At 31.7% G+C, this 72,089-nt stretch overlaps 5 protein-coding genes across 7 annotated transcripts; 2 read left to right on the forward strand and 3 right to left on the reverse strand.

The window, feature by feature from the left end:
- Nucleotides 1-1,745: 1,745 nt before the first annotated feature.
- Nucleotides 1,746-6,155, reverse strand: LOC115723077 (folate-biopterin transporter 1, chloroplastic). Its single transcript, XM_030652486.2, has 9 exons — nt 5,813-6,155; nt 4,955-5,190; nt 4,799-4,863; nt 4,524-4,686; nt 3,733-3,881; nt 3,392-3,646; nt 2,682-2,850; nt 2,453-2,545; nt 1,746-2,269 (listed from the first exon to the last, which is right to left on the reverse strand). The coding sequence occupies exons 1-9, from the start codon at nt 6,087-6,089 to the stop codon at nt 1,970-1,972; spliced, it is 1,707 nt and encodes a 568-aa protein (XP_030508346.2). The 5' UTR covers nt 6,090-6,155; the 3' UTR covers nt 1,746-1,969.
- Nucleotides 6,156-8,479: 2,324 nt separating this feature from the next.
- LOC133031232 (protein ASPARTIC PROTEASE IN GUARD CELL 1-like) lies at nt 8,480-10,252 on the forward strand. The gene is made up of 3 exons (XM_061104686.1): nt 8,480-8,570; nt 8,969-9,405; nt 9,953-10,252. The coding sequence occupies exons 1-3, from the start codon at nt 8,480-8,482 to the stop codon at nt 10,250-10,252; spliced, it is 828 nt and encodes a 275-aa protein (XP_060960669.1).
- A 16,231-nt stretch (nt 10,253-26,483) lies between these two features.
- On the reverse strand, nt 26,484-29,030 carry LOC115722694 (FCS-Like Zinc finger 8). 2 transcript variants are annotated; one of them, XM_030651968.2, is made up of 3 exons: nt 28,093-29,030; nt 27,168-28,017; nt 26,484-27,050 (listed from the first exon to the last, which is right to left on the reverse strand). In XM_030651968.2, the coding sequence occupies exons 2-3, from the start codon at nt 28,013-28,015 to the stop codon at nt 26,960-26,962; spliced, it is 939 nt and encodes a 312-aa protein (XP_030507828.2). In that variant the 5' UTR covers nt 28,016-28,017; nt 28,093-29,030; the 3' UTR covers nt 26,484-26,959. The 2 variants fall into 2 exon arrangements, with proteins under 2 accessions (XP_030507828.2, XP_030507829.2); XM_030651969.2 differs by having other exon boundaries at nt 27,168-28,007; nt 28,093-29,010.
- A 9,146-nt stretch (nt 29,031-38,176) lies between these two features.
- On the forward strand, nt 38,177-41,188 carry LOC115724113 (IQ domain-containing protein IQM6-like). Of its 2 annotated transcripts, none has more exons than XM_061103758.1 (9): nt 38,177-38,450; nt 38,534-38,792; nt 39,316-39,382; nt 39,583-39,765; nt 40,004-40,089; nt 40,254-40,368; nt 40,462-40,527; nt 40,613-40,701; nt 40,824-41,188. In XM_061103758.1, exons 3-9 carry the CDS (start codon nt 39,365-39,367, stop codon nt 40,993-40,995), a joined length of 729 nt encoding a protein of 242 aa, XP_060959741.1. In that variant the 5' UTR covers nt 38,177-38,450; nt 38,534-38,792; nt 39,316-39,364; the 3' UTR covers nt 40,996-41,188. The 2 variants fall into 2 exon arrangements, with proteins under 2 accessions (XP_060959741.1, XP_060959740.1); XM_061103757.1 differs by having other exon boundaries at nt 38,319-38,398.
- Nucleotides 41,189-50,431: 9,243 nt separating this feature from the next.
- Nucleotides 50,432-52,755, reverse strand: LOC115721755 (universal stress protein PHOS32). Its single transcript, XM_030650833.2, has 3 exons — nt 52,397-52,755; nt 52,077-52,305; nt 50,432-50,713 (listed from the first exon to the last, which is right to left on the reverse strand). The coding sequence occupies exons 1-3, from the start codon at nt 52,572-52,574 to the stop codon at nt 50,626-50,628; spliced, it is 495 nt and encodes a 164-aa protein (XP_030506693.1). The 5' UTR covers nt 52,575-52,755; the 3' UTR covers nt 50,432-50,625.
- Nucleotides 52,756-72,089: the final 19,334 nt, after the last annotated feature.

Genomic DNA, 72,089 nt, shown 5'->3' on the forward strand with positions numbered 1-72,089 from the left:
AAGGTAGTTTGTGAAGATATATATGTAATAAAGTGTGTATTTTGTATTTTTAGCATAAAAATTTCAAAAAAAAAAAAACCCTAAAACAGATTATATTTATTTCCTTTTTCATTATCGCACATGTGCATCTAGAAGACTTTTTCAAACATGTTAAATCCTATTTCAGTATTTCACATGAATCCAATCACAAAGCTTAAATGACAAGTCAAATTTTTTTTATTAATCAACAATTTGATTCTTGTTTTTTTTTTTCATCATGAGTTCTATGTGCCACTTTCTTTATTAAGAAAAAAAAAAAGCTTAAAATTCTAAAATGACTCAATCTATCTTGAAGAACATTAATAGTACTAAAAAAAATCCATATTCCACATCATATTCAAATTTGAAAAAAAAAAATCATATTAAGAAATCAACCTCTTTGTTGATAGGCAATAAATTTGTGAAAACAACAATTATGTACTTGAGTTTAAAGGTAAATAAGAATATTGGATTTCTTAAAAGATTACTCGTAATAATTATAATTTTCAAAAATTTTAATAGTTGACATAAATTTTTTCGTGAGAAAGTAAAAAAAATAAATAGTGCTTAAACAACCATGGAACACAAATCTGTCGAAAAAAAAATATCTCCTTACACCACTTCGACATCCGGTGACCAGTGACCATCAGTGGCTCCATCGCCTTGACAGAATGAGAAACGATGGAGGGATGCAGCGGAGATGGAACGAAGAGGAAGTAATCAAAAAAATATATTTTAATAAATGACTATTTTAAATTAAAATAAAAGAATACAACTCTCAACTCATTTTTTTTCTTCTAAAAATCCATATCTAAAAGGCTAGAATTTCATATGAAAAAAATAGAGAATCAAAATGAATATAGTTAAAATTAAAATCTAAAGTCTTCTAAAAACCTAGATCCAAAAGCCTTTTTCTCTGGTTATCTTGTTTTATCACCACCATCATTGTCGTTTTGTCCTCGACAATAATAGCGAAGTCTGAACAAAGAAGACTAACGCCGTTGAAGGAGACAAAACGAACGTCAAAGGAACTCAAATCCTGTCGTTAGTGGATGAGCCAAGATCCTGACACTTCAAATTTGGAGGAGTTGCTGGCCGGTTCTGGATGACGAAGATGCATGAGACGGGAATGGGTTTGATTCTGACAGGGTGTTGTTTCGGAACAACAGGAAAGTCTGAGATCTAAGGTTGTTGCCGCTTACGGATAAACTCTTGTTCTTATTTTCTGGGTTAGTTCATACTCATTGTTCTAAGTTTTTGTTGCTTGCTATATATCTCCCTATCTTTAATCTTGTACATGCACTTCAAACCTCAATCGAGTGAATTTTATGAATTCATAAAATGGTTTTGCATTTAGTTCACCCCTTTCGCGTTTAATCGCAGGAATAGAAAGTCATAATATAATCACATTTTACCATAATGTTTGAAAAATTAATTAGAATAAATTTTGTGAGTACTTATAAGCTGAAATTAATGAGATATAATTAATGGTTTTCTAATCAGGATATTCTGTTAAAATTTAACGGGAAAGAAAAATAAAAACGTTAAACCAAATATTGACGTTAGATAACCACTTTTAATATATAAAGATAAAAATATACATCTAAATAAATATTAACAAAAAGCAAGACCACATTTGACAGCACTAGCACTGCTAAAATAGTATTATAAACAATGAAACTGATAAATTAGACAGAAGAGCCGAGTAAAACAAGAAAATTTAAGAGTAAGAAAAAATTAATGACATTTTACCAAAAGATATTAATATTATAAGTTAGTACAGTGTAAAGGGGGCAAAAAAAAGACTCATTCTGTGTCTCTAACCTTGTAATATTTACAGGGTTTTCTTTCTCTCTTTCATTGAAATTTATAATAATATAGCTCCGGCCTCAAAAGGGCAATCATCAAAAGGATGACACACGAAGGAAAACAAGGACATTGACATACAGACTCAATTTGATTTCATCTCAATATCGGTACTTTCGTCTGAATCAGAATCTGGATTGTCGTCTGGAAGAAGGCCTAGAAATGGTAAAGGTAAAAGTGAGGTGAGATTGCACAGGATTATCAGAAAAACCAAGTTATCAAACTTGTCTTTGGTGACACCAAAGAGCTGAGTGAGACCGGCACCAATCAATCCCCCAAGAACACTCCCTCCATTTGATATGGACATTAGAGTTGCAAAGAGTGTTGCTTCCATTCCCTCTGGACATAATCTAGCTGCTAAAACTAGTACCGGCATGAAAGAAGCCTGCAAATAATCATTTATCAGTATTTAGCTATAATCATTTAATAAAAACAGTCGTAAACAAACATGTTTTGGAAATAGTGATGCATTCAGTTAACTGTTTTGTAACATGGGAAATGTAATGCAGAGTGTCTAGCAAAATTAACACTAGAATTGTAACTAAAATACTTTTGAAGAACTGCCTACCTGACCAAGAACTGTTAAAATTAAAGAATCACCAGCTGCAAACCACTCATCACTTATGCCAAATTTTCGGTTTAAACCAGTAACAAGGAAAACCTGAGCCCAAAAAGAGTGTATAAATAGATAAATAAATATATTACAGTACAAGAAAGTGATAATAAAAACTCCTGCTAAATCATTGATATGGTCAATTTTGGTCTTAGCATATCTGAGAAAGAAATTCATCACAAACCTGAGTCATCCCAAGAGCTGAACCAATGATAGTTGTTGCAAGAAAAATCTTCTTTAATGGAACTTTCTTTAAAAAACCATTATACAGTCCTACACCAAGCAGTGATGCCACTGAAGTGACAAGCTTGACTCGTCCTAGAAACTCTGGAGTAAAACCAAGCTTGTTCGTGCTGGAAAAAAAAAATTCATATCACACATTGTGGTACATGCTAGAGAGACACACACACACAAAATATATCTTAATGGGTATTATTAGAAAAATTTGAATTTCTATGCTTAATTTTGCTATCTAATTAAAAAAATCTTTGCATTATATGGTTAAAGTTGTTCTATAAGGTCAAGAGAGAAAAAATAAAATTGAGTTTAAATTGGAGAGAGACAGATAAAATATAAACATATTTTTGACATAACATAAAAAGAGAGATTTTTTAATTAAATAGTAAAATTAAACACAAAACTCTAATTTTTCTTTTATTATCGGTTATTGGATTAAAATCTTATTTTTAAAAATTAATATTTTATAAATTGACATTTAATTATAGTTATTTTTTATAAATTCCCATCAATAGGTATTACCCATTAAAAAATAATCCATATATATATACACACTAACATGTGTAGAACTAAAAGGAAATATTGATATCAAAGAAGTAAAAAAATGTAAATTTAAAGGTGACAATAAATACTTAAAGGGGTAAGAAATGGACATACGTGAAGTAAAACATGGCAGAGTCTGACTGAGGTGTTGCCTGCCAGAGGAAAAGAAATGTTGTGGGTAGAAACACACTGGGCTGCTTGACAGCATCCCACAACTCAATAATGTTCTGTTTAGTGCTACTTAGAAAACTCGAGCTAGCCAAAGTAGGAATTTGCCCCCTTGCTGGACCTACCACACGTTGCTCAGTAACAAGAACAGCAACTGCAGACGTTAGCAGTGGTAGTAATGCCGTGACACCAAAAACAAACCTGAGATATTACAATGGAAACCTTAAGTTGTCCTCTTCAACAATAACCAGCATGAGAAAGTTGAAACGAGAAATCCCAACATATACCTTACACCATAAGCATCGACCAGTGAGCCACTGAAGTATGAACTCACAATTCCACCAAAAGCTGAGGATCCCCAACATAAGGACTGAAGAGAGCCTGAAACACTTTGTGACTCACCACGAGCCCTCTCTACTACCATGGAATCTACAACCTACACAAACTTTATCATATTTCTGAAATGCATTATGGAATTGAACATGGAAAATTCCCTAAGATGCTTGTCAATGCTTGCAGTGAGACAAAGTCAAGCTATGACAAAATACTTTATGATTGACAAACTCTAAAGTAGGGCTGACCATTCGTGTACTCGTGTCGTTTATAAATAGGTAAACCTGTGACACGACATAATTACCACGATATTTAAACATGCCATATTCAGGTCATGTTAATTCAAGCTATGACAACAGACTTTATGACATTGATCAAAATATTAGTTCGAAAGTTCAGGATTATAGAAACTGAAATCGATAAGCACTACAGCTGATTCTATTTGCAGGGAACCTCATATCAAACAGGCGAATGTGAAGCTTACATTAACCATAACTTATTAAGATTAGTACAAGAAAATTCAAAACATAGATAGAATAATATGTTTGGGAGGAAAAAACAATATGCAGAATCATGAAATTGAAATATAGTGCAAAGCAAATAACTTATGATTATGAAACCCATATTCTTACGAAGCACATTTTGTTTATAAATATTAAAAAAAAAATCATACATTTTTAAAGCTTCCATAAAACTATAACATCTGAACAATACTGAAAGAAGTCATAAATTAGAAGATACTCACAACATCTGAGAAGGCAACGGAGAGAGACCCAAGAAGTATGCAAAAAGCAGCACTATACTTGCTGTCAACAAGACTAGCCATCAAGGTCCATGAGAATGCACCAAGAAGCCCTGATAAAATCAAATACGATCTTCTTCGATAGCCAAATAGTGGGAGAGAATCACTTTGAAAACCAAAACAAAAAACAACAACAACATACTCAAAATAATGAAAACAGAAGATAACCATAAAACCAGAATCATAGGAAATAAGTAAGTTAGAATACCAAGTCTCACCTAATAAATCCATATACTGGTTTAATGAGCCATGGCAATGCAGAAAAGCCTGTTATCACAGCTGTCTAGTCAACCAGGAATTTTTATCAGTCCACAAGACACAAACCAGCAATTGGATCAGCATGTTTGAAAAGTTTATGAGAAAAGCTCACATACCTCTGCAGGATCTAAATGCAAATCATCTTTTAAGTAAAAACTAACAGCAAGTCTTGAAAGTCCTAAAACACCTTGCACAAAATACACCATAGCCACAGCAATATTATCAGGGGTCAAATCCACCCCAAAGCATTTCACCGCACTTGCGCGGTGTTTATTCTTGCGCATGGCAGTTTTGCTAATTGATGGCATTTCTGCTGCCTCATCTTTTGTCAAGATATCACCATTTCTGGCACCTACATTGATAATACAAAGAATTGGGATTAATAATAACTATTATGCACCACTGAACCTTGAAATGATGCTTTTAGGTTACCCTTAATGCATATCCCTACTTTAAGTTTAGTTGCTCAAAGCTTGATGAGTAGTATAACGGCAAAAACAAAGCTTTTAGCCTGAAGTGGCAAGTTTGATTCTTTTGCTAAATATTTGAATTTTCTTTTTTCATTTTGAGGAACAAGTATCTCATACTAAAGAAAATATTGGTTTAGGATCAATAGGACCCACTTCATGACAGTTAATATTAAACCTGAAATTTATATAAAGCTCATTTTTTTTATTCCTAAATTTTCTCAAATCCCATCAAACAGTTATTTTGTTATTTTTAATTGTCTCAATCAAAACTTATACCCTACACCGAGCTCAATAAAATGCATTGAGTTAACACCCAGAACTCCAAAATCTTATAACCACTTGTAATAAACAAACTAGGGTAACTATTAACAAAGTTCCTTTTTTTTTTGTAAGAAATTATCTCGGCGACCAAACATCTCAATTTCCATAATTAAGAGTCCCCCAATCGAAAGAAATAAAAGAAAATATTGATACTATGGTGATAATTTCTCATAAAGGGGTTACCAGGCCTGCAATTGAAAAGGGTCTCGTCGTTCGAATCCCCACTGTTGGGCGTCGTCGAAGACAATGGAACAGAAAACGACATGTCGTTTTCGGAAAGCTTACGACGACGAGCTCTCCTTCGATAAGCAGCGGTGGAGATGAGAGTGGCAGGTCTCCGGCTGATCCGCGAGATCAAAAGGAGAGGAGAGGGGCAGGAAACTAATGAAAGAAATGAGGTTTGGAAGGGCAATATTGGAATTGACCAAAATGATGACCACACCATTTCATTACCTATCATATGAATGCCCTGCCAATTTGTTGAGGTTTCCTTTTTTGTTAATTAATTTTTTAAACAAACTAATTTGTAACAGGTAGTTACACTTACAGTTAATGTGACGTAAATACCCCTGATGCGTGCCACTAGCTTCGAACAGAAGATAAGGACTGGCTTGCAAATGGACACGTATTGAGTTCGGCCCAAGTTCACTCAGCTAGGTTCACACCGCTCGTACACACTTGGGTACATACGAGAATAGCCCACCTCAATATCTGTTTAATGGGCCTTAGCCTTACAAACATTTCTAAAGGAAAACTTTCAAAAATATTGACTTTTGGTCCAACTTTTATAAAAATACTGTCACATGTCAGAAATTACTTTTATTCTGTCTTGGCTAATTTTTTTTTCTTTTATACAGTAAACACTAAAAAAAAAATGAGGCCTCCATCTTCCACACCCACGGACAGAACCACCACAGGAATACTAGAACAATCGGAAATAACCATTAATTCCAGTGAGATTGAGGAAAAAAAAATGAAATTGATGTCAAATAAATAATCATGGCAAAATAACTGTAAAACAACACTAAAACAAATCAAATAAAAGAAAGGAAAACATGATTAAAAAAACTAAAAAATGTTCTACACAGCCTCAACACCCAATGCAATAGCAGTTATATTTGCAAGTCCAATCTTAAAAAATCAGAACAAAAAAACTACTAAAACAACACAAAAATAAATGTAAAACAATAAGCAGATATAACCACTTAGAAAAACATAAAAGAACCAAACACCTCAAAACTTTTTTTTAGTGAGCTCGTCAAATGTATTTTTAGGAGAACCAAAATAAAAAAATAACCACAAAATAACCATAGAGAAGAAGAAGAAGAAATGCATCTTATAGCCTCCATCTTTCACACCCACGGATAGAATCACCACAGCACCACGAGAATACTCAAAAAATAATCATTAATTCCAGCAAAGTGGAGCAAGAACAGTGAAATCGACGTTAAAAAAATAAATTATGGAAAACAACCGTAAAACAACACTAAAACAAACAAAAAAAAACTAAAAAAATAAACACAGTATAATGCAGTATAAAACTTATAAAAGTACACAATAAAAAATACCACCTAATAGTATTTTTGTAAAAAAAAATAGCAAAAATAAGTATACCATGTAAATTTCCCTTTCTAAATCATATATCAAACATATGCTATATTAGGGTGGGATGTTGATAAAATAATAGATATATTTAATTTACACAATTTAATCCGTAAATTGTAGATATCTTTGTGCAAATTGTGTTTATGTAAAAATTTGGCTAATACTCACTCGCTAGAAAAGTGAAAAAAAAAATAGTAGTTAAGTAAATAGAGAGACACAAGAGATTTATAGTAATTCACTTCCCGTGTCGCGACGGTAGTAGAGCTACGCATACTTCGAATTTTTATTACTCACGAGAATTACAAAACAATTGTGTTTATTTTCCTACTCATTATTTGGCAAATTTCATTTCAATAAAAGTTGATTATTAGGTAGGTATATGTTAAACTCATACTGTCACAAATTATTAGTTCCTTTCATTATACCAAAGAAAAGAAAAATCATGTTCAAATTATGTTGTGACTATACTATGTTCTAAATTTGGTAATGTTACTTGTTTTGTGAAAGGTGATAATTTTATGTACTTTATTTTTATATTTTTCTTTTTTAGAAGTATTCAGTAAAAAGAACTAATCTAAGGAAATTTTTAAATAATTATAAAAAATATAAAAGCATATTATAAGTTTAGGTGGCGTTTGGTAACACTTTTTTAATCAATTTTCTGTTTTTAAAATTAGAAAAGTGAAAATATATTTTCCAAAAACATATTCTGTAAAACTGTTTTCACTTTTCAATTTTTTAATTGAGAATCAAAATTTTAAAAACAAAAAAAATCACTTTCAATATTCTTCTAAACATATTTTTTTTAATCAATATTTTAGACTCCGACCAGACCCGGACCCAAACCTCCCCTGCCACGGCCCTGGCGCTGCACCCGACCTCTGATCTGAACTCGAATTTGATCCCGAACCTAGACCCGACTTAAATAAAATCAAAAAATAAAAATAAAAATAAATTTTACAGAACATACTTTTATTTTTTATTTTTAAAATTAAAAAATAAAAGTGGTTGCAGTTTGTATTTTTATTATTCAAAAACAAAATTTTTAAAAACAAAAATTTTACTTTTGTTTTGTGATTAAAAAATTAGAAAATAAAAGTATTACCAAACACCACCTTAATATTTTTATAAAACTAACACATGTAAGTACTAAAGTTATAGAGTACAACTCCTACAATATGTACTACATATATGACATCCCCACATAAGATACATAATACAAATTTTACAACATATACTACAAATATGACATCTTTAAATAAAAGGGTAAATAGCGGAAAAACTCTCAAAACTTTCATTTTAGTTTCACTTAACCCTCAAGACTCAAATTTGGGCGGTAAAACCCCTAAAACTCGTGTTCTGTTAGCAATTTAACACTTCCGTCCATTTTAAGTATTAAGTGCCATGTTAGACTGGACACAGTGTACACGTGGCACAATTTTATTAGTCCACGTAAAAAATTATTTAAAAAAATTTAAAAAATAAAATAAAATTAATTTAAACTTTAAAAAATAATTATAGATAAAAAATAATTTGTTTTTCCTTTCTTTCTTTTTCTTTTTCTTTCTTTTTTTTCTTTTCTTTCTTTTTCTTTTTCTTTCTTACCAAACGTATTTTCCTCTTTTCATCTTCATCTTTCTCTAATGGCAGCAACTACTCCATTACTCTTCTTCTTCCTCACTTTGTGATTCTCTTTCAAATTTTCAACTACTGAATCCCACAATCCGAATACAGTAGCCATTCTTGATGTCTCAGCTTCACTCCAACTCACACATACTGTCCTTTCCTTCAACCCCCAAACCCTAAACCCCACCACCACTACTGTCCAACAAATTATACCCTCAAATTTGACTTCTTCTTCTTCATTCTCTCTGCTCCTCCACTCGCGAGACTCGCTCCTCACCACCAACCACAGCGACTACAAAAGCCTTTTTGTCTCTCGACTCGCCCGCAACTCAAACCGAGTCAACTCGCTCAATGTCAAGCTTCAGCTGAAACTCAGCAACATCCATAAATCTGATCTCCGACCAGTGGAGACCGAGATTCGACCAGAAGACCTCTCAACACCCATAATCTCTGTCGTAAGTCAGGGAAGCGGAGAATACTTCGCTCGGATCAGAGTTGGTACTCCAGCAAATCAGTGCAAACCTTGCTCCGATTGCTGTCGTCTGGTAAGTCAGGTTCAATAAAAAAATTGAAAACCCTAGATCTAGATTAAGAGACAGAGAGAGGAGATCGAGAGAGAGATTGTTAGAGAGAGAGAGAGAGAGAGCTGAGATGAACAGATAGAAAAAGAAAGAAAAAAAGAAAGAAAAAGAAAGAAGTGAAAAAAAAAATTATTTATTTATTTTTAAAATTTTAAATTAATTTTATTTTATTTTTTTAATTTTTTTAAATAATTTTTTACGTGGACCAATCAAAGTGTGCCACGTGTACACTGTGTCCAGTCCAACATGGCACTTAACACCTAAAATGAACGGAAGTGTTAAATTGCTAACATAATACGAGTTTTGGGGGTTTTACTGCCCAAATTTGAGTTTTGGGGTTTAAGTGAAACCAAAATGAAAGTTTTGGGGGTTTTACCGCCATTTACCCTAAATAAAATACACATTGCCCAAGGACCTTGTCCAAATTCTTCATTCCAATAATCCCACAGTTAGGGACATTACCCAAGCTAAAACTTTTCAATCAAAATTGGACAATCTTCTGCATAAAAAGGAAATTTACTGGAAACAAAGGTCTAGGGTCAATTGGCTCAAATCTGCCAAATTTTTTCATCATAAAGCCACTGCTATGAAAAAGAATAATCTTATAAGATCCATTACCCTTGCTGATGGCTCTGTGGCAAGTGGCATTTCCTCCCTTCTTCCTCATTTTGTTGATTTCTATACCCAGCTTTACACCACTCAAGGTGAGGACCATAATGCGATTGCCCTAACCCTTAAGGGCATCTCTAACCGTATCCATCCCCACCTTTACTCTGCCCTTGAAAGGCCTTACACCGAGGATGAGGTCTAGCATGCCTTGTTTAATCTCTCTGGTGACAAAGCCCATGGTTCGAATGGGCACTTAACGCACACTTTTACCAAAAAAAATCAGAATACTCTTGGTAAAGACCTTACCAGTACCATCTTAGATGTTCTGAATCATCACTCTGATTTTTCCCAAATCAATGATACCATTTTGGCCTTAATCTTAAAGAAAAAAATGCTTCCACAATCCGAGACTATAAACCTATTAGCCTTTGTTCAACACTTTATATTATATCCAAAACCCTAGCTAATAAGATGAAAATGGTCCTTCACTCAATCATTTCTCAAAACCAGTGTGCTTTCCTCTCGGATCGCCTGATTTTAGACAACATCTTTATCGTCAATGAGATTATCAAATCTATTCACTATAGAAAAGCTGGCAAACAGGGCTGGGCAACTATTAAACTGGACATGGAGAAAGCTTTTGACAAAGTTGAGTGGAGTTTTGTCAAAGCTATTCTACAACATGTTGGTTTCCCTTCCTCTTTCACCTCCCTGGTTATGAAATGTCTTTCAACTGTGGTTTATCGAATATCGGTCAATGGCATCCTTTCCACAAATATTACTCCTACTAGAGGTATAAAACAAGGGGATCCCATGTCACCTTACCCACCTTACCTATTTCTCCTAGTTGTCGAGGGTCTCTCTGCTACTATTAGAGCTAAGGAGCAAGTTCATCAATTTACTGGCCTAAAAATCTGTAGAGATGCTCCCATCATCTCTCATATTCTCTTTGCTGATGACAGTATTCTTTTCACTCCTGTTACCTATGCTTCCAGTACTGCCATTAAGGAAATGTTATGTTCTTACCACAAAGCCACTGGTCAAACTTTCAACCTCGCTAAATTTTCAATCATGTTCTCCCCCAACACCCCTCATGATTCTCAGGATCACTTTAGAACATCTCTTGGTCTTGGTAGTGAAGGTTTCATAAGTAAATATCTCGGTGTTCCCCATCGCACTGGCAAAATTTCCAACTCTAATTTCCATTACTTGGTACAAAAAGTGGCCTCAAAATTAAACATCTGGAATGGAAAAAAGTTCTCTAGAGTTGGCAAAGAAACTCTCATCAAAGTTGTGGTCCAGTCCATACCATCCTATGCTATGTCCTGCTTCAAACTGCTCACTTCAACCTGCCTCACTATTCAAAAAGCCATCTCTAAGTTCTGGTGGGGTTCCTGCACTAACAAGGGTAAAATTCATTGGAAAAAGTGGTCTTTGTTATGCACATCCAAATTCCATGGTGGTCTTGGTTTTAGATCTCTTTAAAGTCATAATCAAGCTCAAGCTTGGAGAATCTGGTCCAACCCTTAATCACTTCTTTACACTCTCCTTAAAGCCATGTATTTCAAAAACAGTGATTTCTTTACTGCTACTAAGGGCCATTGCCCCTCGAACACCTGAAAAAGTCTTCTTTGGGGCACAGAGCTTCTCAAAGAGGGCCTAGTTTGAAAAGTTGGTAATGGTAGTCCATTTCTCTCCTTGATTCTATATGGGTTCCTAGCCTTCATTCGCTATCTTTCTTGAATAATTTTGACCCACGGATCAAAGTGTCTCATATTTCATTGATAAAGATGGTTGTTGGGATCTCTCCAAGCTCCAACACCTCATGCCCTCTTATTAAGTTCATGAAATTTTGAAAATCCCCATTAACCCAGTTTCCAATGACATTCTTATTTGGGGTCATCACCATTTGGATGCTTCACCGTCAACTCGGTTTATCACTTGACCAACTCTAATGACAATGATTGCTTCAAACAATGGTGAAAAACTATCTGGAACACCAAAACTCTTCCTAAGATAAAACATTTTACTTGGAAAGCCTTTAACCACATTCTCCCTTGCAGCTTAAATCTCTTTCAAAAACAGGTTGTGCCTTCTCCTTTCTGTCCTTTTTGCCACAATCAAATTGAGTCAATCTCTCATTCTCTCATCCATTGTCCCAGAGCTAAGTCTGTGTGGAAATATTTCTCTTTTGAAAATTTCTATCTTAAGAACTATAACTGTGATATCAAAGAGTTTTACATGAGATGTTTTAATGATTTTAACAAAGAAACTTTTACTTTGTTCATTAGCTTAATTTGGCAGATTTAGAATAAAAGAAATAATGCTCTTTTCAACCGAAACATTAACACTCCCATTAAGGAGGAAGATTTCATTGTTTCTTTACTGCGGGACTATTAGGCAGCCCAAGCTACACCCCCTCAGTCAGACCATTTGGTTTCAACTCCTCAAACATTGACCTTACACAGTCAACATGATCCTTCAGCTCACTCCCTTCAGATTGGACAATACACTCTACAAGTTGATGCTGCTTTGGACCTGAAGAACCTTAAAACGGGGATGGGTGCTACCTTACTTGACAGTAAACAAAACCACTTTGCAGGGTTTTCTATTCCCAGATGAGGTGCTTTTATCCCCCTTTTCGCTGAAGCTCAAGCTTTACTAGAAGGCATTCATTGGTGTTTGGCCACTAAGATTCCCCTAGATGCCATAGAATCGGATTCCCAGCAACTAATTACAAGGATAAAAAACTATTGACAAGACAATTTGGCTTTATCAAGTGTAGTGCAGCTGATCAAGAAGTCCCTATCCTCTTTCTCTGGTGTTTCTCTTCATTACATCCCTCGAGTTCACAACACCACAGCACACAACAATGCTCGAGAAGCCCTCAGGCAGGATAAGGATATCCTTTGGAAGAATTGTTTCTCCTCCTCCTCTTTGTAACTGTTTTAGTTTCTTTACAGTTACTTCAAAAAAAAATACACATTATTAATTATTGTGATTCATTGTCGCTTGTCTGGCTGGAAATATCATGCATGGTCCACCATGGTATCCTCAATTTAAAGGTAAAGGGAAGGGTGGGGAACGGGGCAACCGCATCACACAATTTTGTTAGTGTGAGGATCAAAGTTGCCCTTGGTGAACAACTTCCACACAAATTTCACCACCAATTCATACTAGAACAGAATTATCATGTTATTTTGAACTTTGTTCCTCGCTAACATAGTTGTATGGTATGATTTGTAAATACCAGCCCCTCGACTATAAAAAACAACAAAAAACAATCCTACCATTGTGGTTGTATTGATCGTTTATAAAGAGTAAGGAAAAAGTCTGAAAAATATGTATAGTGAGACTTACAAATATGTAAAGTGATATTTATAAGGCATCTTAGTGTGTTTTCAAACGGTTGCCTAATTTCGAAGTGCTTCTCCAAATGGTTATCTCATTTCGGGGAGGCACCTTTTTTTAATTTACAATACTAATTAAAATATTTGTTGTACTATTTATGTTTAAAGTATTTTCATTGCACTAATTTACAATGAGGCAATTGTTTAATTTACAATAAACCAATAAATTATCACACCTATATAAGTTAAAAGTAGAAAACATTTTAATAAAACATAAAATTTTGGTAAGCATACATTTACATTTTTTTTTATCTCCATGCATTTTAAATATGTTAAGCTTTTAGTAATTTCATAAAAGGTTAAACAAAAAACTAAATCTAAAAACAATCAGTAAGATTTAATAGAATAAATGAAATGAGGAGTGAAGTGAAGGAGTAATAAATGAGTGATTAGAGAATAGAAAAAGACGAAACCAAGAAAGAACAATGTGGAAATTGATCCTCTAAACCAACTTATTCTTTACAACTCATTTGAACCAACTAACTTAACTAACTGTCGGTTATGTTAGTTAGTTAGTTAGTTGGTGCTATCCTTGTTTGAGTTGGGACTATATATAAGTCTAGTCTTTTCACTTCTATGGGCGAGAGAACATAAGAAAGACAGAGAGAGAATAAGAGAGAAGATTAGAGGGAATTGCTTAGGGTTCTAAGCTGAGAGTTCTGTTCTTGAAGAGGGTCAAGAACAAGGGGTGTACTCGGGTTGATAGAGAGAAAACTGTGACTGTTTTCTCTGGTGTGTATCGAGTACCATCTGAGCTGTGATTGCTCTGGTTATTGTAATTGTACTGTTGCTCTCTTATTCACATATTAATGAAGATTGGTGATGTTTCTCAGCTGGAGTATGGCCAGGGATCATATTGATCTCTAGGACCGGAACCAGGATAAAATCGTGTGTTGTTCTTTGTTTGATTTCGGATTTGATTCATTGTGGAGATTAATTGGTTTATGTTCATTTTACTGTCAAAGTGTTGAGATCATTGCATATTTTATGATTGAATCCTCAAAGTTATTTCCGCTGAAATTACAACAAAATCAGAGCTTAGGTTCAAGATCCATTTGAGGAATTCAAGAATCAAGATTCAATCAAGACTCATCTGCAACCAGTTATGACAGGATCAGCAAGATTTGAACTTGAGAAGTTCAATGGGACAGGAGACTTTGGCCTATGGAGAGAAAGTTTGAAGGGAATTCTTGTTCATCAAAAAGTTGCCAAGGCTTTGAAACCCAAGGAAGAACTCACTGACAAGTTGCAGAAGGAAGAACTTGAAGATATGGAGGAATTGGCATATTACACTATCATAATGTACTTGTCCAATACAGTGAGAAGAAAGGTTCAGAATATGAAGACAGCTCGAGAACTATGGAGCAAGCTTGAAGAGATTTACATGAAACCCTCTCTAACTAACAAGATTAATTTGTTAGAATCTTTATATGGTTTTAAAATGTCTTCTCATTTGTCTTTAGATGATAACCTTGATGTATTTAACCAAATCATTATAGGGTTGGCTAACTTGAAGCACACTGTTGATGAAGAAAGCCAAGCTGTCATTCTTCTCAGATCTTTGCCACCTGCATACCAAGAATTAAAGGCTGTGATCAAGTATGGAAGAGATACTCTCACCCTTGATGATGTTCTTGGAGCCTTGAAGTCCAAAGAACAAGAAATGTCCAAGGAGAAAGACAATGTCAAAGATGAAGCTTACTTGGCCAGAGGAAGAGACAACAATAGGGGCAGAGACCACTACAGAAAGGATCATTTCAAAGGCAACCATAGATCCCAATCAAGATCGAAATCAAGAGGAAAATACCATAAGGACAGAAAATGTTATTTCTGTGGGAAAGTAGGTCACATCAAGAGGTTTTGCATTGAGTTCAAGAACAAACTCAAAGAAGACAGAGAAAAGAAGCATGATTCAGCTTCTAATGTTGAAGAATCAGATCGTTGCTCATCTGATGGTGACTTGTATATGGTCTCAGATCAAAGAATCACAAATGAATGGATTCTTGATTCTGGATGCACATACCACATGTGTCCTATTCTTGAAAATTTTATTAACTATAGGAAAGTAAATTGTGGTACTGTACTAATGGGAAATGACAATTCTTGTAGGGTAATTGGCATTGGAAAGGTTGCTATTAGGCACTTTGATGGTACTATTCGAATGCTACATGAAGTAAGGCATATACCAGAACTTAGAAGGAACTTGATATCACTTGGTACTCTTGAGGATGAAGGCTTCAGTTACAAGTCTAACAATGGTCATATGAGAATTGCAAAGGGGTCTCTTACTATCATGAAAGGTGAAAAGAAGAATGGTTTGTACATTCTGCAAGGAGATACAGTAATGGCTTGTGAAGCTAGTGTTGTGCAACACCAAGAAACTGAGATGGAACTGTGGCATAAAAGGATGGGTCACATGAGTGAGCAAGGGATCAAAGAACTGACCAAGCAAGGGCTCTTAGGCAATTTCAAACCGAACTCACTACCCTTCTGTGAAGCATGTGTGTTGGGAAAGCATCACAGATTGAAATTCATGGCTGGCCACCATTGTTCTAAAAGACCACTAGAATATGTTCATGCTGATTTGTGGGGTTCTCACAAGGTTGGAACTCACTCAGGTAAACACTATTTCTTGTCCATTGTAGATGATTTCAGTAGGCATGTATGGGTTTATTTACTTAAAACCAAAAATGAGTGTCTTGAGAAATTCAGAGAATGGAAAATTGAAGTGGAAAATCAGTATGAAAGGAAATTGAAAGTGCTTAGGACAGATAATGGTTTAGAGTTCATTAATACTGAATTTGGCTTGTTATGTTCTGAATTTGGAATTGTTAGGCATAGAGCGGTTAAGCACACCCTCGGCAAAATGGTGTTCTTGAGAGGATGAATAGAACCTTGTTGAACAAGGTTAGGTGCTTGTTGATTAGTTCTGGTTTAGGTAAAATCTACTGGGGAGAGGCTTTGATCACTGCATGTTATTTGATTAATAGGAGTCCCAGTAGAGTGATTGATTTAAAAACCCCCTATGAAAAATTACATGGCACTGCACCTAAACTGAATCACTTGAAAATATTTGGTTGCACTGCATATGCACACCAGAAACTTGACAAATTGGAACCTAGGGCAATTAAATGTTTCTTTCTTGGATATCCTAAGGGTGTTAAAGGATATAGGCTATGTCATGTTGAAAATGGAAAACCTAAGATTATCATATCTAGGGATGTAATCTTTAATGAGCATGATTTCATGCACTTGATAGCCAAGGAAGGCAAAGGTTCTGATGTTGCAGGTACTAACAGGGATGACCTTGCTGAGTTGGAGATCAACACTGACAAGATTGAAGTCTCCATTGATTTACCCCACACACCAAAAGTAAGGACATCTCTTGAGGTGGAAACACAGGGTGCAGACACAACTGAGGCTGGTATAGATACAGCTGAGGTGGAAACCAGTCAAGATGATCAACCAGACTTGACCAACTATCAATTGGCTAGAGACAGGTCAAGGAGAGATATTAGACCTCCCAGTAGGTATGCTGAAGCTGATTTGATAGCCTATGCCCTGGCTGCTATACAATCTGAGAGTGAACCTGAACCAACTACCTATGAAGAAGCAATTGCATGCAAATCAAAGAAGAAATGGCTTGCTGCAATGGGAGAAGAGATGCATTCCTTGAAGAAGAATAGAACTTGGATTCTGGTGCCAAGACCAAAAGACAAGAAAGTTGTCTCCTGCAGATGGTTGTTCAAAGAAAAAGAAGGAATGTCAGAGGGTGAACCACCTAGATATAAAGCTAGATTGGTTGCTAAGGGATTCACACAGGTTGAGGGAGTTGATTACACAGATATCTTCTCACCAGTTGTGAAGTACAAGACCATTAGAATGATGTTAGCCATTGCTGCACACAATGACTTGGAAGTTGAGCAGTTGGATGTCAAAACTGCCTTCTTAAATGGTTTTCTGGATGAAGAGATATTCATGGAGCAACCACCTGGTTTTCAGGTGGAAAATGGCAAAACTGATCTGGTTTGCCTGCTTAAAAGGTCATTGTATGGGTTGAAACAGTCACCTAGACAATGGAATCAAAGGTTTAACCAATTTGTTCAGAGTATTGGTTTTTCAAGGTCAAAATTTGACTCTTGTCTTTACTACAAGGAACTAGGAACACCTAAAGTTGTGTACCTATTACTATATGTTGATGATATGATGATCATCAGCAAAGACAAGGCTGAAATACAAGTCATTAAGAACAAACTCAACTCTTAATTTGAAATGAAGGACTTGGGAGCAGTCAAGAAAATTTTGGGGATTGAGGTCATGAGGAATAAGCAAGAAGGAAAGATGGTGCTAACTCAAAGAAGCTACATTGAGAAGGTGATCAAGAAGTTTAACTTAGATTCATCTAAGGCCACTGCAGTTCCACTTGCAGGGCACTTCAAGTTGTCTAATGAGTACTGCCCTAAAACTGAAACTGAAAGGGAAAATATGAGAGGTGTACCATATGCTATGGCTGTTGGATGTCTAATGTACATCATGGTCAGTACTAGACCTGATATAGCACATGCTCTAAGTGTTTTGAGTAGGTTTATGGCAAACCCTGGGTTAGAGCATTGGAATACTGTAAAGTGGCTGATTAGATACTTGAAAGGGACAATCAAGTATGGTCTGATCTATCAGAAAGATACATCTGATGTGAGGTTAGAAGGCTATGTTGATGCAGATTATGCATCAAACAGGGACAATCGAAGATCTACCACTGCTTATGTATTCATGGTTAACAAAAGCTGCATATGTTGGAAGTCACAACAACAACCAGTGGTGGCACTATCAACTACTGAATCAGAATTCATGGCCACCACTGAAGCTTTCAAGGAAGCTATATGGTTACAAGGAATACTGCAAGAGCTGCTACTGCTCAAAGACAAAGGGACAGTCTATTCGGATAGTCTGTCATCTATTCACTTGTGCAAGAATCCTGTATACCATGAGAAAAGCAAGCACATTGACATTAGATTGTATTGGATTCGAGAGAAGATTAAGGACAGGGTTCTGGAATTGGAAAAGGTGCACACAAGTGACAACCCTGCTGACATGGGAACTAAGGTTCTTACATTCAGTAAACTGATGCATTGTCTCAGTTTGCTGAACATTGGTACTTGCTGAACATTTCGAGATATCACATCATCAAGGCTTCAGTGAAAAGACTCTGATAAATTGCTTTAGAGAATCAAGGTGGAAATTTGTGGAAATTGATCCTCTAAACCAACTTATTCTTTACAACTCATTTGAACCAACTAACTTAACTAACTGTCGGTTATGTTAGTTAGTTAGTTAGTTGGTGCTATCCTTGTTTGAGTTGGGACTATATATAAGTCTAGTCTTTTCACTTCTATGGGCGAGAGAACATAAGAAAGACAGAGAGAGAATAAGAGAGAAGATTAGAGGGAATTGCTTAGGGTTCTAAGCTGAGAGTTCTGTTCTTGAAGAGGGTCAAGAACAAGGGGTGTACTCGGGTTGATAGAGAGAAAACTGTGACTGTTTTCTCTGGTGTGTATCGAGTACCATCTGAGCTGTGATTGCTCTGGTTATTGTAATTGTACTGTTGCTCTCTTATTCACATATTAATGAAGATTGGTGATGTTTCTCAGCTGGAGTATGGCCAGGGATCATATTGATCTCTAGGACCGGAACCAGGATAAAATCGTGTGTTGTTCTTTGTTTGATTTCGGATTTGATTCATTGTGGAGATTAATTGGTTTATGTTCATTTTACTGTCAAAGTGTTGAGATCATTGCAGATTTTATGATTGAATCCTCAAAGTTATTTCCGCTGAAATTACAACAAACAATAAATGCAAAGAGAGAGAAACTGATGGAAAAGCAAATCGATGAGAAGACAAATATGAACGGCAAAGAAAACAAAAGGAAGGACAAGATCAAAACGACACCATTAAGGCGAGAAGTTTTTTAATTGAGAGTACATTTTTGTAGCAAAACTATTTTGTTTGGCTTAATTAGAGGAAAATTTTAGGTAATTACATTTTTAAATGTTAGTTTTATGTGAAATGTTCAAATGGTCAAATCAATTACATGAGTAAATACATGAACTTTACCAAATTAGTCTTTCTTTCACTACGAAAAGAAAAAGGAAAAAAAAGACTACAAGAAATAGACATGAATACATCTGATTGGAGGTGTGGAAAACATATATGAAAAGAAGAGAATCTACGACAAAAATGAGTAAACTGGTCCTACATATTACTTCACTGAAATCATCATTATATAGTGAATTACCAAAAGGTCTTATTATTTGGTGGTGCACAACATTATATATATAATCACGATACCATCCAATATATTAATTTAATAATAATTAATATAAAAATTATTAGTATTGGACAACTTAATGTCTCCCAATACGACATGAGGATATATTAGCACAATTCAACTTATCCTAGCTTAGTGGTGAGGGGATGGGAAAAAGGGAGAGGTCATGGGTTCGAACCTAGAACTTTAAAGCTATTAAGCTATCAAATGATTGTAAAATACCATTACGCTACACTCAAAAAAAAAAAAAAAAAAACTTATCCAATATATTTCAATTTAATAAATCACATAATAAAAAAGAAGCCTTTTTTTATTTTTACACTTTAAAATAATTTTTTTTTTTTAATTTTTACGAAATTTTACATAGAAATTTCTATTGCAACTAGCGCTATAACCTAAATTACAACAAAAAATCGTATTGCAACTAATGCTGCAACTATTTTAAAAATCTAAACCGTAAATTAAAGAAAAAAGTTAAAAAATAGTATATGAGATAATTCCCTATAAAAATAAGAAAAGTTTATAATAATATTTTTTATCAAATTTATATAATTATTATTATTATTGATGTGCTACGTTAGTGAAATTGAATTTAACGTTTTTGACTTTTTTTGATATTTTTTATTTTTTTACATTTTTAAAAGTAATTTTTTGATTACTAATAGTGCTGATGAGAAACTAATTAATTATCTTTATATAAAAAAATTTATTTTTATATTATATAATTTGAGATACATTTTAGTTACTCTCTATAATTTTATTTGTATATATCTTTGTAATTAATTAATTATTTTTAAATTATATTATGGTAGATTATAATTTAAAATATATTTATATAACCTTAAAAAATATTTTCGAAACTAATAAGTTGTCATGTAATAGAACAAATTACTATTTTTATATACCGATAATTTTATATACCTTTTTGTTATTTTGAAAGCTAATTAGTTATCACATAGTATAAGTCAATTAACAAAACTCTAAAATAATTATTTACTAAAATTTAAAAAATATATACATATAAAACAGTAACTAATCAATATATTAGTAGGTAAATAGTTTCTTTTATAGAAATAGCGTAAAAATATATATTTCTCACATCTTGAAATATTCATATTGAAGAGTAGATCGCAATGATATTTTTTTAAGTTTATCTAAGTAACGATGTGATCAGAAACTATTTTTAAAGTTTAAAAAAGGAGAAAAATAAGAAAGAGAGAAAGAAAAATGAGAGAAAAAGAGTAATGTAAGAAAAAGAAAAAAAGGAAAGCAAAACAAAGAAAAAAAGAGAAAGAGAAAGAAAGGTATAAATAAGATTATAGAAACGTATCCAAATAAATAAAAACATTATTGAAATTTAATCAAGTTATTTTGACAATTAAATTAAAAATAAGTCATTTTGGATAATTTTCCTAAAAATAATTATTATTTAATCTAACAATTAATATAAAACATGAAAAATCAAGGTCCAATTTTTTTTTCCTAATGTAGTACAAAATCTGTTAATTATGATATAAGAACTAATAATTTACACCAAAAAAAAAATTTGCTTAAAAAGTCCTATAATTTATATTATTTATATTAATAGCTAATAATAACTAATTTATAATATGATTATGTATGTTTGTCAACAGATTAAACAATATATATGTGTCATAAAATAATATTAAATATAGAGAAGATAAAAAGAAAAAAGAGAATAAGAATTTCTCAGTGGTTTACTAATTAGGAGAACTGCTATTTATACAAAAATTAGGACTAAAATAATGTAAAACTAAATCAATGAAATAAAGCGAAATAAATTTATGTTATAATTAATTTGGGTAATTTGGACATCCACATATTTATTTATATAATATTTCATAACTCTATCTTGAATGTCTATAATAACTGCCTCATTAATAACATTGCTAGAAAACTTAATATGACAAAAACTCGATAAAAAAAAAGAGTACAGTATGAATTAACTCCTCTTCATTTAAGCATTTGTAGATATATTCTAATCGACGAATTTCGATCTTATATGTCGTCTTCTCAAATGTTAATGTTGGTAATAACTTTGTGAATAAGTATGCATGATTGACACTTGATTCAGTATGTTGGACAACAATATAGCCTTTTTCTTGAATATCATGTAGTAGGAAGAACTTGGTAAGAATATCTTTGGTTCTATCTCCTTTATTATAGCTTTAGTTGAGCAATGCATTTCGTGTTATCTTCATATAGAATTTTTAATGATACTGTTTTATTGAGTGTAATCCATATATTTCGTGACTATGTTATGTCAATGATCTCACTCCCACATATTTTCTACTTGTTTTATAAAGTGCAAGTATGTTAGCATGATTTAAAGTTACCTCGTTAAAAATCTTGTCAGAAAAATCGAGTGGGACAAAACCTAAGCTAAGGAAAAAAGAGTCCAATATATATATATTTCATATTCATAATTAGAGTAATGTACGGTATAAATACCTAAGTTTAATTTCTGGTTGTAAATAAATACTTAAGTTTAATTTTTACCGGTTATAATACCTAAATTATATTTTTAGAATTCTATAGGTACCTAGTCGTTAAATATTAAGTCATTATCCACGTGTCATTTTCTTATTGTTATATTTAAACAATTTTTATATATATAAAAAAAATTAATGACTTGGACCAATTAGAGATTACAACGTGGTAATTTATTTAACATTTAACAATCAGGTACCTACAAAAGTTCTAAAATTATAACTTAAGTTTTATTACCGCCAAAAACTAAACATGTATTTATTTGCAACTGAGAGTTAAACTTAAGTATTTATGCCGCAAATTACTCTCATGATTATTTGCAAGTTGATTCATCAAAAAACTTGTTAAAAAAACTCAGTGGGACAAAACATGAGCTAAGAGAAAAATAGTGCAACATAAATATGTCACATCCTCATGCACATATGATCCATAATATCTCATAAGATTATTGTTATCACTTTTAAAATATCACTGTATATTATCTATGACCATATATTATCTTTAATTCTTCTACAGTGTATGTGTGAACTTCTAAATTATGGATGAGGGGTTCCTGCAATATCAATATGTATCCAACTAATCGAGTCATTCATGTGTGTATACAACTTTATTCATATAAAAGTTTGAAATTTCAAGTAGATATGAACATAATACATTAATGATAATATAAATTTTTATTTACGATAATGATGATGCTCCAAAACTATATATTTGTTCTATTCTTGTTGTGTGATCTTAATTTCTATATTAAATGATTATATATCTGTAATTCTTGATGCATATGAAGTACTTTAGGGCTTCTCTACTAATACTTATGAACAAACTATATACATTTAATGTTTCTCAATATACAAAAAAAAAATTGTTCTTCAATCATTAATAGTATAATCAAAAATTCTTCAAGAGTCTACTACAACATATAATTTACGAATTTATATTACATAAACAATCATACATATTTTTTTAAATTATAATTTACTTACATGTCTTTATTTCATACAGAGATTTTTGTCATATAGTGCGTGCGACTTTGAATTTATAACACTTAAGATATGTATTAAATTTTTCTAGAATTTTTAGATAAGATATATTGCAAATTCTCGATATATTAGGAGCTCTAAATAAAAAATATTTTATTTCAACATTTATGTGACGCTTATAAATTCTCATAAATTATATTGCAAAGTATAATCAAATCATTATTATATTTTCTCAATATTTAAGCATTATTTCAATCAATCTCATGTCTTTACAAACTTTAGCAACAATTTATTTTGTGTACAAATATATATATACAAATTTTTCATTAGAAATATTTATTTAAACCCTACAGGCCTTACTTTATGTGAGTAAACTTACTTGGACGGTGTCATATTATACTGTAAATAATAAGAACACATTATATATATGAATTTAAGAATAAATATATGAGGATATGAACATATACACATATAATATATAAAAAAACAAAGAAAAAAAAAGAAAACTAAAAGGCTCTTAAAATTATTTCAATCAGATGGATATATATAAATATATGTTTTGTGTATCATGATTTGAAATAATTCAAAAACTTTAACAAACAAAAAATATTTACCGTGGGCAAAGACTCATGCTGATAACGTGTTATAAAATAATATTGAATATATAAAAAGAAATAGGAGAAGAGTGAAGACAAAGAGAAGAAGAGAATGAGAAAGTAAAAATTTCACAGTAGTTTATTCTAGGAAAATTACCCCATATACAGGGCCAACCCTAGGCTAAGGCGGGCTAGGCCCGCACCTAGGGCTTACTCATTTTAAGGGCCCAAATAAAAATACTATTTATTTTATAATAAGGGCTTAAATTGTTTTTACTTATGACCCATTTCAACCCAGGGCCGGTCCTACTCATATATTATTTTTTAACTTTTTTTTAAAAAATTTACGGGTTGGATCGCTCTAGTGATTTCTATGTAGGTTGCAATGTAGATTTTGATTGCGATTTAGGTTGCTTCATTGGTTGCTATGTGTATTTTCGTAAAAATATAAAAAGAAAAAAAAAACAAAAAAAAATATTTTGAAGTGTAAAAATAATAAAAAAAAAATCATTTATTTTAATGGGGTGAACCCCTATTTATATATAAAAAAAATATATGACTAGAATAATGAAAAACTAAATCAATAAAATTAAAATATATATAATAGTATTTATCGTATAATTGATTTGTATGATTTCGACATCATATATAATATTTCATAACAAAATGGTTTATTTATTTAATTAATTAAACATTACACATAATATTTTTTTAAAAATATATTATCTTTGTGATGTATTTTAATTCGATGACTAAAACATAAGATTATTTTACAATAAATTAAAAGAAGGTTGGAATGAATTAATAAAGTTAAGCATTAAATTTAATATAGAATTAAAATTCAACACTATTAATAGTGTGTGAAATTGAAAAAGCCCTTTTATTATATAATTTAGTGTATTTTTAAATCATTTAAAATTGTAAAAATTATAGGGGTTTTTTCATTTTTACATTTTAAAACAGTTTTTTTTTTTTTTTTTTTTTTTTTTTTTTTTTTTTGCATTTTTACGAAATTTTACATAGAAACCCTTATTGCAACTAGCGCTGCAACTTAAATTGCAACAAAAAATCGTTTAGAAACCCCTAGTACAAGTAGCGCTGCAACGACTTTAGAAACCCAAATCGTAAATTTGAAAAAAAAGTTTTAAAAAATAGTATATGGGGTAATTCCCCAAAATTATATTATATTTGGCACAAAAAATTATTGTGCTTCAACAAAAGCAAAACAAAATTTTATGTAAATTTTAATGTTTAATTAATATTTTTATCAAAAGTATAGAAAATAAATTATTTTATTATTAATTTTATAATAATAATAATAATAATAATAATAATAATAATAAAATATATAGACTAATAGTTAAATATATTAATAAAATAATAAGACTAATAATAATAATAATAATAATAAAATGGAAGAGGTTTCAATGGTTACATTTTTATTGTAACCATCATGGTTACATTTTTTTAAGCCATTGGATTATTATTTTATGGTTGTGATTAATTTGGAAATTAAATAAAAATAAATAAAAAATAACTTGTAACCTGAAAGTAACCTAATCATTTATTTCCTTATAAAACTTTAATTAAGATTAATTATATTTTAAAATTAAATTAATTATAATTATTAATTAATTTTTTGCAATTTATTACTATATAAGGATCTTTTAGCAATTTATTTTTTTATACTTAAATTATTTAATATTTTAGAGCAAAGTTTTTTATAATTTAAAATTATACACAATATAATTTCATAATTTAAATTTTATTATACTTGTAATCTTAATTTTAAATTATTACACATAATTATTTAATTTTTTTATTTAAATATTTAAAAAGTAAAAAATGAAATAAGTTGAAGGATTTTTTTTAAAAAAAAATAGCTGCACTTGTTATCGATTGATTAGCTTGAGGCCTCATACTTAGTTCATATAATTGTAACAAAATAATTAGTTATTTGAAAATTTATTATAAGAAGAGAATTTTAATTTGTGTCAAAAGAAGTTTAATTTTTGTAAAAAAAAATAATTTTTTTTGTAAATATTATAATTAAATGGCTTAATTATTAAAATAATTCAAGTAAGGATTTAAATATAAATATTAATTACGAAAAGAGGTCTTGTTAAATATGTAATTAATTATTTTAAGAAAATAGTTAATTATAATTAAATAATTCTAAAAAAGGAATGTTTATTTAATTAATTATTTTAAGAAAATAGTTAATTATAATTAATTAAATCTAAAAAAAGAAAGTCTACCTATTAGTAACCTGCTATTACAGGTTAAAGAAAAATGTAACCATATGGTTACATTAAAAATGTAACCATTGAATAGTCACCCTAATAAAATATATAGACTAATAGTTAAATATATTAATAAAATATATAGACTAATAGTTAAATATATTAATAGTTAAATATACAATAAAGAAATATTGTATTTATGGTAATGTATATCTGACATCATAATAAATATTATATACCCAATTTATATCATATTTTGGTATATTATTGGAGTATATTTTTTTGGTAGGTGAATAATATTTTAGTTTTGCATAATTCACACTAATTTAATAGAGTGCACCTTTGACATAATCTAATAACAATACAATACCACGAAAAAAATGATCTATTATGTATTTTACTATAAAATAAACTTAAGATAATGCCAGGCTTAGTCAAGATCATTACAAAACTTGAAAACCCAAAAACTGTGGACTACTACTACTCGTCAAATTCAAAAGGAAAAGAAAAATAACTCTACAAAATATTATCCCAGCCTTTTTTCACTCCCTTTTTTCTCTACCCTTGAAGAAGAGAATTGATGAAAGTAATTAAGGCATAAGGCCCCCCAAAAAGGTTTCGAAAATAAAAATATCCTTATCTCTCTCTCTATGTGTGTTTTATTTTTCAAGTTCATTACCATCTTTACTTCTATATTAATCTGCCTTTGATTTCATATGTATAAATCGATTATAAGAGCTTGACAAGTTGCCAAGTAGGTTCGTGGATCGTTGAAGCAAAATCAGTTTGATGGCATATATATTTAGAGGAAGAGAAGAGAGCTTTTATTTAGAAGCGATTGGCTTAAACACTATCATAATGTTTATTCTCAGCTCCTTCTTCCAACATCATCTCCTCATATCGACATTCATCACTACAAAATGCTTTTTCACCCCTAAAAAATCAAAGCAAACAAATAAATAAATAATTAAATAGAACCTTTGAACGAACATAATTCAATAAAAATAAACGAAAGGTAAGAAGAATATTATGGGAAAGGAAAAAAACCAACCTGTACATGTAAATATCTTTTCCTGGGCCAAGCTTCTTCTTGCATGTATAACAAAAGCTGAGAAAATTCTGTGAAGGATAGGTAATTGTGTGATCATCTTTTTTGGTTGATGTAAATCCCAAAGTGCCACCAGGGCTTTCAACAATGCAATTATCATAAATATGTGTGGTTCTAGGATTTGGTCCATGGGTGATTACACAAGTATAATCCTCTGACAGCTCCATCTCCGTACTACTAGGCAGAGAACCAGTAAAGACCCGAGGGGAATTCGAATTTTGAGTTTCAACCCCAAAATTTGTAGACCCAATTGCTGATTTTCCAAAAGGAGAAGAACCCAGTTGGGAATTTCGAGTCTTGATTCCGAAATCGCCTGGAGATTTCGGGGACTCAGCTGGGGAAAGTACTGAAGAAGGTGGTATTTGGATCTTGAGATATGACCCGAATAGGACCATTCGTGTCTCGGGTTTCGATGGTTTGTGACCCGGTTTCTCGTTGTTGAGAGCATCCACAATTCCGAGACCGATTCCTTTGGAGCCTATTTTGTCCCAGGGGCGTTTGGTTTCGCGGTCTGGATATTTGGGGTTACTAATATTTGACTCGGAGCAAAAGGGGTTTTTGAGATTATTTGAGAAGGGTTTACTGCTATCCAGTATGGAGGTTGGGCTTAATACGGTTTCTGTTTCAGAGAAGCCTTTTGAAGAAGTGAAACTAGTGAAAAGGCTTGGAGAACGAAAGAGAGACAAAATGGGTTTTCTGTAATATTCAGTAGGAGAAGGTTGAGCTGTATAATCCGCCATTAGAGCTTGCTTAGTGGCTGTAGTTGTGACTCCAGATCTCTTCCTAAGCATACCTTGAAATTAAGTTAATAAAGTTAAGGCATATTTAACTTTCACAAACGAGTTAAATAAAAGTTCACAAGACTCACCTGGAATGAAAAAGAGTCAAGCCTTTTCAACCTGAAACCGCCATAGATGACACCTTCGAGCTCCAAAGTTGGGATTTTTTTTTACTGTTACTACTCATTACTTGTGTTAAATAATGATGGATGAAACGATTGTGGTACAATAATAAGGAAATCAACCACTCTGTAAACAAACAAGACACCCTAGAAAAAGTTCCATTGAAAAAAATTTCTCCTTGCTAGAGCTCAGTAACCTCCATTTTTGACAGAAACAGAGTAAACCCAATAAATCTTCCCCTTTCTTTTATAAAAGAAAAACTTTTTCCCCGACTTTCTCGCTCTTCTTTTCCTTTAATTCTCTGAGCAAGAAAGAATCCTTGGTCTCAGAATCGACACAAAAACGAAGCAGTCTCACTGACTAGTCTTGATAGAACGACAGGACATGCATGCACCAGACACCAAACACCAGAAACTTTGTATTTTTCTCTTCTCTGTTTTTACTTTTACCTTCAAAGGTATCTATCTACATATATGTGTGTGTATATGCATACTCACTGAGAAAAAGATTCAATTTGTAAGAAGAAGACAAGTATTATTGTCATGACAATAAAGCCCAAAGCACAATGTTAAAACCAAAGCCCCCAACATAACATGAAAGAAAAAGAAGCAATAAAACGAAAATGACCGGTTATGATCATAATAAGCGCATGTATTTATTTTTGTTTTATTGGTTTTGTTTTCTATATAATTTAACCCACTAAATTAGTTTCTCATCATCATCCTGAAAACACTAGTGTAGTGCAGTTGCAGGGGAGACTGATAAAAAAGAAAAGCTCTAAAGAGTAAAGAGAGAGAGAGAGAGAGAGAGAGAGAGGAGAGAGAGCTCGTGGGAGTAAGGGGTTGGTGGGTGTTTATAAAGATGAATTTGCATGGGAATCAGTGGGTTTGATAAAACCACCCCCACTTCGGCGCAATATTGATATTTTATTAGTTTTTTATTTTGTTAGAAATTTTAATCATTGGTTTTTTTTTTTTTTTTGAGTTTTTTCACAATTTTTTTATTTCTGTTTTATTTATAATAAGGAAATAAATACCACTTGCCTCCGTTGTAATTTATTTAGTAATAATTAACTTTTAAAATTATATTGAATTTTTAAATTTTTATATATTTATATATTTTTGATAATAATATAAGTAACTATTAACTAATGTTTTGAGCTTAATAAATTAAATAATTTTATAAAAATAATTTTATAAAATGTAATTTTTTAATTGTTTTGAACTTAATAAATATCTTTCTATTAATTTATTTATTATAAATATATATTATTAATTTTTAAAATATATACATAAATTAAATTAAAATTAAAAATATATATTTATGACAATAATTGATAAATTTAAGAAAATATTTTTAAAACTATTGTCATTATGGTAATTAGGAGTCACATGGGCTGGGTTGGCTAAGTTAAATGTGTTTTAATAGGCTAACCCTAAGGGGCGGAGCCAGAGTTGAAATTCAACAAGTGCCAAATTATATTATAAATTAAGTGACAGATAATTTAAAATATATTATTAATATTATAATTAAAATTAAAATACAATAGGTCTCTCTTAGATATCATGAAAGTCATATATAAGTGAATTTATGCTAATTTTTTTAGCAATTTTTTTTTCCTATATACACTAACAAACAATCACTTAAAAATATATTTTTTATTTTGTTGCGAAGTGTATCTTCACTATATTCATAGCGGGAAAAGATTAACCTGTAGTAACTATAGAAATTGGAAGTGTAGAATAAGAGTTACTATTTTATACACAAATTTAATTTTTTTTGCTTTTTTAATTTTTACTAACTACTGATATAAATAGATCAGAAATTATTGCTAAAATAGTAAAATTAAGAAGTTTTCCACTTTCTTTTAAACCAATTTTTTGAAAAATATTGTGAAGTGGTAATGGTCTAACTAGCAAATAAACCAAATAAATATTATTAAAGATTATAAATAAATACTTTAAAAGAAAAATGACACTTATTATTCTATTTATAAAGGAAAGTAATAATTGTATATGATTTTGTTAGTGCTACTGTAGACAAAATACATTTTATTTTTTTCAAATTTTATTTTGACTTTTCTAAAGGAGCTACAATGTAATAATTATTAAAAAAATTCAATTACAATATACTAAATTTTAAGACTTAGAATTACATATACTTTTGGTGGAAGTCCAAACCCGCAATCCGTCTCAAGATAATCTAAAACTTAAGGCCGATATACTTCTCGAATTGGAAGAGATTACGAATAGAGAACAGGAAATTTGGAAGCAGAAATCTCAGAAATTGTGGCTGAAAGACAGAGACCGTACTAGATTTTTCCATGCCTCCACAATCATCCGTCTGAGACGTAATTTTGTGGGAGCAATCTCTGATAACGGGGTCGACTGGATTACGAGCCGCGAGAACATTGGGCAGTATTTTCGTAACAGATTCCTGGATGTGTTCTCTTCGAGTCATCCCGTGCTGAACCAGGGAGACTTTGATAACTTTATCTTGTCTGTGTCGCCTTCTGAGAACTTGGAATTGGTGCGAGTCCCTAGCCGGCGTAGATTAAGGAGGTTGTTTGGTCTTTAGGCTCTCTTAAAGCCCCGGGTCCGGATGGTATGCCTGGTCGGTTCTATAAAGCACATTGGGATATTGTTAAAAATGATGTTTGTGAGACTGTCATCCAATTTTTCCAAACTGGGGAGTTTGTTCGTACGCTGAATCAGACATTAATTGTTCTCATCCCGAAGAGAGATAATGCTTCTTGCTTTGATGATTTTCGGCCTATCAGCCTCTGCAACTTTGCGTATAAGGTTATCTCCAAACTTCTTGCTAATAGAATCAAGATCCTTCTACCTAATTTGATCTCCCCGTCTCAATCAGGTTTTGTGCCGGGAAGGTGGATTGCGGAAAATGGTATCATTGATCATGAGGTGATGGATTCTTTTAAAAGATGAAGGGTCGCAAAGGCTATGTTGGCCTTAAATTGGACATGTCTAAAGCCTATGACCGAATGGAGTGGAGTTTCTTGGACAAAACCTTGGAGACTTTCAGTTTTGGTGCTAAGTTCCAGAGTTTGGTGGCAAAGTGTCTTTCCTCGGTGTCATTTTCTATCCTTCTAAATGGGGGACCTTTGAGACAATTCAAGCCAAAAAGGGGTCTTAGACAGGGAGATCCGCTCTCGCCGTATTTGTTCATCTTGTGTAGTGAATTGCTCTCACGGATGTTATTAAAGTCTGAACAAGATGGATTATTAAATGGCTTTAGATTCGCCAGAAATGGGACTCCTCTATCTCATTTCATGTATGCGAATGACACCCTTATCTTCTGTGAAGCAAGTGGGGAAAACGTGTTGGAAGTCCAAAGATGTTTAAACCAATACTGTGATATGTCTGGGCAACGGTTAAACGTTAACAAATCCTTGGTTTTCTCCTCTAATGTGGCAGCGGATGTTAAACTTGAAATCAAGGAGCTATTGGGGTTTTGGGACTTGACGAGAAACGATAAATTCTTGGGGAACCCGATTCTCTTCTCGAGGAGCAAGACCAATGATTTCAAGTTTCTCATTGACAAAATGGCTAGGCGGATTGAGGGGTGGAAGACGAAGCTCCTTTCACAGGCCGGTCGATCTACTCTAATTCACTCGGTGGCCATGAGCACCCCGATCTACACTATGTCCACCTTCATGATCACCAGATCCATTTTCCTGGAATTGGATAAGTTGATTCGTCGATTCTGGTGGATTGGTTCGGTTGATAAAAACTGCTATCTTGCCCTCAAAAATTGGGATTCTATTTGTGTGCCAAGAAAATGGGGCGGTCTAAGCTTTAAGAAATTTGAGGAGTTTAATCTAGCGTTGGTCTCTAAGCTTGGTTGGAAACTCGCCTCCAGAACTAACTCCTTATGGTGTCAGTTTTTACGGGATAAGTACTTCAAAATGGGCCATACTTTCTGGACAACCCTCTTTCGTAATTCTATGTCCTTTGGGGCAAAAGGCATCTTGAGTATTAGAGACCTAATCCACAATGAGGCCCGCTATCTCATGGGGAATGGCTTATCGATTGATATTTGGCACTCCCCCTGGGTCCCGGGGCTGACTTGGGATCAATTTGAAGCTTCCTTCAATCCAAGAGTGCGGGAGAGAGGGTCGATGGTCAACTCCTTATTTGCAAATGAGCCTGGGGATTGGTTTGTTGATGCTGTTGGGGAGTGGTTTCTCCCTCATGTTTGCAGAGAAGTGTTATCTATTCCTCGGCTAGTAGCAGATAAAAAGGATGAGTTGATTTGGAAGGCGTCAATTGATGACTCCTTCTCGGTCAAGAATGCGTTCTTGGCTTGCATTCGTGAGCGCTGTGGGATTGAGAATGACCTATGGAAGCTGATTTGGAAATGCAAGGCGCATGAGAGGGTGAAATACTTTCTTTGGAAGCTTGCAAAGGATATCCTCCCTTTTGGTAGCAGAACTCAACAAATCTTCGGTCATGGTAAGACCTGTGTTCTTTGCAATGATGGTGTTGATTCCCCCTTCACTTATTTTTTCATTGTGTATTTGCCAAACAACTGTGGAGATCTGGTCTGTGGGATGTTTGCTCGGATTTGCTTCAGTTTGATGATCCTACGTCGATGGTGCAATGGCTGGTGTCTCCCCCACATATCCCCCTCGGGAATCATATCGACAGAGAGGCTTTTTCCCTCTATGCGATACACCTTTGCTACAAATTATGGGGGGCAAGAAATCAGGCTTTTCATGAAGGTACGTCCTAATTATTCAGCGGGAGATTCTTGCCTCGGTGGTGAGCTGTAATACTAAAACCCCCGAGGGGCTGAGATGCATCGATCTGGTTTCATCCCATACCAGTAATCTCCTATTGTCTGAGCACAACTTCTTCATGGATGCAGCTGTGTGCAATAACTGGGGAAGTGTTGCTGTTTTGGCATGGGATGCCTCTGGGTCTTTGATCGAAGCGCTCATGGTGAAGAGCGTGGTGAGCTCCCCCTTTGTGGCGAAGCTGGTTGCGATACAGCAGGCGTGCTGTCGGGCCCTGCTCTCTGGTTGGGCGTACGTCTCCATCTTCTCGGACTGACAAGTTACGGTGAACGGATTGTTGGCTGGGTCCTGCCCGGAGTGGAAAGCTCAGAGTGTCTTTGATTCCACTTTGGATTGCTTGTCTCAAATTGAGAATGTTAAAACTCTGTTGGATTCCTCGCAACCTCAATGATGCAGCTCACTCTCTTGCAGTGTGGGCTGCATCCAATAAATGTTTTAAGATGTTTTCTGTTAGGGAAGTGGCATCCCTTGTTGTCACTACAAACTTTGGGTTTTTAATGCCCTGTTTTGCTTTGAATAAATCTAGGGGTGTTCATTGGATCACATCCAATGGATTTGGACCCATCCGATCCAATCCAATTATTTATTGGATATTGGATTTTTCCATCCGATCCAATCCAATTGAATTGAGTCATCCGATCCTATCCGATCCAATGGATGTATTGGATTGGATCGGTTCCATCCATTGGATGCTTTAACTGGTTTTTTATTAGATTGGATTGGATCCATCCAATGGATCCCATGGATGAATCCAATCTATTTTAACCACTATTTAGGCTAATTTCATTAAAAAAATATAATATATAAAAAAACATAATTTAAAACCTAATAATCTAACATAGATAATAAAATAATATATAAAATATTAAATAAAATAATTAAATATATAAAATTATAAATATTAAATATGATTGGATGGACATTGGATGATATTGGATTGGATTGGATCGGTTATCCATTGGATTGGATGTCTCATCCAATATCTGATCCGATCCAATTGGATTTTTAAAATTTGCATCCGATCCGATCCAATTATGATTGGATATCCGATTCTATTGGATCGGTTGGGATTGGATCGGTCGGTTGGAATTGGATTTGATGACTTTCTGTACACCCCTAAATAAATCATCTGTTTGGATCAAAAAAAAAAAAAAGAATTACATATACATAATTACATATATGCTAAGGGGCCAATTACAATATACTAAAGTTTAAAACTTAAAATTACATATACATAATTACATATATGCTAGGGGGCCATGGCCACTATAAACAACCATGTACGTCCGCCCCTGCCAACCCAATTATTGAGGTTTGGATATGCTATAAATCATTCAAATTTTTTAAATGTACAACCCAACCCTACTTAGTACAATAATATAGGGGGTGAGTTGGGTTGAGATAAATATTTTAAACTTTAATATTTATGTTACAAATAGGATAAAATTATTTAACCTAGTGCATACAAAAAAAAAAAAATACATATATATAAATATGTGTGTGTGTGTAATATAATGCTTTAAAAATAACTAAGGTGGTAGTGGTATCATTGTGTGAGTAGTAAAGTTAATAATAGTGATTGATTTTCACATTAGGCTTGTTGGTAGAAGTAGTAGGGTAACTGTAGGCTACGTGTTAGCAGGGCCGGCCCTGACTTTTAGTGGGCCATAGAAAAAAAAAATTATTTTGGGCCCTTATTTAGAAAAAAATATAGTATTTTTCAAAATCAGTAAAAAAAATGGTATAATTTTGAAAGGTATATTTTTTTTTGGGCCCCTGGGATAGGCGGGCCCTAGGCACAGGCCTAGCCCGCCTATGCCCAGGGCCGGGCCTGCGTGTTAGTGATGTGTTTTGGTTAATTTACTTTATATAGTTATCATAATATAATTTATATATGTATGAAAACGTAAAATATATATTTGTATATATTTTGTGAATGTAAAATATATTTTATGTATGAAAGTAATTATCTCAAATTTGGAACATCTTTTAAGAAATGAGTTGGTTTGAGTTATATCGAGTTAAAATGTGTCCAACTCATAACTAACCCATAATTACATGACCTATCACTTTTAACATAACTCTCTACTATAAAAAATAGGTTGAGTTGACTGAGTTGAATGGTTTGGCCCATATTATGTGCACCCCTAATGGTAATCATTGTATCTCGTAGTCCTCACTTTTCTTTTCAATAGGCTTCCTCTCTCACATAAGAAAAATGAGCTTGCTCTCTATATAAAAAAATAGTGAATTAACTACTCAAATATACTAAATAAATTCCACTAATTCAGAATGAGAAAGTAGATACAATTATACCTAGCTAATCAAATTTAAATTTAAATAGTATATGAGTTACATATTTTTAATTATTTATTTAATCTTTAATAATTATTTAATCAAAGAGATATCTAAAAAAATATAAATTAAAAAACCGAAGTCATTATCAATTCATAAAAAATACTTGATAATTAATGTATAAAAAAACACAAGTCATATAATTTTAAAACCAATATCATCATTGTTTGTCACTTTTAGTCACCACCACAATATTCAAAATAATTATAGCTAAGATAATATTAGCAATTTAAAATTTTTCACACAAAATAGAAATTTATAAAAAAAAAAAAAATCAATAAATTTATATAGAAAACTTATCATATGATTTAAAAACTTTTACTTGTAGTCGCTACTCGCTATCATCACAATACTACTAAGAACTTATCATTGGAATTAAATTTTGAAAGAAAAAAAAATGTATTATATATTAAATAAAAAAATTCCTTAAAAAATGTTTGATAGGCAAAAAGAAACGAAAAAAAAAACTAAAGAATATGGGGATAGGATTACAATAAATTAGGCTTTAATATATATTAAATAAAAGATCCTTAAAAAACATTTGACATTTTTTAAAAAATGTTTGATATTTAAAATTAAATAAAAAAATTTTGATATATATTTTTGAAACTATATGATCATTTAATTTTTAAAAATAAAAATTATTATATACACATTTTGAAACTACATATTTATTTAATTAAAAATAAAACAATCATTAGTTAAAATATTTTAAAAGATTAGTTAAGAATATTATTAGTTAGGTGTAAATATACAGAACAATAAGTAAATAAAACTCCTAATGATCTCTACAGGGCTGGAAGCTTTCGGTAGTTTGGACCATTGCACAAGATCCCTATTTTTAAAGGCCCATTTTTTATAGGAATTTTTTTTATGATTAATATCACAAATCCACAAAAATAATAAAAATACGGTTTCACGGAATTTTAAACATTTTTACGATTTTATTTACATAAAATACGGTCTTTTTATGTTGAAATTTCGTTCATTTGTTGTTAATTTTTTGTTATATGTATGTTATTTTTTGTTATTTTTTTTGTTGTTATTTTGATGTTACTTTTATGTTGTTTTCTTGTTGATTTTATGTTGTTTTTGTGTTATTTTTTGGAAAACCGTAAAAATATAAAAAAAAAAATTCTTTAAACGTAAAAATGTAAATATTTTACAAAAAATGGTGATTTATGTAATTATTCCTTTTTATTATTATTATTATTATAAATATATTAAAAAATTTATATTTAAAAATTTAGAAACATTTCTTTAAAAAAAGAAAAAAAGTAAAAAACTAACTAACAATAGAGGTCTTAATGTACACAATTTTTTTTTTTTTTTTTATAAAAGGCCTAATTTTAATCTTTTGTACAAGGCCCCCAAAATATTTGGACCGCCTTATCTATACCTATCTCAATTAAGCTGAACCACATAGTGCATGCAACATACTATACAAAAATTAAATAAAACAAATTACATAAACACTTACCTCTCTGCTCTCTCTGCTCACACCATATTTTCAGGCTCAATTGATTCATCATGCAAAAAGTAAAAGATAATCTATCATATACTGGTCATAATCATCATTCAGAAACAAATATTTTCTTACTTTAAATTAGAATCAAACATTATCTATTTATATTTTGCTAATAAAATATAAATATAGTAAAATTATTAATATGAATGAGAATTTGTTTAAAAAAGCTAATTATTACAAAAAAAAAAAACCAGTCCAATTTGAAAGGGTCTTCTTCATGGCCTTCTCATGTGCTTGGTCCAATTAATTAATAGTTCTTGGAGAAATTGCTTCTTTCAATTTTTCTTATAATCAAGCATACTCACTGTTCTCCTCTGCATATTAGCCTGAAATTGTACTGTTTTTATGCTTATTACTTCTGTCATAAATCTAGAGTAAAAATAATAAACTATACATTAATTAAATAATAAAAGAAAAAAGTAATTATTCTTATATGATGAAAAAATAAAGAAAAATTAAACATCAATCTATCAAAGGGAAATTTGATTTTTTATGCTTACATTTGGTTAAAAAATTTTTCTAAACAAATAATAACTAATATTTATAGGATATGACAATTTTTATGATATCTCTAAAATACCCCCATTTACATCACCCCCATTTACACCATCGGACCACCCATCGGACCATCCATCAGGCCACCCATCGGACCACCCATCGGGCCACCCATCGAACCACCCATCGGAACCATCGGACCACCCATCGGACTAGATATGCTACAATTTTATTTATTTATTTTTTATTTTTTTTTATGTTTTTGTACATACAAAAGTAGCATCAGGTGACCATCGGACCTCATCGGACTACCAATTTATTTATTTATTTTTTTATGTTTTTGCACTAAAAAAAGTATGGAAATTTTGAGAGAGGTATTTTTGGGTTTTAGATAAAGTGATCATATATTTTCAATGGTGATATGTATTAGTTTAGAAATAAAATATTAGGTATATGTAAGTATAGAAAATCAAATTTCCTTTAGGTTCAAATCAATAATTATACATGCATAATCAATTGGTAAAAAAATAGAAAAACTAATCAATAGGTAAAAAAATGGAAAAACTAATCAATAGGTAACAATAGTAATGACCTATACTATATATTAATTGAATAACAATGAAAAAATAGTTATTCTTCTTATATGATAAAAAATAGAAAAACACTAAACATCAATTGACCTATACTATTAATTATAGAAAAATTCACATATGAACACTTTAAAATACAAATATTTACAAATATATAAGACAAATTTTATTATACCTATATTTTAATATTAAATAGTCTAATTAACTAATTTTTAAACTTTTATAATAACTATTTTATCATACCATTAATTACTAAGATACTAATATTAGCAAAATTATATATATATATATCTTTATATATTAAAAGTGCCTATGTAACGGCAATTCTTGGTTTAACAGAATATGCTTTACAAATAAAAGAATATTCTGTTAAATTTAACCCCACAAAGAATCGTCCACGCTTTCTCACTCACAATTAATCGTTTTCTCAAAGGTTTCTCTCTCACGCAGCTGGAGTACACCATTCTCTTATGGAAAATCTTTCAAAGGTTTCTCACGCATAATGTTCATAATATGTTTTCTCACGCATAATGGTCAAAGGTAAGTAATATTCAGCAATATCCGATGGCCATTCAAATTCCTGGATACTCAATAATCATTCCGATTTTTACTTGGTTGATTAGATATTGGATATGGGTCTTTGGAAGAAGGACCAGTGATCTTGTGAACCCAGAAAGCGATCTTCGATGTGGTGATTGGATTGTCGGATTTGGGTTAGTGTAATTTTTTTTTTTAGGGGGATTTAGTTTTTCTGTGACGAAAAGTGAAAAATGAACGGTGGCGATGAGGTCGTGGCAGCTCCGTCGGGCCCTCCACAAGCGTTGGATTGGAAATTCTCTCAGGTATTTGGAGAGCGTGCTGCTGGTGAAGAAGTTCAGGAAGGTATAATCTATTTTGTTTGTGTTGAATAGTGCTTCATGTTTTGGATCCAATTGATGTGTTTTGATGATTTGGGGATTAGGGTTTTTGGGCGGTTGTGATCTGTTTTGGATCGTAAGTTTGTCGAATAATACAAAAGCGAAGTGTCTTATTGGGTTGTGGGTTTTGGTTTTGATTTGGGAGGTTGTGATCTGTTTTGGTTTTATTTTAGGTGTCGAATTGATACAAAGCTTTGCATTTTTGTTTGTTGTGTTCACAAATAGTGTGGGGAAAATGAGCTTCTTTGAACGCCTTCCTCAACCTCCATCATCATCTCAGTTTCAAAACAAAGTATTTTGAAAACAGTAATGAATTCGTTTCAATTAGGATTGTATTGTACCAATTTATGTACGAAATGATTTTCAATTTATTTTTGTAGAGTTCTGTGTTGTGATTTTGTTATTTTGTTGAATTTCTTGTAGTATTGTGTACATAAACCTATGATTGAAATCCTTATCGTGTTTTTATTATTGGTTACTCTGTTCAGATTGAGGTTTATTGAAGTTTAGGAGGCTCCACCTCTTCTTCATCGAGTTATGGCCCGTTTTGGAAGTGTAAGAGCTCCAACACACATACATATATGTTTTTGTATAAATATATTTTTGAGTTCAAGGCTGTCTTTGGTTTTCCAGGAAAATATGTATTTTCTTAGCAACCAAACAGAGTTAATATAGCTGTAATGGAGTATGATTAGGGCTTTATAATGGGTTCATGCTAATTTTGTTTTTTTAATTTGTAAATATAAATTTAACAGAAAAAGAAAAAGGGGTTTGTGAAACCCATTATGAAGAAGAATCAGGCTACTGTGGATCATATCACAGGGGATAAGATTCCAAAGAGCTTTGTTTTTGCTAGAGGTAAATTGCCCGGTCCTCTCAGGATGCTTCAAATGGATTTGAGAAAGCTCATGCTTCCTTATACTGCTCTCAAGCTTCGGGTAACACTCATCACTTTGTAGTTTTTTTGTATTTCTCTAAACTTTTGCTCTTTAGCCTTTTTTGGGTATAGATTTGAAATGCATCTGAATACTTAATAAGATAGTCAAATAGTAAGAAGAAATCCTCCTATTTTTGCTATTAACAAGTATGATTCTGAGGTATTATTATAAATATGGAATTTCTTCTATTGTTGTGAATATTCAAATTTATATAATGCATCTGAATATTTGATACCAGGCAGCATTAAAGTTACAAAAAGTTTACAAAAGTTTCCGAACCAGGAGGCGGCTGGCAGATTGTGCTGTTCTTGTTGAGCAAAGATGGTTAGTTCTTTCTTCTTTATCTACAAGTCTATGACAGATTGTATACTTGAGGAAAATCTTTGTTAAAATTTAGTTTGCTGTCCAAGAAACTTTCTTTTGTTTTGCCCTTTGAATTAAGTTGTGAGACACCCTTTCTCATAACCTTTTTTAATTTTATTTTGCAGGTGGAAGCTGCTAGATTTTGCTGAACTCAAACGGAGTTCAATATCATTTTTTGACATTGAGAAACATGAAACTGCTGTTTCACGCTGGTCCAGAGCAAGGACCAGGGCTGCCAAGGTTATTGATAGGCCAATTTTGCACAGTTCATCTTATACATTATACTTTCTGTTAATATGGTTATAAATTGCTAGTTTTTTTCTTACTTTTTAGGTAGGGAAAGGTTTGTCTAAGGATGAAAAGGCTCGCAAACTCGCGTTACAGCATTGGCTTGAGGCAGTAAGTTTCATTATCAGTGTATAAATTTAAATCAAGCTTTCAGTTTCTCAACCATCTTTCTGATTGTGTTTCTTCTTGCCAATAGATAGACCCTCGACATCGTTATGGTCATAATCTTCAATTCTATTATGCCAAATGGCTTCATTGTGAAAGTGGGCAGCCTTTTTTCTATTGGTAAGATTAGTTAATCATATATGAGACCATTAGAACTTATTCCTCCCTTAAAAATTAAGAGCACTGAGCACTATTTCATTTGTTTATTTCAAACATCCAATATTTTGTTTTGAAAAATGCAGGCTTGATATAGGAGAATTCAGCCAATATTTCTATAAGTTGTTTGTCCAAAAAACTACGAAGCAATTATCAGCCAAAAAATGGAGAATTCAGTTGTACGTAGATGCAAACCGAACAATGACTTCAAAGTACAATCAGTTCACCATTCAAGCAGTTGAACCAATGGAAAATTAGGAAGAAGTTACCTTTTTTTTTTTTTTTTTACAGTAATTTTATTTTATTTAGTGTTGAGACTTTTCTTGCTGCTGAGCTTGTTTTTCTTTCTCTTGACTTGTTATTTATGGATTTACATGGAGTAGTGTATGCAAGTATTTCATATACCCAATTTTCTAAAAGTAAATAATAAGTATTATTTTATTATGATTTATATATACCTAATTATATTTTACCAACCAATTATAATAGCACAAATATTAATTTGATAAAACAAATTATTCGTATGATCATACCTTTACATACAATCTAAATAAGAAGAAATAAAAAAAAGTAACTAAACTTTACCTAAAACTAATCTTTACGTGCCTCGGCACGTAACTCCTACCTAGTATATATACTAGGTGATTGTTACGTGCCAAGCCACGTAGTGTTAGTTTTATTTAATATTTTAGTTTTTTATTTTAATTAATAATTAAAATAGTATAATTATTTGAACGATTTGTTTTATAAAAATAAAATATATGTCAGTATATTTAGTAAGTAAAACATAGTTGTGTTATAATAATGTATGTTATTAATAGTAAAATGTACATGAAAAAAGTTTTATTATCTCATTCCATATCTAATAATAGCTACACAACTATATATTTATAGACTTTTACATTCTTTGCAAATTACTAATAAGCACCAATAATATTTTCATATTCTAATATTTTTCAACCTTTTCCTCTTGATGGTAAAATTAAAAATAAAACTAAAAATAAGCACAAACATATAAGGTAAATACTAATTACAGCCCATTTTATCTTTTTTTTTTATTATTTTTTTAAGTCCAAGCCCAAAAATCTTTAAGCCAACACAATCAATCTTCTTTTTTTATTATTAATATTCTTCCAAGATAAGTTTGTTAGAGAGATATGTGGTTAAGATGATTTTTTTAATTTAAAAAGAGATTATTAATATTTAAAAGATTGTTTATTTAAAAGATTGTTTAATTTTTTGGTTTAATTATTGGGTTTATTTTTTAACGGGAGATCAAACCTAATCGTTAAATTTAACAGAATATTCTTTTATTTTTAAGTATATTCTGTTAAACCAAGAAATGCCGTTAGATAGGCACTTTTAATATATAAAGATATATATATATATATAAGGAAAGTACGTAGTTTTAGAGTGTCTAATATTTTATTTAACCTAATAGCTAGATTTAGTCATATATAATAATAAATTTTAGAATTTGAGTATATTATTTTTTCACTAACATATTTATAATTACTTTTCTTAATAAGCATAAATATGTAAAGTTCCCATAATAATATAACCCAATTCTCAACAATGAATGTGTAATGAGTTTTGAGAGATATATATTCTTAATTGGTTATGAGAGAGAACGTTATAGATTTTTTTTTTTTCTTTAAGAAATTAGATCTTTTAGATAGATGTGGGTTTAATTGTTTTATAAATTAATTAATTAATGTAAATCTATAACGTTCTCTCTCTAAAAAAATACAAAACAATAAACAAATTAATTACACAACTCTATAATGTTGGTAAAATTCTTTATTCCATGAACTTAATCCTCATCTACTATATGTATGTGTCGGAGTCAGATTTGGATTGAAGGAAGCTTAATCTCTAGCAGTAGTAGCATAAAGATATCATAAACAAATAAATATCAGAAATAGATGGAAAAAAACAAAAAGAAGAATGAATATAGAAGGAATCAATATAAAAAAACTAAGTCTGCAAAAAAGAAGAATGAATCATAATAAATCTGCAACAAAGAAGAATGAATCAATATAGAAAATGTGTTTGTAGTTACCTGTTTGTACAGTTTTGTATGTTGTAGTAAATTTTGCGTCAGATTCAAAATCAATAAAAGATATCATCTGTTCAATCATGATTCCGTTCATCTATTTAGAATCAGTTATAGTTGTAGCATATCATTCCACACTAATTTCCAATGGAAAGCATATCTGTAATTTTGAAAGATAAAAATATCTACTATGATGTAAAGGAGATATTTAATAAATTTTTATGATAAGGAGGAGATATTTTAATTTCTTAATAGTGGGACTATAGGGATGATTAGGCATAATTTTGGTAGAGTTGGGCATGAAAACACTCCTCTGTTTAAGAAGCTAGCTAAGACGCTAGAGTGAATGTTATTGTATTAGTACTATATATATTCACATTCATTCACCTAACTACTTAGCTTAAGAGTGTGAAAATTGAAACTAAGTAATTCCCAAGTGCGAAGATTCATGCAAATTTAGATTGAGACTTGTTCATGACTGTTTCACCACAAACAAGGCAGAAGCATAATGACACAACTAATCAGAAGACAATACTTGAGTGCATAAAGCATGTAAAATGGCACAATCAACTTCTACACAGAGCTGCAGAACAAGCATTTATATTATATTAATACTCATAAATGGCCAGTTCAAAACAGTTTATAAGCTTAGATAGCAATGGAGATGCTTAATGTGGTCAAAAAATATATGTAGTATCAATAAAGAATAAACTGACCTTAGCTAAACTAGGTGCACAACACAAGCTTAACCTTAAGCAATGCACTAAAATTTTCTTAAGAACAATGCTTCTGCCAACCCATGTTGTTTTATTGGTTTACTTTGTATAGAATCTTCTCTCCTTTCTCTATTGATCTTATTCTTCTTATTTGATAAATTAAATATCTCATTTATCTAGCTAGTCTGAATGCATGAAAGATGACTGCAAAATTTCTATTATTAAAACTATTCTTTGACTATTTCAATCCCAGAGAGGTGAGCAAAATAATGGCTAGCTTTTCTAGTAACCAACATTTTGATGAGTTTTCTCTGCTTTAGCTCACAGATAATGCATTCTTTTTGTTTTGAAATGATTGTATGAAGCTAAATATGTTCTAAGTTCTAATGTATAATAATATCTCTTTGGTTATAGTATTTGTCACTATTTTAATCATTATACTTGTATTTTGACTTCATATTGTTGTGCCTTTAGTCCTATGTTTACTATTGTTGTTTTCAGCTCTGTATCTAAAAATGGTGAAGAGCTTTATGTCAATATCCTTTCAATACATAAAAGTTATAGCTTGGTTCTTGTGTAATGGTTGAACTGTTTAGACCTAAATTTATGAGATTCTTGATTGATTAAACTTTACAGGCACCTAGAAATCTGAAAGAAAACTAACCTTAACATCATTTGTGCAGTAGTAAGTTATTTCAAATGACAAAATTAAGAACATACAGTTTATAAATCATTCTAGCAAAACAAGCATCGCTGCTAAGCATATATAACAAAACATGGACACTAAACACAAAGAAAAAATCTTAAGAAAAAGTGAACTTCAAAGTAATGAAAAATAAATCATCGTTGCTGCTAATTAAAATGTCGCTATTGAAACAAGCATACCTCATTAATGACTACTCAATAGGCCCGTTAACTTAATTAAGTACTAAGTTATTTGGTAATGGGCTGTTAGACTTTGTTATTTTTAATGGGCTGATGGGACCATTTCCATAATACTTCTTTTTTTATTAATGTTATATTTTCTTTGGGTATTATATATAGAAAACATATTATCTTGTATTTTGAAATTTATTTATTAAAAGATTTCTCATATCATCTATATGAAATTTATTTATTAAAAGATTTCTCCAATCACTTCATATCATCTATATTTGGTATATACAAATTGTTTCCCAAACTAATTAAATTCCTAAAACTCCTCCTAATCAACAAACATATTATCCTAAAATAACAAAAATATACATTAAGAAAACCATATATCATATATTCTCCAACAATATTGTAACAAAACTTAAATCTGTATATCACTAATTATGGCAAAAATTAAAGAAATAAAACAAAAAAGAAATTTTAATTAATTAATATAATCTCTTCAAACTGTATATAAGACTCTTTGGTAGCTAACATATATTCAGAAAACTAAAACAAAAAGAGAGAGAAAATAATTAATAAGAAGAATGGCTAAAGTTCAAATTGTTTCTCTTCTTCTTGTGGGGATTCTCATTTCTTCCTTTGGTTGGTCTCAATATATACATATTTTTTTTTATATTGTTCCTTTTGCATTATTGAAATTATATTTCTCATTATTATTAGTACTGATCATACTATATATTTTGTTTTTGTAGGCTTCAATGGTACTCTAGGACAAGAGTCTCCTATGCTCCTTGCATGTTGCAAGAGCACAAAGCGTCCTGATTTATGTCCTCATTCAGACTCAAATCCCACTAAATGCGATGCTGAGTGTAAAAAGGGGCCTTGTAGAGGAGGTACATGTAAAAATGAAGGTGGTCCTGTTTGTCACTGTTTCTGTTAATTCGATCTATTATATTCATATAATCAATTTAAATTTATTATTAATAATTATTATTAATAATAAATTTATTAATCACTTGTTTTAAAAATAAATAAATAAATAAAGTATATTAATTCCTATCTTATGAGGAGTCCAATAGCACAATATTTTTATTTGAAGTGTATTATTATTTATTATTATTATTATTATTTCATTTTTATAAATTAAAGTATTTTTTTTTTTTTACGAAAATTCATATAGCAATTAATGGAGCAATATACATCACAATCAAAATCTATTTTGAAATTCACATAAAAATCACTACAGTAACTTAAATTGTAAATTTTTTTAAAAAAATGTAAAAAATAATATATATTTATATATTTATATATATGGTAATTATTATTATGTAAAGTGAGATAATTTATATAGAGTATTATTAATAATAAATTTATTAATCAGTTGTTTTAAAAATAAATAAATGAATAGAGTATATTAATTCCTATCTTATGAGGAGTCCAATAGCACACTATTTTTATTTGAAGTGTATTATTATTTATTTTTATTATTATTTCATTTTTATATATTAAAGTAATTTTTTTTTTATTTTTTACGAAAATTCATGTAGCAACTCACATAGCAATAAATGGAACAATCTACATCACAATCAAAATCCATATTGCAATCCACATAAAAATAACCTAAATTGTAATTTTTTTTAAAAAAAAATGTTAAAAAATAATATATATATATATATGGTAATTATTATTATATAAAGTGAGATAATATATATAGGGTGACTATTCAATGTTTACATTTTTATTGTAACCATATGGATACATTTTTTTTACCTGTAATAGAAGGTTATCAATAGGTAAAAATTCTATTTTTAGAATTAATTAATTATAATTAACTATTTTTTAAGTAATTAAATAAATATTTAAGAAGACCTTTTTTTAGTAATTAAAATTTATAAATATTTTTTTATTTATATATAAATCCCTTAGCTTAATTTTTTTTAACAATTAAACTATTTAATTATAATATTTACAATTTTTTTTTTACAAAAATTAAAATTATTTTTATATAAATTAAAATTTTATCCTTATAATGAATTTTTTTACAAGAACACACCCTCCTTCTTTTTTGCAGGATGTGTCCTTATAAATTAAAAAATATGATGATATTATATTGACATTTAATTAAAACCTAATTAATTTTTAAAGTCTTGATTTTTATTTTTTTGATTATAAATTCTAATTAACTAAAGTTTTTCTCGCAATTATACTCTCCACCACACTTACATCGAAAATGAAAATATAGAACCTATATAGCAAACTTGTCCGAAGATGAAGATAATTTTTTTCATTTCATGAGTTTTGTGAAAAAGAAATGTGAAGAAGATGTCTTAGACATGAATAACAGTGGAATTGAGCATGACTCTGAAGATGTTAGCCATGAATGGATTAATCCTGATATAGCTGTTTGGAGTGATTTTTTCAATTTTTTGTAGATTGATAAAAAATTTAGAAGACTATATAAGTCTATCCACACTTGTAGATTAGGATGTGTTAGACAAATTTCTCTCCTCTTATGGACAACTTTAAGCAACCAATTATTTTAGCATTGTATTTGCGAGACAAACCTTTTGGGTAGCTGGGACAAGGAATATTGGAACTTTAACCTTTTTGCCCTGTACATAATGAAATACCATTCAGTCTTGAGCCCGAATCTTTAATCAAAATTACATTGAAAGACACTCATCAATAGAAACTACTTCTAGAAAGAAAGTGCTAGCAACAACAATAACATTTAAAATTGACTCCCATTCTTATGGTACATTATCTTGCAATCATAAACTGTACCCAAGCTGGATTGATAAAAAAAACATACTTTTCAAGCACACATAGTTGATGATGAAACAAATTTAAACAAGAATAAGATAACAAATATAGTCAGAACCCACATAAAGTACAATATTGACAATACAAGAGAGGACATTATTAAGATACATTGAAATACAAGAAGTATAATAAAGTGTAATCATTTTAAATTAATATTATAAGTATAATAAAATTTTAATTATGAAATTATATGTGTATAATTTTAAATTATTAAAAGTTTTGTTATAAAAATTAAAATAATTTAAGTGTAAAAAAATAAATTGCTAAAAGATCCTTATTTAATAATAAATTACAAAAAATTAATTAATAGTTATACTTAATTTAATTTTAAAATATAATTAATCTTAATTATACTTTTAAAAGGAAATAAATTAGGAATAATTACATAAGGCACAATTTTTTGTAAAATATTTACATTTTTACGTTCAAAGAATGTTTTTTTTTACATTTTTACGGTTTTCCAAAAATTAACACGAAAACAACATAAAATCAACAAGAAAAAAACATAAAAGTAACATGAAAATAACAACAAAAAAACAACAAAAAATAACACACATATAACAAAAAATGAACAAAATTTAAACATAAAAAGACCGTATTTTATGTAAATAAAATCAAAAAAATCGTAAAAATGTTTAAAATTCCGTGAAACCGTATTTTTGTTATTTTTTTGTTGTTTTTGTGCATTTGTGAAATTAACCCAATAAATTAACAGGTTAATATTAGGTTACAGGTCATTTTTTATTTTTTTATTTAATTTCTAAATTAATCACAATCATTTAATAGTGATCTAATGGCTAAAAAAATGTAACCATGATGGTTACAATAAAAATGTAACCATTGGAACCTCCTCCAATATATATAGAGTATTATTATTAATAATAAATTTATTTATCACTTGTTTTAAAAATAAATAAATGAATAAAGTATATTAATTCCTATCTTATAAGGAGTCCAATAGCACACTATTTTTATTTGAAGTGTATTATTATTATTTCATTTTTATATATCAAAGTAATTTTTTTTTTTATTTTTTACCAAAATTCATATAGCAATTCACATAGCAATTAATGAAAAATCTACATCACAATTAAAATCTATATTGCAATCCACATAAAAATCAGTGCAGTAACCTAAATTGTAAATTTTTTTTAAAAAATGTTAAAAAATAATATATATGGTAATTATTATTATGTAAAGTGACATAATTTATATAGAATGGTAATATACTTAAAATAATGACACATAATAACGAAATAAATTATTTAATTAATCATAATTAATTAAATTGAGACTTATTTTTGTAAAAAAAGATAAAAAGAAAAATTGGTGCATATTTTAGATGCACTTAATCATTATTATTAATTTGTTTGTTTTTTTGATATATATATAACATTACATATTATTCATCTCTTTTTTATTTTTATTTTTACAATTAGTCACATCAAAACTATTTTTATAAGAAAAAAATATAGTTTTGGTGCATATTAATAAATTACTTGTTGCAATTAAGGAATTATAAAATTTATGATTAAATTGCTTAATTTATGTATATTTTTTTCAAAGTACTCCTCTAATAGCATAATATTTAAATTTATGTACCGGAGATTTATATAATACGTAATTCGTTCAAGTAATATTAATTAATTAGAAAATAATTTGCGCTTTGCTCGCGTGCAATTATATTTAATTTATTGATAATTAAAGATAAAATTATAAAAATTTTAATTTTAATATTTTTAATATAATATTTTTTTAGTAATATGAGTAATTATATTACTAAATTTTCATTATTTTTACTTAGAAAAATAAAATTAATATTGTAAAAAAATTTATTATAAAAAAACATTATATATTTAAAATTGTTGTTATTACTATATCTTATTTGTATTCAGACTATAATCAAAATGGATGTATCTCAACTGTAGTGGCCACTATATTTAAAATCACTATCATTCACGTATCTTACTTGTAATATATGATCAATATAATATATATTAATAATAAATAAAATTAAATTTTTTCTTTCAATAATATTTTTAAATCCTATATATGTTGTTTAGGGTTTTTAAATCCTAAAAATATTTTTTTTTCTTAAATGTAACAATAGTACAGAATAAATAATATGTATATATTAATAATAAATAAAATTAAATTTTTTCTTTTTTAAATAGAATTCTTAGTGGTGTAAAAACCAAGAAGGCATTCAAGAAATTAGAGAAAATAATTACAGTAGTTATATAAGAAACTAACCGTCTATGTAATTATTTCGAAGACCACTCTTGAAAATCCTCAAGCTTTTGAAATCGTCTTCAGCAAACAAGAATTCGAAACTTCAGAATTTCTTAAGTTTGAATTTCTAAGTGAGAAAGTGAAGTTAGAAAATGAGAGGGAAGAATGATGAGAATCGATTTATATTTGAGGGGGTTAAATACTCACACTCTTTATTTTTATCGGGGTGTAGACACGTGGCAAGCGAATGCCTAAGGTCTCCAAAGGATACACCTGCACATACACCGAAGGGTCTTGATGACGTGGCATCTCAGAGAAATAAAATAATAATTACAACTATCTTTTTGAAACCCTTGACAAGACATCCAAAAATCACTATCTCGTGACAATAACTTGCCCGCCTCTCTCTGATAGTTTCCCTAATGACAACTATCGATCGTGAAACTAGGGGCGTGTTATAGTGCACTTTATTTTTGCCTAGAAACTCTATATCAGTCTCCTATAAATTTGACACGTGGATCCAATCCTCACCCGCACCCGCACCCGGACTTGGGGGACCCGAGACCCGGACCCAGGACCCGGACTCGGACCCAATCCCGAATCCCGACCCGCACCCCAGACCCGGACCCAGGACCCTGACTCGGGCCCCGACTCAGACCCAGACCCGAATCCAGACCCAGACCCCCGACCCAGATTAAATAATACTAATGCAATACAATACAACACAATCTATTAATACAAGTTAATACCAAACAAGTATTAATATAATTAAATAATACTAATACAATACAATAAAACACAATCCAACACAATACATTACAATACAATACAATACAATATAATATAATACAATATAGCATACCAAACGAACCCTCTATGTTTTTTTTTAATACGCTCGATATTTTAATATTAATTTTAATTTATTCCTACAATTAAATTCACATTTATAATTGTAATTCATACTTTCAAGTTTTTAACTGAAAATGAGCACTGCCATCCAAACTAGTATATACATATGTTATATGAAAGCTTGCAGTATTGTATCTACACACCAATCTTGAAGGAAATTAACCAATCCTTAATAATTTGTAGTTTTTCATGAGATTCATAATGTTACACAAATTTAAAAGCAAAGACATGGGGGTGACTTAAGTAAGGGCAAAATAGGGAATGGGGTGCCAGATTTCAAGATTTGGATTGAGGTCCTTTCACCACAGTAACTGGACAAGATGCATTTGTCACCACATGGTTACTAACACTGCCAAGCAATACCCTGTACACACACACATACATATTTAGTTAATTAATCTGCAATTATTTATTAATTAATAATTGAGTTAAAGAATATTCCTTGGCAAAAAATACGTTGTACATTAATAAGGCAGAATTATGGTGGCCTTTGCTTGGAGGTAATGAAATAGAATGGAATGGAAAGAAAACAATTTTCATTCCATTCCTTTGTTTGGTTGCATTTTAAAGTATTGGAATGGCATTCCAATGGAATGCTCTTTCCACCATTTTGGTGGAATGACTATTCTATTTTAAAAAGAAAGGAATGACCATTCCAATGTAACAAGAAAAAAAATTTAATTATTTTTTTATCGCATTTTAAATTTTATTCTATTCCATTCCTATTCATATTCCCTTTCCCATTCCTATTCTTACATTTTTATTCTTCTCAACCAAACGCCTCCTATGTGTGTATGGGGCACACAAGGCAGGTGGGGAAGCCCCACACTTGGATAAAGGAAATCAAATACGTAGTAATGCAGCCATAGACGCAACCAACAAAGATTCCAATCATCGAATCCGACCTTTAGAAATTTCTAGATAGAGGCATGAACTATTATATTTATATAGTACTTACAAATTCTCATAGCCTGATTACAGTTAATTTTAAGTTACATGGGATCAGTGTGATGCGAATCTACTCCAATAAATATATCTAGATATTTTTTTTTTATTAAGGGATATTTGAATTTAGAACCTCTTCTTCATAAAGTTAAAAATGTAGAATTTTTTAAATTATGTCAATAATTATATATATAAATATATATATATATATACTAAGTATTAGTAGCATGTAATGTATGTTTATTTATAAGAGCTGTTATTTGCTAAATTATTAATTTAAATAATAACAATAAATTAGTTCTAATAAAATTTCAGTATATTTTTTAAAAATATAAAATTTAATATAATTTTAAAATTATTTATAAAAAACTATATTTAATTAATTTTATTGAATAATAAAATAAATAAATAAGTTGAGATTTATTAAATAATATAACTAATAATTTTTTCTTATATAAAATATGATTAATTAATTAAATTAATATTTAATTCAAATTTAAATTAAAATTTATATAAAAATAATTATTTAATTTTGTTGATATTTTTAATTTAAATTTAAATATTTAAAATTATTTTTTTAATGAATTTAATTTAATTATTTTATTAGTTAACGAAAAATTAAAAAAAAAAAATTGTTACATTGCTAAATAATAATTTCACATCATTACTAAACTCTCTGTCTCTAGTTTTTATTCACATCATCATATTATACCTATATGGTAGAAAGTAGTGGATTTAGATAATGTGGATCTACATGAATATTACAAATATAGTTTATATACCTTTTGATGGGGCTTAAACCCCTACTGCCAAGGACAAGAGAATGAAGGTTGAGTTGTTGAACAGCATCCAAAAGCTTTTCTCTAGGGTCTCCCCAATACACTTTGGCCACTACCTTAGCCCCTTTGCTCCTTGAAGCCCTGTCCAGAATATCAATTACCTCCGCATCGTTTTTCAGTCCGTATTGCTTTGAGAAATTTATCTCTCGAAATTCTTCCAAAGGAATCAAAGCTATGTACATATACATATACATACCAAAAATTAATCAACACATATATATATTATAACTTTATAAATAGTTAACTAATATACTAATACTTACGTGAGCCTGTATCTTCGAAGAGCTGCTTCCTTGTATGATCAGCATTAGGAGGCTCAACGTGGATTAGAATGATGTGATCTCCGCCGTCGATGAGATTATCAACGGCCCATCGAAGGGCTGCTTTGCTGGTTGCTGAGTAATCCATCCCTATCCCAACTCTACGAGCTTGCTTCGCCATAGATATTAATTAATTAAATTATATATATGTATTGTTAATTTTTATGTGTTTTTAACTAAGTGAATTATTTCAACATTTATTATGTATTTATAGGGTGTATAACTTTGGATTCTGAAAAACTGAAGTTTCTCGAATGCCCTAGCCTTTAATTGTATTCTAGTTGCTTTATTTTACTTTTGGTCATATATAGGGAATATTAATCCTTTGTAAAAAGTGGAATATATTTATGGTTTGGAAACCATGTATTGGACTATATGCCTTTTATTTGTGGGTTTAATCAAATATATATGGTTATCGGTATCTGTCACATCATATTTAATTATAGATATATATGGGATATTTCTTACTGGTTTAATTGTTTGTTTCGGACTAATTCTTTGTGATAATCTGCTAATTAACCCAAAATTATGGGTACATTGAAATTCCAATTCCACTAGCAAACATAGATGTTAGCAATCCAAATGTTCTCAACGATACCATCACTTAAAAATTAGAAAGAAAAAATGGTGGCGCTTATCATGTATTATAAATGGAAAATTTGAGGCTTTAAGCATGTAAATATAAAATATTAAGAGTAATTTGCGGCATAAATACTTAAGTTTATCATTCGGTTGCAATTTAATACCTAAGTTAAAATTTTGGCGGCATAAATACTTTCTGTTACACTTTTAGACATTCTGTAGGTACCTTGCTGTTATCTTGCACACTAGACAACAAGTGGCATGCCACATCATATTATAAAATTGCTACCTACTATTAACTATTAAAATAAAAAAAAATTAATTTGATTTAAAACTAATCTGATTACATAAAATTAATTGAATAAATTTATATAATATAATAAACATTAAATAATAATCTGATATTAAGTAATAATAAACATTAATCAATATTACCTTAAAAACATTCATTGTTCACAAAACGATTAAACTGTTCAAAAAAAAAAAAAATCAAAACCAAACCCTAAAACTGTGGAAGCATAATCGGGGAGAGAGAAAATGGTGGGGGCAAGACGATATCAAACAGAACTCCTTACGTCTGCTATTACAATTTGGTTCCCTCATATAAAAGTTCTAGATCAGATCAAGAAAATCCAAACCCAAAAAATTGGATTACGAAAAAGAAGAAAAAAATGGGGCAGCAATTCAAACCTTGAATTTACGGCAACACTTGAACATTCGACCTGGGTTCTTCACCGTCTTTGAGGTACGAACCGTGACTTCTTGTGGTGGTTCGCAGTTACATACCCATCGCCCCATTTTTCTCAGCCTGCTCTCTCGATCGTTGGCCGTGGTCGGAGAAGATGAAAATCCAACGTACCATAGCTGTTGGCGGGTTGCCGTGGTCCTCTCGCCCAACGCTTTCTCTCTCCTCGGTGCTAATGGCTCCTCCCGTGGTCGGAGAAGATGGTCTGCTCTTGCCAGAAGATGATGGATCGTCCCGTCGTGGTCGGAGAAGAACTGCAGCCGCACTCCCCGACTGTGTTTCCTCACTTTTAGGGTTTTTATTTGGTTTTTTGTATAATTGATATTTTTGATTTTGAAAATGTTTTTTAATAATCGGATTATATATTATATAAATGTAATAAATTAGTTTTTTTTTTTTTTTGAGAATAATGTAATAAATCAGATTAGTTTTAAATTAATTTTTTTTTATTTTAAGTTAATATTAGGTGGCAATTTTTTAATATGATGTGGCATTATTTTAAATGATGTGGCAGGCCACCTGTTGTCCAGTGTGCAAGATAACAGCAAGGTACCTACAGAATGTCTGAAAGTGTAACGGAAGGTATTTATGCCGCCAAAATTTTAACTTAGGTATTAAATTGCAACCGAATGATAAACTTAGGTATTTATGCCGCAAATTACTCAAATATTAATTATTGGTTAGGGAAAAAAATAGAAAAATACAAAAAAGGAAAAAAAATTACAAAAATACTATGGGCCGGTCCATTAAACATTTATACAGTCCACATACAAATATTTACAAAAATACCACATGCACTAAGCCTTTAGCTGTACAGAGCGAACGTTGAAGATGAAAATACCTCGATCGTTTCAAAACTGCAAAACAACCAAAATGAAACCAAAACGAGGAAAAATACAATTATTAATTCTGGCGAAATCAATTAGAAAAGAAGACTTGCAATGATCTAAACAGAAAAAATGACGAAAAAAAATCAGAAAAAATGTGAATTAACTGAAATTACAAATTTGTTTTCTGTTTTATTCGATCAAAACAACTCCCCCTAATATCGAAATCCATATTCATGAAATGTAAATCTGTAACAAACAGATCTGGAGCTCCCACCAAATCTAAAATAATGTATGATGTGAAATTTTTTTAAAAAAAATCTCATGAATAATAGATCTACGTTATACACAGTTGCATTTTGATTGATTACTGGTTTCCAATGTGGAATATATTTTTTAAAAAACACAATAAGAAGAGCAAATTCGAATTAAGGTATAACCAGTTCCGTATAAGTCTGTTTATTTTTTGTTTTGGTTGCCTTATAGTTGCATTATCGTTTTATGATAGTTTATATATTATGCAGGAATTTAATTTGACGGGGACCAAGAAATAGTAGTTATACATAGTAAGTTTTGTGCAAATAGTTTCATATTAGTTTTATAATGAAATAACATATGCAAGTAGCAAAACTATAATAAAACTATAAAATAACTGTATACAAACTAAAATACAGGAAAAACTCTTTGAACATCAACATCCATGATAAATCTCATTGTTACACATTGATGATATAAAAATGGACAAGAAACAACTAGACAAAAAACATATTAAAAAAATACATGCAGAAGGTGTTTACACTATTAAAAAACTATGAAAAAACTATTACAAAATGAGAAATAATCAAATGAAGAAACTGAAATGAAAAATAATAAAACATCTGAAAAAAACAAAAACAGAAAAAAAAAAAAAAAAAAAACATAAATTAAGACTAAACAAACGAAAATGAAAAACTCATAAAAAAATAAATAAATTAAACTAAAAAATAGAAGCCCTAAAAAACCAAACAAAACTAGAAGAAATGTTAAAATGAAAAACCTAAAATAGTAAAATCGATAAACACAAAACACACTAATGTCAAATACGAAAAAAAATTCAAAAAGGGGGGAAACGAAAAAGAAACCGAAAACAAACCTGAGATCGAAGACCAGCTCCATCTTAATCATTTTTTGAGCATCATCTTGATGAATTTTTTCGTGGGCAACCACCTTTGATTTCTTCTTTGGAGGAGGTCACCCACGTTTCGACGATGGAGAGTCATCTTCCTCAACTCCATTTTAGAATTTTTCTTTTGAACAGGGGAAGAACGAGTTACAGCCATATTTATATATGGATTAAGAGAAAAATAAAAAGATGGAAAACAGTTATGGGATTCGGTAATGGGAGTTGAAAAAAAATTGAAGAATAAAAAGAAGAGGGAAATCGAGTTGGGATCGTGGAGGGGGAAGTGTTTAGCTATGGAGGTTAATATTTTTTTAAAAAAAAAACTGAAAAGAAATGAAAAATAAAAGGAAAAAAAAAAGAGGGAAATGATATATAGAAAGATTGATGTAACACATCAATCACTCATGTGTCAACAAAGCATTTATTGTGTGTGCATGTGGTACAAATGTAAAAAATTAAAGGAAAAGGGTATAAATGTTTGGGTAACCGTGTAGTGGTATTTTGGTAATAAAGTTAACATTTTGTATTTTTGATGTAAAAATTTCTATTGGTTAACTGTTAAATAATAAAATTAATTTTTTTTTGCATGCTATAAAATTTTAGATAGTTGCTAAAAAAATGTGTATTTTTTGTTGACGTAGTTATTAAAATCACTCATGAATTTACAATGTAAATATCCACAAACAGTGTAGGAATCTCCTCTAACTAATAGTTCATCGTCTAACCGAAGGACATACTTTGTCAAATTATGAACGGCTAAAGTAAGCGAGCAACATGGGATAAAATTGCTCCTAAAAATTTAAATAATAAAACTATAACGTCCTCAAATAACATAACAAAAGAGCTAGGGCTTTAGCTTGTAACACTAAAAAATTACACGCCAACTCATTAACATATTAAGAATGGTCCACAAAACAAAATAAAATAAAAAAGTGAATTAACCCCCCAATAATGGTATTAAAAACTCATAAAAAAATTCTCAATAGTTAGAAGATAATAACTCTTAAATAAATTATATTTAAAATAAATTTATCGACAAAGTCTATATAACATTAGGACCTCCACAAAACTGACCTACATAATAACAATAAATAAAACTTTATTACCACAAAATTTAATGAAAAAAATAGGTAATATGAATAAAGATGGTAAAACAATCCATATTATAATATTAAGACTTGAAATACTTATTTGTCAAATCTGAAAAGTCATTTGTAGAAGACATGAGTACAAAACGAAGTATTTTTCTTACTCATTAACCATACCACACATCTACTCTAAATAATTAGGGGCAAATCATAAAAAATAGCACAAAAGCCATAAAAACAAGCATCAAAACCATAAAAATATAGTGCAAAAATCCAACATGGTCTTATTATCAGATATACTTAAAACTATACTTATAACATGTAAGGGGAATAAAATAATTTACGACTAAATTAATTATGAGAAAACAATTTAAAAATGTAGATTTGATGGAAAAAAAAATTATATTTTGGGCAAGTACCAAATTTTATTTCTTTGTGGTCAAGCTATCTATATATATAAAAGAGAAGTATGAGGCGGTGACGTGGCGGTGTAAAATCTCTCCAAAGCTATTTTTTTTTCTCCTTAATTTTCTCAATTTTTTAATATTTTATTAAAGCATAAATTTACAATGTAAAACCAGTGAACTTATCTATGCAATTCTACAAGGACACAATTTGAGGAATTGAATCACAAGACTTTGCAAAAGTTAGCAAGCCTTGATTTGAGCATAGTATTTATAGAGAACTGATACAGAGTTTGTTACAGAGCATAGAAAAAAAAAAACTAATAACAGAAAACAAAATAGTTACATAACAACCACCAAACTGTTATAACTAACTATCACTAACTAACTCCGTAGATAGTTTATCATCCTCCCTCAAGCGAAAGGGTGAAGGACACACTTTGAGCTTGTCTTTGAGGTAATGAAATCGATTTGTGGATAAACACTTGGTGAGGATGTCCGCAGTTTGATCGACAGAGGGCACATAACGCACCTCGAGTGTCCTGGCCAGCAGTTGGTCTCGTATGAAATGCTAATCGATTTCTATATGCTTGGAACGTGCATGAAAGATAGGATTGGCTGCTAGAGAGGCAGCACCTTGGTTGTCAACCCAAATAATTGGACAAGCTGGGAGAGAGACCTGAATTTCCTTGAGTAATTGGCAGATCCAATTCACTTCAGCAGCTGCATTTGTTAAAGCACGGAATTCACTTTCAGTGCTTGATCTAGCAACAACTTGTTACTTTTTGGCTGACCAGGATATCAAATTTCCACCTAGGAATACGGCATAACCACCAGTAGATTTTCTGTCATCAATGCTTGTTGCCCAGTCTGCATTAGAGTAAGTCTAAAGCTCTAATCTTGCAGCAGGTTGGATGAAAAGTCCTTCATGTATGGTTCCCTTTAAGTACCTAAATAATCTTTTACAGGCATCCCAATGTGTGTTTGTAGAAGCATGGATGAATTGGCTTAACTTGTTAACAATGAAAGTTATATATCGGGTCTTGTAAGTGTAAGATATTGAAGAGCTCCTAAGGTACTTCTATAAAGTGTAGGGTCTGAAAAAGGATCACCAATGGACAAAGATAGTTTGATTGCTGAAATGGTGGGGCTAGGACTTGGCTTGGCTCCATCCATTTTGACTTTGCTAAGAATATCAGCTATGTATTTTGATTGAGTTAAGTGCATTCCAGCTGAAGTTCTGTTTACTTTGACTCCCAGAAAATAATGAAGGGGTCCGAGATCTTTGACATCGAATTCATTGTTGAGATCTTCAATAAGGCTTGAAATAAATGATTTGTTTGGACCTGTGATTTGTATATCGTCGACATACACAAGCAGTAATATTTGGTTGCCATCAGAATCAGAAAAATATAGGGAATTATCAAACCTGGAATAAGAGAAACCTTTGCTGCAGAGAGTAGATTTAAGCTTTTCATTCCAAGCTCTAGGAGCTTGTTTAAGCCCGTAGATAGCCTTATGCAATTTGCATACATGATTAGGATAGTTTGAATCGAAAAAACCAGGGGCTGAGTCATAAAAACTGATTCTTTGAGTGTCCCATTGAGAAATGCATTCGAGACATCTAATTGTGTGATGTCCCAGTTGTTAGAAATAGCCAAGGTGAGCAAGGTTCGCACTGTTGTTGGCTTAACAATAGGGTTGAATGTCTCTGTATAGTCAATCCCTGGAGTTTGTGAGTATCCCTTGGCCACTAGTCTCGATTTGAATTTGTCAATAGATACATCAGCATTTAATTTTATTCTGTGTACCCACTTATTTCCCACAAGAGTCATATTTGGTGAATAAGGAACAAATGTCCATGTATGATTTTTCTTAAGAGCTGTGTCCTCCTTCTGCATTGAAGCAAACCAGATAGGGTTGGTAAGGGGTTGTTTTAAATTTGTGGGGACTTTAGGTAGGGTGGATGCAGGTAATGGATGTAGAGTAGAATGGTAGGCTTTTGGCTTTTGAATACCTGATTTAGATCTGGTCTGCATTTGGTGTGTATTGGTGGTGGAAATTTGGGTAAGGGAAGCAGGCATTTGATTGTTGGTAGGTAAGGCAGTTATAGGCTGCTGTGAGGGGTTGATTACATGGGTTGCGTGGGCAGGTGCCTGATCAAAAGTAATAGGAGCAGTGGTTATTGGTGGTGTTTCAGGTGCAGAAGGATATAATGATGCAGCAATGTTCTCAGCAGCATGCACCATTGTTGTTGGAATAACAGTAGGTAGCACAATAGTTGCAGTAGGCACAAAATGTTTAGTGGGGTTAGATATGATGGGAGATGTAAGAAATGAAGTAGAGGGGAATAAGGATTGTGGAGAAGAATGTACCTGTGTGGAGTCATTGGAGTGAAATGCTAGAAAATCTTCTTCATCAAAAACCACATTTTTGGCTATATATACTTTGCCATCTTTGTTCTCACACAAATATCCCTTATGATTTATAGAGTAGCCAACTAGCACAACCAAAAGGCTAACGCATAGTGTAATAAAATAGGCATTCAAATGGGGACATGTCACCAAGAACTCTAGTAGGCATTCTGTTAATGAGATAGACAACATGCTGAAATGCAAGCCACCAATAGTGTAATGGTAAGCCTGCATGTGCCAGCAATGTAAGTTTCAGTAATGTGGCGATGTTTTCGTTCAGCTCTACCATTTTGAGCATGATCATGAGGGCATGGATGTTGGAAATGGACTCCATGGTAAGTGAGAAAAGAGGCTAGGGACCTATATTTACCTCCCCAATCTGACTGAACAATTTTGATGGGGAGATCAAATTATTTTTCAGCAAAGGTCTTAAACTGTAAGAAGGTGCTATAGGCTTGAGATTTAGTGGACAATGGAAAGATCTGTTGGGTTTTGTGCCCTAAATAAAACCCATATCAATATAATCAGATTTACTTATTAATAAAGATCAGAAATAACATTTAATGTTGCATGGTTCACATGATTTATTTCTTGATTATATATATAATGTATAAATTCTATTTAAGTCCAGAACATAAGAATTTGTTAATGATTATAGTGTTGTCAGCACAGTAGAATATAATCTTGATTATATGTTCGAAAGTTTATTCTCTGATTTGTCAGTTCACTGGATTTAGACTGACATGATAATCAGCGATAGGTATTCTTACACCTTGGATAAGTGGTATGTCCTTTCCAGGGCATTGGCAAAGTTTACTAGTATCGGATGTATGGAGTATACATCGGAAGGGACCGATATTGAACTTTGATTAGATTTGTTAAAATTTACCGTAATATCTATTCAATTCAATATCATTTGTTGATCCTAGACCAAATGATCTTAATCCTGATATGGTTAGGTTTGATCTCAAGAGTACTATACATGTTCTTTGATTTGTTGGTTAAGCCTACTTTTGGGTCAGGGTGATAAGTACATTTTGGGAACATGATAGTATAATTGAGTGGGAGCGCTAACATAAATATGGAATCTATAACTTCTATAGGAATTTAGAAGTGAAACGATGATATCCTTCGAGCTTGGCTAAACTGAGATAAATGGTTGAGATCTCATTTCACTTCGCTGAAATATCATTTATACGGAGCTAAGTGTTTTAAGGATAAAATACATTGAAGGTGTAACGGTAATTTAGTCCCTATTCAATGTAGATCATCTATTAGAGGGTCATTGATCAAATTAGGATTATAACAATGGATAATTAATAGCGTGTCTATATCGTGGAACATATAAAGCGTTCTATATGACTGAGAGTGCAATTCCAAGTTCTAAGTGTGGATTCAATAAGGAATTAATAAGTTAGGGAATTTACTTGGTAAATTCGGTTCGGCTTATTGGAAGCTCGGTTATATAGGCCCATGGTCCCCATACTAGTTGAGACCATACTGTTTGTAAGACTCAGTTAATTGATTTTGATTAATCAATTATAATTCTAAAATTAGACTATGTCTAGTTTATGAATTTTCACTAAGCAAGGGCAAAATTGTAAGAAAAGAGATTCTAGGTTTTATTTGTTAATTAAGAGACTTTGTATGTCTAATTAATAAATATATTAAATGACAATATTATTTAATAATTAATTTTTAGTTATTAAATAATTAGAATTGGCATTTAAATGGTTGAATTGGAAAATTAGCGTTTTTGAGAAAATGAGATGCAGAAATGATAAAACAGCAAATTGCAAAAGTGGGGCCCATTATCCACTAATATGGCCGGCCACTCTTATAGGCTTTTATCATTTATTTTTTTATTATTTTAATGCCAAATAATTGTAACTTAAACCTAGGTGGTTACCTAAAAATAGATAGTGATGGCTCACATTCACACTTAACTCTGTCAGATGAAAGTTGAGCCTCCTATTCTATACCATAGCCGCCACCCTCTTCTTCTCTTTTCTTCTCTAAATTTTCGAACCTTGAGTGAATGAGTGAGTGCCCACACACATCAAGTGGTATCTCAATCATAGTGTGGAAGATTGTGAAGAATCCAATCAACAAGAAGGAGAATCAACATCAAAGGAAGGAGAGAAATGTTGGGTTTTATGCCCTAAATAAAACTCATTTCAATATAATCAGATTTACTTATTAATATAGATCAGAAATAAGATTTAATGTTGTATGGTTCACATGATTTATTTCATGATTATATGTACATAATGTATGAATTCATCTGAAACCCTTTTCACATACTTGATCCTGTTTATTGTGCCGTCAACACATTGGAAAGTAAACATGACTATGTGAATAAAGTTTCCTAGATTTATCAGACATAGGGTTTTACTGATATGATAATCTACAACAAGAGTTTACTTGCATTTGGAGAAATGCTATGTTCTTTCCAGAGCATTGGTTAAAGTAAAGCTCAGGTTGGATGCATGGAGTATGCATCGGAAGGGACCAATATTGAACTTTGACTTAGATTTATTAAACTTACCGTAATATCTATTCAAGTCAATATCACCTAGTTGATCCTAGATCAAATCACTACAAGAAAAGGTATTTTTGCCGGCGCATTTCGTGACATGCGCCGGTAAAAACTGTCGAGAGTACCAAAATTGTGGAATTCCAAATTTATTTTGCATTTTACGCGCGCATTTGTGCGCCTAAAACATAGCAACGCCTTGCCGTAGTCAAGTTAAATGCGCCTGAAACGTAACACCAATAGGCGCGAGAATTTGCCGCCTTTGATTTTATTTTGGGGGCGTTGCCATTTTTGCCTACGCGCATATATGCGCCGCAAAAGGCTAAAAAGTTGGAGGGAAAATTCCCGCGTGGGTTTTATTTGGTAGGTGGGGACACTTTTTACGGCGCAATTATGCGCCAAGCAAAAGTGTTAGTGAAACGCGTGTTTCACTCCTAGGTCAGAGTAAATTTATTAAAAAACTTTTACCGGCGCAATTGGATGCGCCGGTAAAAGTAGTAATATGTATCAGGGGGCACGAAGCCCCCTTTCTTCCCCATTTCATTTGCAGAGCCTCCATCGCCCCCTCTCTCTCCTTCTCTCTAGTTCTCTCTCGTTCTCTCTCTCCTTTCCCTCTCAATCTCTATCAAACTCTCTCAATCTCTCTTAATTTTTTCTCAAAATCTCTCTTTCCCACTCAATCTCTCTTTTTTCATCAATTTTTTCCCCAAAAAAAAACTCCGACCACCACTCCGTCCTCACCACCGCACCGCCGCCGTCCACACCACCGCACCCCCCAAACGCCGGCTGCAAGGTATTTTTTTAATTTTAATGTATTGTTTAAAAATTTAAATTTTTATATATGTGTATGTGTATTATGGTATATATGTATGTATATGGATGTGTATGTATGTATGTATGTATATATGTGTATGTGAGTGTATATACGTATATGTGTGTATGTGTATGTAGGTATATATGTGTGTATGTGTATGTAGGTATATATGTGTGTATGTGTATGTATGTATGTATATATGTATGTATGTATATATGTATGAATAAATATATGTAAAATGTATGTGTATATATGTGTATATGTGTATATGTGTATATGTGTATATGTGTATATATGTATGTGAATATATATGTATATATGTGTGTATGTGTGTGTGTATAAGTGTATGTGAGTGTATGTGAGTGTATGTGGTTGTGGTTGTATGTGTTGATATGTATTTAGGTATTAAATTTTTAATTTGATTTTACTATTTATGGAATTAGGTCCGTGTTCAACCGCTCAGATTACTGCTGCCACAAGTTGTTATTTTTGCACTCGATTCAGTATATTTTTTTGCTTTCGCTTAGTACGTAGTAGTTTTTGATATTAGTTTATATGTATATGCATGTTATGAAGTAGGTTCTCATGTGATAAAATTGATCATTGTTGGATGGGTGGTTTATTTTTTTGTTTATATATTGTATTGCAATATTTGTTTGTGTTGTTTATAGGTTTTGAAAATTTTGGGTTTACAATTTTTAAGCGTTATACGTCAAATTTTAGTAGGTAAAATGTGAAATTAATTAATTGTTTAAAAAAAAATTAAGAATAACTTAATAAAGTAATTGTTGATAAAATAAAATAAATAAAGTAAAACATAAAATTGAAATTGGAACATGTAATTTAAAAATTTAGTGAAGTAATTTTATTTAAAAAAAAAATATTTTGAAATAAATAATTAGAAAAATATTTAATTAAAAAAAATATTAAAAAATGTAATATATAAGTTAAAATGTAATAAAGTGGTATTAAATGTTTTTAAAAAGTTAGTAATTTTAATGTAAATAATAAATGATTAAAAAATAATAAAAGTAAAAAATAATGTAATATATAATTTACTATATATTAAAATTTTTAAAAAGTTAGTAATTTTAATTTAAATAATAAATGATAAAAAAAATAATAAAAATAAAAAAAATGTAATATATAAATTAGTATATATTATAATCTATAATATGTAGTATATATTATAATCTATAATATGTAATCAATTATTTTTTATTTTAAAAAATTTTTAATCTTTAATTTAAATGAATAAATGTGAAAATTATAAATTACTACTTATTGTTTAATTTTAAAAAGTAAGTAAGTGATATTATTAACTTTAAAAAGGTTGTAATTTTTAAGTTAAAAAAAATAGAAAATTATAAATGAATATTTATTGTTAAATTGAAAATGTAAGCAAATGATATTTTGAAGATTAAAAAGTTTGTAATTTGTAATTTAAATAAATAAAATAAAAAATTATGAATTAACTTTTATAATAAAAATTAAAATTTAATCAAGTGATATTTTTAAAATTTTAAAACTTTTATACTTATAATCTAAAAGTAAAATAAAATAAAATTTTAAAGTAATTATATTTAGAATTTAATCAAGTTATCATAAAGTAAGTACAAATGAGCATAAGATATTAAAATAGCATAAAATTAAATTGTTTTTATCTTTTCTTCATCTCTTTGGTTATACACCAAAGATAGGATAGAACAATTTGTATTATCACATAGTGATAATTTAATTTTTTTCAATTTTACACATGCACGAAATACCTTAGACTTGCCGATTTGAGGCCGAGTCGCAAGGACTCTTAAATACGCTTCTCCAAATTATCTGAGTCATTTCCAAGATGGATAGTTTGGGCTTGTTTTATACTTATAGTATGATCTATTGCTTAATTGATTATTTCATTAGTAGATATTTTGGTACAACGTCTTCTTACACGTTCGTAAGCTTCCGCAAACTTAATTACTACAAGTTTGCTAACTTATAAGAACCGTGGGGAGGTGCTTCGCCGAAATTTTTACAAAAATGAAATAATCTTAAGATCGTAGATTGCACTATATGTATATTACAAACTCCGAATGGGATAGGTTCTTTACCCTTTTAGTAATGGAGTGAGAAGGTGGATTAGGAAACTTGCACATTTTTTGTTTGTTTTTAAATTGTTTTTGTTAAATACTTCGTAAGGAAGATGCCTGCCAACCGAAGTTGGATGAAGGCGCACCGGCGCTCTCGCAGTTTCGAAGTGGTGTTGACGAGTTCGTTGCGGTAGCAACGAACCACGTGAACGCTCGACGCGACTAGCTCGATGCCCATGCATGCGTGTTTGAATGTGAATTTTCACGCACTCGCAACTATAAGGGTTCATTTATTTCTCGGGATCCAACCTTCGTACAACCCCCCGGTATTTCCACGGGAGACTTTCTCTCAACCCGCCAGCTTGACCTTCCCCGAAAATGACGAAGAGGAAATGGCGGATGTGTTGGCGGACATGTTAAGAGGGGACCACAGGGTTTGACGAATCCGCTAACACTATTGATTCTTTCAATGAACCCCCTATCAACGACAACAACAAGTTCGATGACTTGTTTAAGGAGATGGAGGCCGAGTTATATCCAAAGGTTGCAAAAAAATCAGCCCTTTAATACCGGGTAAAGCTTATGCAATCGCAAGGTTTTGAATAGGTGGAGCAACCACTCGTTCGATATGTCGTCGCCGTCCATCTTGATTGATCTATTTCCAGAGGGGACAAAATTACCGAAGTCGCATTATGAGTCGAAGATGCGATTGCGCAATCTAGGTTTGGGTTACGACTCAATAGATGTGTGCAAGTATAATTGTGCTATTTTCCGGAAGGAGAATGAGAAGAAGGAGTTTTGCCCCCGTATGTGGCGAATCACGATGGGTGAAAAGAAAGGGTAAGGGGAAAAAAGTTCCTCACAAAGTTATGCGTTACTTCCCACTCACACCTAGGCCGAAACGATTATATTGCTCAAGACATCATGGAGGATATGCGGTGGCATTACTCGCAGAGACCAAAAAGAAGACGAAGTGTGCTGGCATCCCGCGGATGTGAAGAATGGAAGCAAGCTTTGACCGCCTTCATCCGTCTTTGTCATTGAACCTAGAAATGTCGGCCAGGATTGGCGACCGACGGCTTTTAATCCATTTGGCAACATGAGCAACTCTTATACCGTGGCCGCATTATTTGTGTCCCATATAATTTGCCACCGTGGAAGTGTATGAGTTCCGAATCGTTGTTGTCGACCTTATTAATTCCAGTCCATCATCTCCCGGGAAAGACATAGATGTATTCATGAGACCGTTAATTGATGAATCGAACAAGCTTGTGGGAGACGGGTGTCAAACCCGAGATGCCTACAACGGAATCGTGTTTTCAATGCGTGCGGCGATGTTGTGGACAATAAATGACTTTCCCGCTTATGCTCTAATGTCCGGTTGGAGCACAAAAAGGGTATATGGCGTGTCCCACTTGCAATGAACATACTCCTTCCATTGGCCTAAATAGTAAGATTGGATATGTTGGTTACGTACTCTTTCTCGAAATGAGTGATCCGAGAAGGAGAAGCAAAAAGTACAATGGTAAGCCCGAGAAGAGAGCACCACCTCCCCGTATTGACGGGATGATATTTTATCTCAATTAGCACCGAATTCCATTGACTTTGCCCGGAAAACACAAACGCTTCGGGGGTGTGAAACGGAAGCGTTCTAGTGAAGAAGAGCTCAATTGGTCTAAAAAAGTATTTTTTTTGAGCTTGAGTACCGGAAGTCAAAGTCCTTACGACATAATCTTGATGTAATGCACATTGAGAAAAATGTGTGTGATGACCAGTAGGTACTCTTCTAAGTATCGACGGAAGTCAAAGGATACCGACAAGGCGAGAATGGATTTGCAAGACTTGCAAATACGACGAGAGTTGTGGTTGTATGAAGACCGGAATGGGAAGTGGAAGAAGCCTCCAGCTAGTTACACACTTAGTGTTCAAGAACGGATTGAATTTGCAGACTTCATGAAGTCTGTACGATTTCGACGGCTTGGAGAAACTTAGACAAAAATGTAAATGTGGATACGGCAAGATTTCCCGGCTCAAATCACATGATTGTCATGTGTTGTTACAACGTTTACTACGCAGTATCCGTAAGTTCTTGAAAAAGAAATCCGGACACAATCATTGAGCTGTGTGTGTATTTCAAACAATTATGCTCAAGAACACTTCATGTTTCGGATTTAGAAAAAATGCAAACAAATATTCTAACTATTTTGTGCAAGTTAGAAACAATTTTTCCACCGGCTTTCTTCGACATAATGGTTCACGTAGTTATGCATCTCCCTCAAGAAGCTATACTAGGTGGACCGATCCAAGCATGTGTGGATGTATCCCATTGAGCGGTCAATGTCCGTGTACAAGCAATATGTCGTGAATCGTGCCCGTCCGAAGGCTCTATTGCTGAATCTTTTGTGGTGAATGAGGCATTAACCTTTTGCTCAATGTACTTCGAGAAGTGGAAACTCGATTCAACCGCCCGACCGAAACAATGACATTGTCCAAAACATGCCAACTCGACAATTTTCTCGTATTCAAGCATGTTGGCCGACCCCTCGGTATGAGGACAATGACACCTTACCCATGCAAAGCAAGCGTAAGGCGGAGTGGTACATTTTGAACAATTGCACGGAGGTTGAACCGTATATCAAGTAAGTTTAAATTCCATAAACACAAAATAGCGGATGTCGACTTCATCTAAAAATTATTAACTTACTAAGTGCATTATATTATATAGTGAGCACAAGAAGTTGCTTCAAGCAAGGGGTGTAGGCAATATTGAGACAAAGCAAGAGACCGAGTTCCCCGAATGGTTCAAAACTCAAGTAAGCCTTGTTGCCCGTCAATACTCTTAATCTTGTTCTCAATAACCGTTCAACTTTTCTTAATTTAATATTTTTCCCGATATGTAGATTAATGAACTACGGTTGAAAGCAACCGGTGCGATGTCAGGATGAGTTGTATGCTATCGCTAACCCAAATACGCAATTTATTTTTATCCAGGGTGCATAGTGAACGGCATCAAATTTTTGGTCAAGGAAAGGGATGATATATAACCGCAAAACACGTACAGGTGTCATGGTCCCCGGTGAAGATGGCCAAAATTTTTACTTCGCACACTTGAAAAAATTATGGAGTTCACTTATTTGAAAGATTGTAGTGTTCTCTTATTTTTTTGTAAGTGGTTTGACACTAACGGGAGTAGAATGGATAGTGACGCGTGTTATTACTAGCATCCGCGTCAACCGACAAGTGGTACCAAAATGAACCGTTCATACTTGCATCTCAAGCAAAATTGATCTACCACATTCCCGATTTAAAGAACAGTAAAAGACGGCTGATTGTAAATGAGTACATACCGCGCAATGTTTGGGACTTCCGACACGGATGGGGAGACACCCTTTGTACAAAGAAAACAATTCGGCGAAATCGCAGTTCGTTGTTCAACTTCCACAATTGGATGATGTTGACTATGTTCGCCATGATGTCGACCCAACCGAAGTTGCAAACATCCATCGTGTGAATTCACAAATTTCAACAATTAGATGATTTCATTGTCGATGATGACAACGATGGTCTAAATACCGAAGAAGACAACTCCTTAGAATTAGAGAGTGACAAAGTGATGATAATGCCGTATATGTCATCGATGATGAGGATGATGAATTGTAATTGAAATAGTGTTTTAAATAAAATAAAAATTACAACCCTTCTTCTTTAATATGTTTGCAATATGTTAGTTTATTTTAAATAAACAATATGTGTTGTATATGTAGTATGTCTACACCTGTGGCATAGCTTCGAAAAAGAAAGGGGTCGGAGGTAAATACAAGGGCAAGAATGTTGAGGAGGAGCTCTCCAAAACACACCGCTGAAGTTACCGCTCGAGGTGCACGCAGACCGGCACCCCCGTAGGCAAAAACGGAAAAAATTCAACAATTGGCAAAATGGATGACTCGGATGTCTATCCCCATTAATAAATTCAAATGGGAAGATGTCGTAGAGAGCCGACATCAACGCACTCTGGGATAGACTTGAGGTATGCCTTAATAATTTTTTTAATTTATAAATTACTATACTCTTATTAAATTGTAATTAATGTATTAATGTGTAACTTTTTGCAGACCAAGTTTGTCCTCCCACGAGATAACCCTACATTCGTAGACTACGGTGAGTACGAGATGTCAAAGGGTTTACGTGACTGGAGGGCGTACCGCAAGAAGAAGTGGATACAAAACATTGAGGAGCTTGGACGAGAGAGGGCCGACATGTCACCTCCCGAGGGAGTAACTCAAGAGGTGTGGAGTGAATCCGCATCGCTTATTGGAGCACGTACAAACAAAAGGTACATTTTTTAAAATTTATAATTTTGGTAATGTTTAATTTATAAAGTCAATAATAAATAATTAATTGTTAGAAAAATTATTAATTTCAAAGGGCGAGAGCGTGAAAAATAAAGAAAGTCGGGGTAAGATGAAATTTCTAGGAGGCTGGGGCTCCAAGCCTATTGTTTCACATGTTGTCGAGGGGGTAAGTTTATATTTAACTATCATTCATTTAAATTTTTCTAGTAAATAACAATACTAATATATTTTCTCTTGCAAATAGGCTAACCCCGACACGAGCCGCTAACTGCAGGTGGAAACTTTTCAAAAGTTTCACCATAAAGGCAACGATTGGCGCAACGAGTTCGCGCAACAAGCTTACGTAAGTTTACGTTTTAATTCAATTTTTATTTATTTCTTTCAATTTATTTTGTGTTAAAACTAACCATTTAACTTTTTTGTTTAATTGTTTTAGAGCAAATGGTTGAAATAGCGGCAACTCAACCAAATACGCCCACCGAAGATGAGCCCGCAGAGCTGCTTTGTCGATCCTACACGGTACCCCCGAGACTTACCTCGTTATGACACAAGTACTCGGGAACGATCTCGCATCTTAGAGGCTTTGGCCATCTCCCCTGCATCGAAGGGAGTTGGGGCCAAAAGAGCACTGCCACGCATCCTTTCGTACCCCAACCGACCGTTACAATGGAACAAGACGGGCTTTACGGAAAAAGTGGAGGAAGCGGAGCGTACAACTCAACATACAAGGCAAAGCAGATGAGACACAACAACTCTACCTCGACGATTCCAAGATCGGGCCGAGTATCTTTCTCGAGCCGTGCCGGTTTCCAACTTGCCTCCCATGGATCTTCCACCATTGCCCACTCTGATGGCCGGGATCGTTCTGGCCGTCTTGGTGCCGGATCGTCATCGCAGCCTCCCGAGACTCAGAGAAACAACGATGACGACATTACCCGCCTATAGAACTATAGTTTTTTAATTATCCGGTTCGAACATTTAACATTTTGTTTATATACTGATTTTAGTAGTAATTAATGTTAGTTTATCTTTTAATGTAAATTATGTTGGTTTATTTTGTTAATATAATATTATAATTATTTTAAAAAAATTTAATTAATTATATTTAATTAATTAAATATAATTAATTAAATTTTTTTAAAAATAAAATTTAATACTTTTGCCGGCGCAATAGTGCGCCGGTAAAAAGTGGCAAAAACAATTGGCGCCAACACTCAGATTGGCGCCAATAGTTTTGCTTGCCGCACTATTGCGCCGCAAAACCTAATCATAGCGAGTTCATGATAAGTGGCATTTTTTAACACCGCGCTTATTTTTTGCGGCGTTATTCTCGCCGTAAAAGGACGTTTTACCTGGCGCATTAATGTACGCGCTAGGGGTAAAAGTCCTTACCGACCAAGCTTCCCAGATAAGCTTTGTCGGCGCAGACCGCGGCCGCTTAAGAAAGCTTGCCGATCGGTAGCCACTTTTGCCGGCGCAACAATGCGCCGGTAAAAGCTGGTTTTCTTGTAGTGAATGTTCTTAATCCTGTTATGATTAGGCTCAATCTTGAAAGGCTATTCGTGTTCTTTGATTTGTTAGTTAAGCCTACTTTTAGGTCAGGGTGATACGTACATTTTGGGAACACGATAGTGCAATTGAGTGGGAGTGCTATCATGAACATGGAATCTATAGCTTCTATCTGGCGAATAGTAAGCAAAGGATGATCTCCTTCGAGCTTGACCAAACGAACATAAATGGTGGAGTACTCATTTCACATAAGCTGAAATATCATTTATACGGGGTCAAGTGTTTTAAGGAATAAATACATTGTAGGGTGTAACGGTAATCTAATCCCTTTACAGTGTAGATCATTCATATAGAGGATCATTGATCACATTAGGATTATAACAATGGATAACTAATGATGTGTCTATATGGTGGAACATATAGAGCATTCTATATACTGAGAGTGCAATTCTAAGTTCTATGCGTGGATTCAACGAAGAATTAATAAGTTAGTGAATTTTAGTGCTAAATTCTTAATCTACTTATTGGAAGCTCGGTTATATAGACCCATGGTCCCCGCACTAGTTGAGATAATATTGCTTGTAAGACTCATATAATTGGTTTTGATTAATCAATTATAATTCTCAAATTAGACTATGTCTATTTGTGAATTTTTCACTAAGTAAGAGCGAAATTGTAAAGAAAGAGTTTTAGGGGCATATTTGTTAATTATGATACTTTGTATGGTTCAATTAATAAATATGATAAATGACAATATTATTTAATAATTATTTATAGTTATTAAATAGTTAGAATTGGCATTTAAATGGTTGAATTAGAAAATTGGCGTTTTTGAGAAAATCAAATGCAGAAAAGGTAAAACTGCAAAATTGCAAAAAGTGAGGCCCAAATCCACTAAGCATAGGGCCAGCCACTTTTATAGGAAATTTAAACTAATTTTTTCATTATTTTAATGCCAAATAATTCAAACCTAACCCTAGTGGAATGCTATAAATAGATAGTGAGGCTTCAGGAAATTTACACTAAAATTTCTACACTTCTAATTCAGAAAAAACTGAGCCTTCTCTCTCCCTATCTTTGGCTGACCCTTCTCTTTCTCCTTCCCTCTTCAATTTCGAAAATCTT

Source organism: Cannabis sativa, chromosome 9 (genome assembly GCF_029168945.1).
Source record: "Cannabis sativa cultivar Pink pepper isolate KNU-18-1 chromosome 9, ASM2916894v1, whole genome shotgun sequence".
Lineage (NCBI taxonomy): Eukaryota > Viridiplantae > Streptophyta > Magnoliopsida > Rosales > Cannabaceae > Cannabis > Cannabis sativa.

Coding starts and splice junctions, on each gene's coding strand:
- LOC115724113 (XM_061103758.1), top strand. Junction 39,766..40,003: donor ATACTGCTCTCAAGCTTCGG/GTAACACTCATC, acceptor ATTTGATACCAG/GCAGCATTAAAGTTACAAAA. Junction 40,090..40,253: donor GTTCTTGTTGAGCAAAGATG/GTTAGTTCTTTC, acceptor TTTATTTTGCAG/GTGGAAGCTGCTAGATTTTG.
- LOC115721755 (XM_030650833.2), bottom strand. CDS start 52,574: ATGGCGAAGCAAGCTCGTAGAGTTGGGATAGGGATGGATTACTCAGCA. Junction 52,306..52,396: donor CTTCGAAGATACAGGCTCAC/GTAAGTATTAGT, acceptor ATATGTACATAG/CTTTGATTCCTTTGGAAGAA. Junction 50,714..52,076: donor GGTTTAAGCCCCATCAAAAG/GTATATAAACTA, acceptor GTGTGTGTACAG/GGTATTGCTTGGCAGTGTTA.
- LOC133031232 (XM_061104686.1), top strand. CDS start 8,480: ATGACATCTTTAAATAAAAGGGTAAATAGCGGAAAAACTCTCAAAACT. Junction 8,571..8,968: donor TCAAGACTCAAATTTGGGCG/GTAAAACCCCTA, acceptor ATCCGAATACAG/TAGCCATTCTTGATGTCTCA. Junction 9,406..9,952: donor GCTCCGATTGCTGTCGTCTG/GTAAGTCAGGTT, acceptor CTGCATAAAAAG/GAAATTTACTGGAAACAAAG.
- LOC115722694 (XM_030651968.2), bottom strand. CDS start 28,015: ATGCTTAGGAAGAGATCTGGAGTCACAACTACAGCCACTAAGCAAGCT. Junction 27,051..27,167: donor AAAGATATTTACATGTACAG/GTTGGTTTTTTT, acceptor TTGATTTTTTAG/GGGTGAAAAAGCATTTTGTA.
- LOC115723077 (XM_030652486.2), bottom strand. CDS start 6,089: ATGATAGGTAATGAAATGGTGTGGTCATCATTTTGGTCAATTCCAATA. Junction 5,191..5,812: donor CCTTTTCAATTGCAGGCCTG/GTAACCCCTTTA, acceptor TTATCAATGTAG/GTGCCAGAAATGGTGATATC. Junction 2,270..2,452: donor TTTTAACAGTTCTTGGTCAG/GTAGGCAGTTCT, acceptor GATTATTTGCAG/GCTTCTTTCATGCCGGTACT.